The sequence below is a fragment of the Cryptomeria japonica genome, chromosome 9, assembly GCF_030272615.1.
Source record: "Cryptomeria japonica chromosome 9, Sugi_1.0, whole genome shotgun sequence".
NCBI classification, from domain to species: Eukaryota; Viridiplantae; Streptophyta; class Pinopsida; order Cupressales; family Cupressaceae; genus Cryptomeria; species Cryptomeria japonica.
In genome coordinates, this window is record NC_081413.1 from 83,996,114 (window position 1) to 84,068,202 (window position 72,089).

The window sequence follows — 72,089 nt, forward strand, 5'->3', positions numbered from 1 at the left end:
ATGAGAATGATGTGTTAAGAACTAAGTTGGTGTAATCATAGAACAATGAGAAAGAGTTGGAAAGAATGGTGATAGTCCTAAGAAGTGATTTGGATGTTGTAAATGAATACAAAAAAGAGTTTAGGGTTAGTTCTGCAAGGCTTCATGAATTATTAAAAGATCAAAGAGACATTGGAGACAATAGAGGTCTTGGATTTGAGCATGGAGAAAGCTCAAGTACTACAAATTAGCGGAATCTACCAGAAAACTAAAATTTGAAATCACCAGTAAGGTAACCCAATGCACACAAATTTAATGTTAGATGGTTTTTTTTTTTAAAGTTTGGTCATAGAGAAAGTCAATGGAGGAATAGAGTAAATCAGAATAATAATGCAGTTCTCGGTTAGTGTACAAATTGTAAGAAGTATGGTCATAGGACAAAAGATTGTAGAATGAATGTGAGATGTCATGCATGTTGAAAGTTTGGACATATGGCTAATCAATGTAGGTCAAATAATGGTCAAGGATTCAACAAGGAAATTCAAAAGAACAATGTTACTTGCTATGCGTGCAAAAAAATAAGACACATTGCAAAATATTGCAGAAGTAGGAATACACTAGAAGGGAATGACACATCTAATAAGAAAGGAAAGAAAAAGGTTGATTAAATCTAGAAAGCTCATGCTTCACAGTGGGTTAGAAAATCTAATGATCAACCGACAGAGGCAAATTCATCAGTTACTCAACCGGTAAAGAAGAATGTTCCTGCACCAAAAGGAAACACATCTGGTAACTAAGGCATTAGCCTTAAGGGGAGGCAAATGAATGACAAAATTATGCATCACCATTGGTAGAGGTCTGAAAGCTTGTTTCAAATCTTGGTGAAGTCAGTTTGAAGGATAACTGGTGTTGAGATAATGGATTTTGAATCTAGTATGATATGCCGACATGCATTAATGTCAATAAGGAATTAGGGTTTTACATGATAAAAAGGATAAGTTGCTTCATTTGTGATCACACAGCACTCAGAGTGAAGCAAAATGAGTTTAAGGCAATCAAGGCGATTAAGAGCATTTTTCCAATGATTTCCAATATTTTCTGAGAGGATTTTCAAAGTTTTTCACCAGCTTAGATTGAGAGGTATTTTCTTTGTTTTTCACGCTACTTTTTTGAATCATGATGGCTTCTAGATCTGCTCTCACTCTGGCAGATGTGGCTACCCTTATTGTGCTGGAAATTAAGGATCATCCATGTTCAAAATTTAATCAATTTCCTCAAATTGCAAAGGTTGATGACTCAATCGGTGCATTTTCTAGGGTTCCTAATGGATTTCTTTATGTAGAAGATGTGAGAGAATATATTCATTGTACTCTGGAGGATCTGGGATCATCAGAGATTAAATCAATGTACTTGTCCACTTTGTTTAACAAGGATGGATTGATCAAATCAAAATTTCAAATTTTGAAGGATCAGGGTTTCACCAATATTTTGGAGATGCCCAAGTTTGAGGATGAGATGATTTAGTACGTATTGAGCCGAGTCCATGGTGAGTTCATATGGATTGACCAACCCTACAAAATCACCAAGGAGGCGATTTGTGCTATCACCGATTTACCTTAAGTCAAACATGAACTAGGCAAGAGGAAGATTCCTAACAATCAAGTGAACAAGATAATTGGTGCCACCTTTGACAACCGATTGATGTGGATTAGCACCATCAGGGATACAGATGTTCAATTTGCAAGCATGGTGGTTAGATACAAGGTAACCCAATTCAACCGGTTGAAATTTGTTTCTAGTTCCTATATCTACTGTACACACAGGACGGTAAAAGAAAATGTGAAATATGATCTATGTCAGTAGATGTGCGATGAATTGATTTCAAATTTGGGAAAGATTTAAGGGAAAATTGAAAGGTACATTCTGGTATGGGAATCTCATTATCTATTTAATGCTTTTCTTTTTGAATGAGATATCAGGATCTGGTAAGAGGCAATGGGCCTTTGATATACCAGTAGGAAAATAGATTAAGGATGTCTTGAGGAATTTGGGATAGGACAAAGACTCCATTATGTGGGGTTATTTCAAATCATTTCAGAAAGAAATGAAGAAGAGGGAAAGGATACCTAAGCATATAGTTGACAAATACTCTACCGACATATGCTTCATGGTGAAGAAGGATGAAACTTTAATGGAGGCAGTGCAACCTCAAACTATCTAGGTTAGTGAAATGGGATATGAGGTTGATGCATAGATCTTGAAAATCTATGCCAATATGCTTATAGATACCCTGGTTCATGAGAAGGAGAAAATTTTTGGTACTACAAAGTAGAAGGAATGTGAAGTGAAAATAGGTTTCAGTAAGAAGAAAAGGGAAAGACAAATAAAGAAGGTTGGATAGGCTGTCTAGAAGATGTCTTCTGAGATCAAACAAATCATTGGTTTGGTAGAGACATCTACTCGAACAACTATAAAAGCTTCTTCAGAAGCAAGAACCGGAAAGGGTATATCAAAGAGGAAGAAACTAGAGACCTTATTGCTCCTATTGAATCTGGTTTTGAGACTAAGGAAGAAACCCCGAAGATTCCTAATATCTACATGAAGATTTTAGAGGAAGAAGCCTAGGGAAGGGAAGCTGTAGAAAACCAAAGTGAATCCTCCAAAAACATAGAAGAAAATTTTGAAGGAGAGGAAGCCTACTGAGAAAAGAAAATCAGCCAAGGATCTGCTCCCACCCCCGGTAAGGAGAAGAAGTCAGACCTAGATTAAACTCTTGAATCGAGTAACAGTGTTAACGTTATTGGCCCTCTTTGTGTTGCTGAGCTAATTGATCAAATAAAAAAGGATGGTATTTTGAGTAACATACAACATTATTATGGTGATACGAATGATAATAAGAAAAAGGAGATAGAAGAATCAGTTTTGTTGTACTTAGATATAGATAAGAAATCTTTACTTGAGATTGAGAAGCAAATATCGATAGATCTATAGATCAAGTTAGATTCTAGGAGATTATCTATGTTTGAGGGAGACAAACATATAAAGGTTCAAGAATTACTAATTGTTTGTGGTGCTATAAGTGATGAAGAGATGCGATAGTGTCTAGATTTTTCTATCAAAATAATTTTCCATAGTAAACACTGACATTTAAGTCTTATGGTGGGCAGAGTAAATGAGATTGTCAAGGAAATTCATGAGGCTTGGGTTAAGTTATTTGTTGATAAGCCAAGTTTCTTTACATCACCAGATATACCACCTAAGTTTGACATTCTGGACATCCCAATTGATGCTAAGGGTAAAGGTATACTAGGTGGAGATCCATCAATTTTGGAACATAAACTAACTTAGGATATTCCTCTAGTAGTAACAAATGTACAAGATGTAGAGATCAACATACCAGTAGAAGATAATCCTCCTCTAGTAATTGATATTGATACAATTGAAATTCATGAGGTAGAGGCTGTAGAAATAACTGCACCAAGTGGTGAAGCCACCGGTGCTGAGGAGAAGATAAAGGATGCAGTTGAATAGAAGGTAGAGGAGAAAGGTCAAGATGAATAGACTGAAGTTAGGGTATCAAAACCTTCACCAGTTGTTGGTCCCTCATTGTTTATACTTGTCTCATCTAGTCAAGAAGATTTTGGTCATTTTGGGAATAAGAACATTGAGCAACTGAGAAGTTTTGAATTGATGTTTGTTGCAACCTAGAAATTGAGGATGAAATGATCAAAGGATAAACATCTTATTGAGGAGGCTATTCCAATTTTGTAGCACCTTGCATCAGAATGCAAGATAGATTAGGTTGCTAGTCCATTCGGTAAGTTGAAAGGCTTGACTGAGCACATTGCAAAAGAGTATAAAACTCTTCAACAAGTGTCAAACCGACAATTGGTGGAAAGGTATACTACAACTAGAAAGATCACTTGTGATAATATGATCACATCTGAAAAAGATAAGCTGATAGAAGAGATGACACATATTGATAAATCTCTTCATCAATATAGTCGCATATACTGGTCTTGCACTAACACAACAAAACTAACAACTGACCTAGATAATAAAGTTAAGGCAGATAACAATAAGTTGGAATAACTTGTAGTCACTTTTGATGGTACTGAATCATTGAACAATTTTGTTGATGGTCAAATTTTGCTTTTAAAGTCTAAAATTTCAGCCTTGCAGAAGGAAAAGGACAAATTAATCGAGCAGGCCAGAGAATTGAGAGGTTTGGTAAGTCCCCAGCTTAATACTTTGTTACTCCATAAGCAGGAATGTATGGACCAAATGAATATGCCCACATCGGCAACCCTAATAGAAGAAGAACTGCATTCTTACACCTTGGATGAGTTTGTATCAATTTTGGGAACTCTAAAATCCGACTAGGATACTTATTTGGCATTTTTGGAGGGTTCTTATCTAGATATTTTCAAGTACATTTAGATCCAGTATTCACAATTTTTCTTTGTATAGAATTTCATTTCTTATTTTTTTGCCCTAGTCTTTGGCATTGTTGTCAAAGGGGGAGAGGTGGATGCAAAAAATGTCAAGGGACATAAGAAGTAATGTATAGCTCAAGGGGAGAAGTGTTCTGAGATCAGTTTTTGGATAGGAACCGGTACAACACTTCAATGATCCATTTCTCACATGAGTGTTGCCATCAATGCCAAAGGGGGAGATTGTTGGAAATTGACACTCATCTAAGTTATAAGTGTTTTCATTACTGGCAACACACTTCATGGGAGATCTGACAATCAAGGTAACTAACATTCACTTCACCAGCATTCAAGGAACCAATAGACATGTAACTGACAAACTTGGAACCATTACTCTAAGACCGACATAGGAGATTGATTTTGTTTGGGCCAACATGTGTCTTATTTTTTGTAATATGGTTGTAAGCCGACAAAAGGCAAAATTGGAACCAGTACTCTAAGGTCGATATTTGAAAGGATATTACATATAACGGGGGTCTGCACATGCAGGAAGGCACATTTCCAAGAGCATACTGGTCATCACTAAAGAGTCTCACTGACTACAAGCTTCTGGTGAATTAAAACAATAAAATTGAACTCAAAAATGCATCTGCTATGCCAAATAGAGTTCTGGTTCTAGCTCCACTCTGTATCGGTTGATAAACCCTTAACACTACTACCGGTATCTCTTCTCCTCCAAAATGATTTCCAAGCTATCTACAGATCATTGCATGATATAACACATGTATACAAATCATCTACATATATATACTTCACATTATACAACTCTATTATATTATCCTATGTCGCATCCTATGTCATATCATTATCACACTTCAAAATGACCTAGCAGATTGACCTATATACACATTACAAATAATATGCCTTATGTCATCTTACAATGCATTATAAAAGATATTCAATGTCGACCTTGACAATACTTACAAAATGATTTACTAAATAAATCTCCCTTGATGTCGGCTTCCTTCAAGTACTTATGCCACTATCGATGTAGCCTTGAATTCTCCAAAGCTAGTGTCTACTAGTATGTGCCTCCTAATGTCGATATATGACTTCCATCTAATCTTCTTGCCATCAGTGACAACAAAATAAATCTGGTGAGTGTCAATTGCCAACACTTTCAACCATCTTTCTCAATATTTTATTATAACACCGATAGGCCTTACTTTTAGTAGAATAACCAAGAAAGATTCCTTCATCACATCTGGCATCAAAATTTCCAAGATCTTCATCTTTTTTGATATAGCATTTTGATGCAGGAGCATCCCTAGTTCACAAAAATATTGCATCAATGAAAAACATTTTCCTTTTTGTTTTGTTTTGTTTTTTGGAGTTTCAGTTTTCCTTTCTGTATGTCCCGGTTTTGGCTCACCGGATCCTATGGAGTTGGATTATACTTGAAGACTTGATCATCTTTCTTTCTTTAAGACTGCATCGCATTTGGATCACTTTCCACTAAGATATCACTACCAGTTTCCATGATAGTTTCTTGTTACTGGTTGTTCCTTTTTTACTAGTTGCCTGAGACCTATTTTGGTGATCTACTAGAACCCATTCCAAAGCTTGCAGAGCCCTGGGCATTGATTTTGATGTTCCTTGGTGTGTGGGCAACCTTCTACATTTCATCCTTTGGTTTTTCTAGAGGAATCTCTTGGCCGAGGTTAACCTTGTTATTTTTCATGTTAGGTCTTGTTCTTCAAGTTTTGATCCCTTTTGAGCCAACTGGATCCTTTGGATTGATATATATATTTGTAATTATGCTTTAGAATGTAATCAATCAGAGAATTAGATAGATATACTATTCTTAGAAGATAGATATTTCGATTCAAGGTCCTGGTTGTGACCTATTCTACTAGGCCCGAGTACTGGTATGTTGTAACCTGGTTGTTACCAGTTGGATGTAATCAAATTTCATCCAATAAAACTATCTGTTCTGCATTACCTCCATCATGTCTTTGTGTTTCTATTGTGTTTACTCTTGCTAACTGGTACATATTGATCTATTTGAGGTCCCTCCTCACTGGTGACTTCTTCAAGTGGTATCAAAGCGAAGTTTCATTCCAAAGGTTGCGTATCCTGAATTTTGTTGTAGGGTGGTGGATTGTGGATCTGAGCTACAATTGTGGAGGAGTTGTGTGAATCAATGGAGTGAAGAGGAACTAGGAATTGTGGAGCATGTGGGAATGAAGAACCTGTTCTGATGGAGACGTTGCAAGGAATAGCAGATGGGTTAGAAGTCGTGGAGACAACCCAGAGAAGAGGCTAACATATTGAAGATGTAAGTGAAGATGAAAGAGAAGAATCCTCGGCATAACAAGTAAACATATCAGTGGTTGATCTAGATGAAGAAAGGTTTTTAAGGGTTTTGAGTAGGGCGAACACTAAACCTCATTTTACCCCACTAGAATATGATGGGAAGTTAGATTCAGATGAAATGATGGATTGGATCTTGGAGATGGAGAAGTATTTCAATTTTGAAAACACTACAGAAGAGAGGAAGGTGAAATATGTTTGTACCTAGTTGAAAGTCCATGCATCTCTTTGGTGGGAGAATTTGCAAGTTGGTAGACAAAGAAGAGGTAAAGAAAAGATCAAAACATGGGATCAGACAATTGATAAATTGAAATCAAAGTTTGTGCTGGCAAATTATCAAATGGATTTGTTCTGAAAGTTGAAAAATCTGAGACATAAGGAATCTAGTGTGAAGGAGTACACCAAAGCATTTTATAAGTTGAACATCAAATCCAGACATGTTGATGATGAAGTTGAAAAAATTGCAAGATGTTTGAATGGATTTTGGATGTCTATACAAGATTAACTCAGTATGATCAAATTGGAGAGTGTTGAAGAGGCTTACCAGTATGCCCTAAAGGCTGAAAGGAAATTGAACAAAAGACATGAGTAGAGACTAAGAGGTAGAGGTGGAAGGTTTACTAGAGGAAAATTTCAAGGAGGAAGAGGATATACCAGAGGAAGAGGAACCAATACATATCAGAACAAGGACAAGGAAGTGAGAAAAGAAGGTAATTCATACTGGAAGGATGATAGAAATTTCTATCGAAGGAGAGAACCAGATGGTTACCGGAATGAGAACTTTGGAAGACATGACAAGAGGGCATTTAGAGAAACTTTCTTTAAGTGTGGAGGAGAAGGACACTGTGCATTTGACTATAAGAAGACAGAGGCTACCAAAAAAGAAGCAGTGGTGGAAGAAAATCCCATTGGATCAGACAATAAACCAGAAGATGGAGAATTGTTGATGATGAGGAGAGATTTGTGTCATATCAAAGGAGATGAAGAGCCCTTGCAGAGGAAGAATCTATTCAAGACCAGATGTAAGGTATTCATTAAGTGTTGTAAAGTTGTTATTAACAGTGGTAGTTCAGATAATCTTGTTTCAGAAGAGATGGTGAATAAGTTGAAATTGGAGAGATTGAAACACCCTAAGCCTTATCAGATAGCATGGATTCAGGATGATCATAAGTTGTTCGTAAGTGAACAATGTTTGGTGAAATTAAAAATTGGGAATTATCATGATGAAGTTTTGTGTGATATTATTCCTATGGATATATATCATCTTTTGTTGGGTAGACCTTGGTAGTTTGGTAGACAGACAATACATAATGGGAGGAAGAATACATACACTATTGTGGCCAATGGAATGAAACAAACCTTGTTACCTTTGGAGGAACCTTTGAATAATGAAGTCTATATAAATGCCATAATCCATTTAGTAGATGGAAGGAAATTCATGGATGGACTGAGACATGAGAATGTGTGTTTTTTGTTAATTCCTAAGAAAACTGAGAGACTGGAACTGAAAGGAGAGCACCCAAAATAGATAAGAGATTTGCTAACATAATATGAGAAAATCATTTTAGATAATGTACCTGATGGATTGCCACCTATAAGAAGTATTAGTCATTGCATAGACTTGGTTCCTGGAGCTAGTTTGCCTAACAAAGCTACACACCGGTTGACACTAACAAAGAATGAAAAACTGAATAGACAAGTGTAGGAGATGTTGAAGAAAGGTTTGATTAGGGAGAGTTTGAGCCCTTGTGTAGTACCAACATTATTATCACATAATAAGAATGGAGAGTGGATAATGTGTACTGATTCAAGAGCAATAAACAAGATCATAGTAAAATACTAGTTTCCTTTGCCTAGGATGGATGACATAATGGACTATTTGAGTAGAGAAAAATACTTTACAAAGATAGATTTGAAGAGTGGATATCATTAGATTAGGATAAAAGAAGGTGATGAGTGGAAGACAATATTTAAGACCCAAAGATTTCAAAAGCAGAAGATTTTGTAGATCACATGGCAGCATTGCATATTCAAATTAAACAACTTTTGGAAGACATTAACAAAAAATATAAGGAGAAGGTAGATGAGAAGAGGATACATACGGAGTTTGAAGGTAGCGATGAAGTGATGGTATATCTGAGAAAAGAGAGATTCCCAGTTGGAACTTATTATAAGTTGTAGATGAAGAAGTTTGGACCCCATAAGATTTTGAGGAAGTTCAGTTCTGGAAATGCATATGAAGTGGAGCTATTAGATAGTCTAAGTATTTCACCTATATTCAACATTGCAGATCTTCATGAGTACCATGAAGCAAAATTTAGTGAGGATAGTGTTGCAGACTTGGAGGAACAATTTCCCTAGAAGGAACCAGTTTAGGTTGAAGAGATTTTAGATAGTAGGATTGGGCATAGTACCCAGAACAATCAGTATAAGGAATATCTTGTGAAGTAGAAGGGAAGAGTAGTTGAAGATTCATCTTGGATTTCTTAGGTAGAGGTAGATCGACTTGGTTTCCCTCTGACCCAAAAAAAGTGAGAGGCTCACTTTTCATTAACCTCAGATGTTTGATGTAGGAGCATCCTCGGTTCACAAAAATCTTGCATCAACCAAAAACATTTTCCTTTTTGTTTTGTTTTTTGTTTGCAATTTCAAATTTCCTTTCTATGTGTTCTGGTTTTGGCTCACCAAATCTTTGGGAGTTGGATTATACTTGAAGAATTGATAATATTTCTATCTCTTAGATCGCATCACATTTGGATCACTTTCCAGCAAGATATTGCTATCGGTTTCCATGACAATTTCTTGTTACCGGGTGTTCCTTTGTTACCGGTTGTTCCTTTGTTACGGGTTTCTTGAGACCTCTTTTGGTGATCTACTAGAACCTATTATGAAGCTTGTAGAGCTATGGGCATTTATTTTATGTTCCTTGGCATGTGACCGACCTTCTGCATTTCATCCTATGGATTTTCTGGAGGAATCTCTTGGCGGAGGCCAACCTTGTTATTTTTTATGTTAGGTCTTGTTCTTCAGGTTTTGATCCCTTTTGGGTTGACTAGATCCTTTGGATAGATATATATTTGTAATTATGCTTTAGGATGTAATCAATCAGAGAATCAGATAGCTAGACTATGCTTAAAAGATAAATCTTTCGATTCAAGGTCTCGGTTGTGACCTATTCTACCAGTCTTGAGTGTCGATATGTTGTAACCCAGTTGTTACCGGTTTGATGTAATCAAATTTCATGCAATTAAATTATATGTTTTGCATTGCTTCCATCATGTCTTTATTTTTTCATTGTGTTTACTCTTGTTGGCCATACAGATTGATCTCTTTGAGGTCCCTCCTCACCAGTGACTGCATCACATTTACTACCAAATTTTTTAAAATATCTAATAGTAGGATCATGACCAAACCATCACTCATAAGGAGTCTTACCAGTATCACCTTTGACATTCACTCAATTAAGAGTGTGTACATTAGTACTCACAGATTCTCTCCAAAATATATGTGGAACATTTACTTCAATCATCATGGTTCTAGTAGCTTCTTGAACTATTATATTCTTCCTCTCCACAACACCATTCTACTGTAGTGTCATAGGAGCATATAACTATCTCTTAGAACTCCATGGTCTTCATGGTTGCATTAAACTCACTGAAAGTGAATTCTCCACCTCTATTAGATCTCAGACACTTTAGCTTCATTCTAGTCTCATTTTCAACTCTAGCTTTAAAAATCTTGAGCTTCTCCAATGCTTAAGACTTATCCCTTAAGAAGCCAACCCACATCATTCTTGAGTAATCATGAATCAACAAAATGAAATACCTATCACCCTACAAGATTCTCACTCTAGAAGGACCAAACAGATCAATATGCACGAGATCTAACAATCCATTAGAATTGTACTATTTTTTCTTATAAGTAACTCTTGTCTACTTCCCTAATTGGCATTCCTTACATACTGTATTAGAGGGATTTATTAACTTTGGTAGATCTCTTACTACCTGAGTAGAGCTTATCTTAACCATGCAGTCAAATTTTACATGACACATCCTTTAATGCCATTACCAACTTTCATCAGTTTGAGCAATCAAACAAATTTTACCACCAACATTCAAGTGAAAGATACTACCTTTAGTCTTTGTACCTGATGGAATCTCAGTTCCAAAGCTATTCAAAATCTGGCATTTGTCATTATTGAATTGCAAGTTATATCCCTTATCAACCATCTAACCAATAGTCAAAAGATTATGCTTTAAACCTTCGACATACAACACATCAGCAATATTATGCTTACCATCAAGAGAAATAGAAACTCTACCATGGATTACACAAGCTTTGTTATCTCCAAATCTTACTATACCACCATCATACCTTTCCAAGTTCACAAATTTAGTCTTATCACTTGTCATATGATTAGAGAAACCACTAACAATTACCCATTCATCTTTCTCCTCAACTTTAGAAGCTAAAGCTTTCTCTTCATTAGTGAAACTTGTAGAATCTATAGTTATACAGGGTCATATTCCTTGATAGAAATGAACACAAATTCATCTCTTGAATTACCCTTATCTGACTCATCATCTGTCACACCTTCATCAGCAACATAATAACACTTCTTCTGATATTTAGGCTTATATGGCTTAAATGTCTTCTTAGGATTTATATCTCTTTCTGGAAATCTTGATGCGAAATTCCCTATCTTATTACATGAAAAATATTTAAGAGTAACTTTTGTTCATACTTACCAACATCTTTAGGCAATCTCCTAGCAATAAGTGCTTCAAGATCCTCAAGCTCTCTTTCTTCATCTTCGATATCTTTCATCTCTTTCTTATATCTAGATACTCCTGTAGAAATTTCTCTCAAATCATCTCTTCTTCCCGAAAACAATAGCTTTGAATACAAATTCATTCTTAGAAAGAGGGTCTCCAAACTCACTCATCTCAAAAGAAACAAGTTTACTGACCAACATATATTTTGCCACATTTGTCATATTCTGGATCTCATCAATAGCAACAAATTTATGTTTGTAAGTAGGAGGCAAGGATCTCAACACTTTAGCAACAATCTTAGACTCTTCAAGGATTCCACTAGAAAATTTGATTCTGCACACAAGCTCATTCACTTTCTACACAAAAGAAGTAATATTCTCATGTTCACCCATCTTCAGGTTCTCATACTTTCTTTTCAAGTTGTGCAACTTAGCAACTTTCACATGACTGTCACCTTCACGCAAGGTCTCCAACTTTACCTAAATCTCATGAGCAGTTTCAAGATCCATCACATTACTCATTTCAAAATCTGACAAGGCACTCAACAATGTTTCTTTGGCTCTAATATTGAATTTTGTTTCCTTAATCTCATCCGAAGTAGAAGGACCATTCTGAGGGACATTATAGACAATCTTAGTGACCTTCCAATACTCTTCTCCAATGCATCTCAAATGAACTTGCATATGGTTGTCCCAGAGAGCATAGTTCATTCCATTAAATCTCGGATGTCCTCAAGTGGTCAAGCATCTTCTGGAGGATCTATCTCTAATACCAATTGTTGGAAACAATGCAACCAACTAGGGAGGGGGGTGAATTAGTTTGCACCAAAACTTTAGCAACTTAAACCACAAAACATATCTCATGATTAACAATTAAAGCATGAAATAAAACACATAACACAAGGAATTTTGACGTACAAATCCCGATTAAGGGAAAAACCATGTTGGGAACCTACCCACAATGAGATAATACCCTATTAGGAGTAAATGTGAATATTACAATGGGAATGCGCGTGCATTCTAGCACACTACCTAGAGCTCACTACTCAAGATAAGAAACCCAAAAAGGCTACAACCTTTAGGGAAGGCTCGCTACCTTACATGAAGTCTCACTAACTTACAAAAACATTCGAGTTACAATCCAGATTACATGAACTATGAATATAACATCTGCATATGCTTGAGTACACTTCCGGTTAAGCACACAGTCTGGTCTAGAACACTCCTCTTCTCCACACTTCTGAAAGATCAAATAAGTTGTCAACACATCCAACTTGATCATTCACTCGCATATACAGTACATACACTCGCAGACATATATCTTACAAGATTATTGCATATATTTATACAAACCCTTCAACCTATATTTCAAGGTCAACTAAACCCTCAATAACAATTATTAAATAATATCCTCACATGCCACAACAATACACGCAAACCAAAATAATATTGGCTAAGACATAGTCTGTACCCAAACCAATACCGCAAATACACAACACCTCTAACAATTACGCCTCAATCATCAGCAACACGCTACAACCACCAAGAATATCGCATAACACAAAAAACATCATCGGACAAGGAAAATATTTAATAACACACATAATAATCAATGTAGACCACCAATACACATAGAAAAAAATAAAAATACATTCACAAGCAACATGAATTGCATCACAACAACTACAACTACTCGCATCATCAGAATCATCATCACTTCTTTACCAAAGCTCAAAAACATCAACATAACTGATTGTCAACCTCAAAGATTCATTTGTGGATATCCAAATCACGAACCAAGCTAACTAATGACACACATCAACATCCATAACACATTCCATACATCTACAACTAAAGATATAGCAATCCTAGAGCAATACAATGCACAAACTAGAATACCAAATAACATGAACAACTACATAACATCCTCAATACTAGATCTCATAACTCGATCAAATCATCATGCAAACCTCTGCAAATGGGAGTGAACCATCTACAAACAACATACCAGAAACCCTTTAAACCGCATCAACTCATCTGCAATACACAGGCTCAACCAACTCATCCAATCAAACTATAACACTGGAATACATAGAAAACTTTCCAACAATCTCCTCATCAACAACCTCCATATATGTCACATATGTTGATGACATAATATCATCCAATATCCAACACAACTTTCCATCTTTTGCAATGACCTCTCAAATTTGTAACAATTTTTTTAAAGGTGAAGAATTTCTCAAAAGGATTTGTTTTTTGAAACTACACATAGTAGAAGTATATTTATAAATAAGTCCTCCCATCTTGCACCAAATTTCTACAACTTCTAACAATTAGAAACATATAGATAAATCCAAATTTATGAGGTTGTGACATTTTAATAGATTGAAGGATATTATAATACTTAATATCAAAACCTCTCAACCTAAAAAGAAAAAAAAAACTTGGATTAAAAAAAGATAAAATATCATTGACTTTTTCTCATCTTCTAGACATTACAATTTCAAATCTAAAAGATAGTATTCCTTCCCAATATCACATTTTTTATGCATAAGTCTTTTGTGAAATTTTATTCTTCCTACCAAACTTCAAATGAAGTTCTTATATTAGGTATTTCATTATTTTTCTATAAATTAATATATAATTCTTTTACTTAAGAAATTATATTTTCATGAAACTTTCATAAACAAAAGAACCTAACAAAAATATACGAATTGTAAATATATAAAGAATCCTAGTATAAAGTTATAAATCTAGAAAATCAATAAAAACTATATTATAGCATTATGATGGATTTTAAGATTTTCTATAAATAACATTTGAACCTCATGTCCTATTCTATATTGCTATAAAATTTGAAGAACAAAGCGTTGTGAGATTGTACACTTTTACTTTACTACTAAATATAGTATTTGAAACCTTCTTAATGTAAAGTACTTAATATTTGTGTAATTGTGACAAAATAGTGAATGATAGATCAAGAAGGAAACCACCCTTTCCCTCAGAGAGAGATGAGAGTTTTGCTATTGATTACCATTCAAGCACTTTTCATGATGTTACATTAAGAAGAGGAGAGGATAATTCACTTGATTCAATCTCTCCACACGAAGATGGTAGATTGAATTCTGAATGAAATGGGAATGATAAGTTGATCCCCTCTTCCTTGTTTCAAATGAAAAGGAAATTCATTGAATTATGTAGTGAAAAAGTGACAAAGAACTGATTATAACTTGAGATCAGATTATGGGATGAAGATGTGCACCTGGATCTGGCAGTAATATGTTGAGACGAAGTCGCCCTGTGAATTTGAGGAAAAGTTGCCCAGATTGTGGCGGGAATGCACACAGTCCTCCAAAAAATCCATGAAACAAAAAGGGGTTTTCCACCTCTACAAATGAAGCCTGAATCCAAAAGTACAGTTGCGCACCTACAACCTACACATAGAAAAGAGTGGAAAATGGGCTGGGATTGGGGGTTTACCTTTAGGTCAAACCCCAGTTTTGGAATTGACCAAGTAAAAAAAGAAAGTACTTGCAAGTAGATGTAAATGAAAGACTTAATTGTAAATCACCTCAAGAGAGGTCATGATAGCAATGTTGATAGAAGTGCTTATGTGGAATTGTATGTTGGAATCAATCTCCTTTTCAATGGTTGAATCCTTGACTTGAATGCAACACCTAGCCTTGAAGGGAGACTTGAGAATACTCAATGATGGAAAAGAATGCTTGAATGCTTGATTGCTTATGCAACTTGAATCTATCCAACTTTGACTTCTCCAACTTATCAAACTTATGCAAATGAGAGGAGGAGTGTCCCTTAAATACATGATAGTGGATTTGATTTTCATCACGAGCCAACATCAAGGAGTTTCTCTCTCGATTCACAACCAACAATGTAACCCTAGGAAGGGTCCTTCTCCAAAATAGGACATGGAAAGGGGTTCCATGCCTCTATCCTGGGAGCATAGTTGTGCCATGCCCCTATCCTACCCCTTTCTCTAGAGCAAAGTGTGAATAGGGTGATGTAGAGGCCAAGGAAGAATTTGTTTATGCAAACTGAGGAATTTCTGGTCTCGATCAGGCTAGAGGATTCAAAATCACATGCACAAGGACCCTAATGTAATAGAAAAGTGCTAGGGTCACAATTTTATGACACTACATTTAGCCCCCACTTTAGCGAGAGTATAAGCCTATGCCAATACTGCTGGTAAATTTCAAGGAAATAGGATTGAAAGACTTTTACCATGTCAAGGAGACAAGATACGCCAAGCCCCAAGTGGACTTAGGATCTTACGAATTCAATTGACAAAGTAAAAGGGAAGATCAAGAAGGGGAGAACCATGACTACAAGTAGAAAAGTTCCCTTCACTATGAGCCATGAAAATACAAAATATTACAAAGAAAAACAAAGTTCACTAAGTAATTCTAAGTATCACAAGAGGGAAAGTATGAGCGAAGTGTATGCCCCCACATTAAAGAGATTGCACGCGCCTTATCGGGAGCGATTTCTTTAAGGTAGCATACACCCAAGAGAGAGAAAGAGGGAGCACTTTATCTCAAGAATTTATCCCATGATCAAGGAATAGACCCAAGGATAATGACACAAAACATGAGGTAGTGTCACTTTTCTCGAGGTCAGTATGTTGTATGATAACTCATGTATATCATGTATGTATATGTATATAATAATCATCATTCCCCAAAGAAGGACACTACATTGGAAGAAAGGGAAGAGAGGATGTCTTTTGAGTCAACATAAAAGAGACCAAGAAAAGGTATCAATGCTTTACATCATCCCCAAGTAGACATTAAGGGAAAAATAGAAGAACAGGGATACACATAGAAGAATGGTCACAAAAGAGAAAGAAAAGAGAGACAGAAAGATCTGCAGTTGTTGCACTATGGAGTCAAGCCATTCATCAAAAATATCAGCTATCATACGGCTTCTTTGAACCTGATCCAATAGCTTCTAGTTTACTGGTGATTTAGGATCAAAAGACAATGACATATGCAATAGAGGCTGAGGACTCGGGTGATGCATGGCATTGATATATTCTACCATTTGTGTAACAACCTATTTCAATTCCCGCTTGTTCGTCTCATCTTTCCAGGTTTTGGATATCATTCTTTTGGTGAAGGATTCCAAATTTTTGGCATCCACAGCTCTTGAAGCAACTCCTCATTCAATTTTCTCAACAAAAAAATCTTTTTCAGTGGCATTTTTTGGGTCTTTATCTAAGATAGGCTTTGCCACTTCTGCTACCCAGTGCCCTGTGTCATCATCAACCTCCATCATAGCCTCTATTTTAACCTTTTTGGGTTTGAATAATTTTCTAACACACTTACTAATCATATCTTCCATGGGAATGGTAATAGGAACCACATTGCGTTTCTTACCAATAGAAGCTCCAAGCCATCAAGAAACATTGGAAGTTTCTTTGGGCAGAGGTGTCTGATAATCAGGTAGATCAACAACAGTCATGGTGCTCATTGGATTTGGATTTTCTTCAGATTATTTCTCTGTATCTACATCCTACACTGAAGGATTATTTGACACTTGCTCATCCATGGCCACTTGGGTTTCCTCACTTGAATCTAAGTCCACAACAATCTGGTCTGCTGCTGGTTCCCTGTTTCTCTTTCTGCTCCTAGAACGAGTGACTCGAACTACTGAGGAACTCAATGGGTATTTCTTTGACCTCTTGGTTTGAACTTTTCCAACTTTCGGCCTTGTGGCACCTGTAATATCAACAATTACATTAGAGGAGGAAGTGGTAATTTGTGTTGCAGTATGAATTGGACCAACTGTTATCTCTTTAGGAGTAATGATTGGCTCTTTTCTAAATTTGCGGTCCCTTAACCACTTCTTTGTTCTCCTTATAAAATTGAAGGACTTGGCATGGATACTTTATTCTTCTCTCCCGTCCCAATAAATTTCAGGGATGGGTTTCCCTTGAACCCTTACATTGAATTCAAGATCTAACACATCTTCCCCCTCTTCTTCTTGTATTCCTCCCACATTTATTGATAATCTCATTGTAACAATCTGCTGCAAAGTGAACCTTGACCACAATCTCCTTCTAACTTCAAATTCATCGCAACAATTTTCCCAATAATCTTCTAATTGGGGTTCATGAAAGAAATTGGCATCAACATTTAAATGTTCCACATAATAGCCTTTACTATCAAACTTATGTCAGGGAATGTAGTGTTGTAAATTATGTTTCTTGAACTCTAATTCTAGGTTCAAAGCATCAAAAACAGATTTGCAACTATAATATCCAAGTTCAATTGGAAAGGCAACTCCAAATTTACTTTTCACCCCTAACTTTTTATCAATGTGGGCAAGTTGTCTACAAAATTCAATAAGAAAATAGCTATCAAGGGCATTCCTAGGCAATTTGAATGGTTCACCTTCAAATCCCCCTACTCTAATGTAGGTAAATCTGGGAAATTGGATAAAATAGCTTCCATATATACTGACCAACTCCATGGCTTCAGATGACATTCTTTTATTTGTGTCTCCCTACAGTTCAAAGACAAGTCTTCCTACGAAAACATCATTCCATCTTGTAACAATTTCAGCATATCTCTGTTGTTGCAGGTGTGGATAATAATCGTAAACCTTCATGCCATCCACCCAAGGCTCATGATGTAACCCTTGCCACTCTCTGGTACAAGCCAGTATATAAAATAAATATGAGGACATGTAAAACCCGGACATTCCAACAAAATTACTCAAACCCTCATGAAGCCTTTCAGCAATAACCTATGCCCAGTCAAGATATTTTCACCAGCCAACAATACCTAAATGTAAAAATACATCCAATCCTCCCAGTAGAAAGCATGTGAATTACCTTTGAGTCTGTTTAACAAAATCACAATATCCCACACCTCCGTTATGAAATGCTCTCTTGTAAGAGGTTTGGGTAACTGGGAACCCCCTTTTTGAACTATTAGGAGCCAATTCCTAGCAATGACACTCTTATAAGTGCTTTTCTTCTTAGAGAATAATGCGTATGAAGTACCAATGGATGAATCTTCATACGACTCCTTATGAGGAATTCCAATTGCAGCCATCATTGTTTCCCTGTTGATTTCTACTAACAATCCACCTGTTACCGACATCATACATGTTCATACATGCTATCACCAATTATGGGCAAGGGGCGACAGTTGGGAATGCAACAACTTCAATCAAGACACTTTTAACAATTCTTTCCATCATTGAGTTAGCCTCAGGGTTTCTAGCTGCTTCCAAAAAATTTCCTAAGTCAGCTTGGGCTAAAGAAGTGTCACCTAGTTCTAGAAGTGTACTGACTAAGCATGATGTGCAACCAAGCTTTGGTAGACTTGGCCTCATGATGGCCGCTTTTGCATTCATCAAACAATTTATAGAAAAGGACAAAATTCTATTTCAAAACAAAGAATTTGACTATACTGACTTTCTAAGCTAGTAACACGACAAAGAAGAAATCATCAAACTCACTTGTTGCCACCTTCAAATCTATGTAACACTCGGAAGTATGGAGCTAAAATTACCTTCGGCGCCCTTCGCTTCTCCAACAATAACAACTACTAATTTCACAATTTGAGAACTTACATATCAAGAGGCAGAAAAACTAAATAATACCTACGCATGTCTCATAACAATTCATTCAATCGTGTGAGATAACCCATGATTTGACGGGATTTTGACAACTTTCTTTATTAGATATCAACTCCACACAAACGGCTTGATTTTTCATGATTTCTTTCCATAATTAGAATTTTAAAACATGATATGCTCAAAATATTCCTTTTGTCATACCACCTTTGCTTTAGTAATGTCTTCGGAGCCAACTTGAAATGAAGTTTTGAACCATGAACCATTTAACAAGAAGTTCAATGGTTCAAGTTCAACATGAGAGAACAAAAGGACTTCCACCTTGCGGCTCAACACAACTAAACTGGGAATGAGCAAAGACTTTTGACAAACATAAAGGAGGACCTTGAACTTCATTGGGACAGAAAAAGTGAATCGTAAAGAAAAAGGTACACAACCAAGGACGAATCAAGCCAAATGGGGGAGGCAACATTAATGACACATTATTTTTCTGAAGACAAAGACTTTAACTATTGACAAAATAATAGGGTAACATCAGCTTTGACTGGGGATCGAGACTGAAAAGAACTAGGAATGGAACCTAGAATCTCTGGTTTCACATGCAAGCAGAGAGGGACAAAGGTCAGACCACAACAAACCACACAACAAGAAAACCAAACAACACAGCAAAAACCTATGTACAAAGAAGGAGGAGACCTGCTTATAATTGATACAACTTTAAATCCTACCCATTGTAGGACAAGGGTAATGAAACTCCATTAGGGTATTCAAGCTTAAATGAGATAGGGCCTAATACCTGTTTGATCATGAATGGTCCTTTCCACAAAGAATCAAATTTCCCATGAGCTCATTTTGGTTCCCTGCGTTTGTCCCAGAGCAGGACTTGATCTCCAGCATAAATTGTCATGGTCTAGCTCTACGATCAAAAAATTTCTTTACCGTGGCCTGATGTGCAATGATGTGATCCATCAAATCTTGCCTCTCTTCTTCAATTTTTGAAAGGTACATAATTCTCTTTTCTAGATAACTTTGGAAGAATTCATCTTCTATCACTTTCTGCAACCTAGCAGCTGATAACTCTAGGAGGCTGCAACTGAGACACTGCAAACTAGAGGTCCTGAGTCTACAACCTGTGAAATTTGACTGCAAAATGGAGGGACTAGGGCACCACGCCCCTATCTTGGGTAGGACCAGGAAGCCATGCCCCTGTCCTTGATTGATTTCTGCAGTTCTGAGGCTTCTGAGTGGTGTTGATGCCTTTTCCAGATCTGAAACTGCCTCTACTGCCTGTTTCTGCACCTGCAACTGAAAAGGGAAGGTTTGGGTGGCTATATGGGATTTTGCCTTAGTCAAACCCCTGTGTTGGTGATTTCCACCTCCACAAATAGCCGATAATGTAATGAAAATGTGTGTGCTAGAACCTTGTGTGTATGCAAGATCCTAAATGATAAGAAACTAGAGCTACCCTACATATGAGAGTAAACCCTAAATGTAAATGTGAATGTAAATGACAATGATTCAAACCAAATATGCTAAATGATCTAAAGAATGAATGTAAATATGCAAATGGATATAAAGAATCTCATACAAAGACATGAAAATAACATGAAATCATACCAATCCCCCAGGGAGAGATATTGCCACTAGATCTCCTATTACTCTTCAATGTCTTCAAGGCTCCTAATTGATGATGAATGCCTGATGAAATGTTGTTGAATGTTGTTGAGTGTTGTTGAAGACTCCACATGGGCTTCTCTTTCACTACATAGAAGGCTCCTTATGCTCCAAAAACCTGCTCTTAGATTCTTAAGAAGACCCCCTTCAAATGAAGAAAGAAAGCTCTAATGTATGAAATCCTAGATCTTAATTTTGACTTAATACCATCTTTAGGCCGACCTAGGAATTGAATTTATCACCAATATTTTGGGGTTAAGCATTATAATATCATAGAATTGTGGTCCCGAAATTTTGGGAAAAAAGTCGAGGACCATGTGCATTTCCGCCATGGTCCGACCAACTTTTCACCAAATTTTCAGGGCCGTTAGATATGATGATATTAGAGAGAATCCCCAAGTTACAGCTAATTTCGAGGTGTTTTGATATGCGAAATTGGGCCTTAAAGGCCAAAATAGGACATAATTAGGGTTTATGATTAAATGATTTATTGGAGGAATACCATAAAAAAGGGGCACACTTAGGGTAAAGGGCCCAATTTTATGATGTATGAAGTGATGAAATATGACTTTAGATTTAATTAAATTAATTAATTAAATGCTTAAAGGGAAATTAGAAATTCAAGATGCAAGACACAGTAAGGCGGGTGCTACCCTAAGTGTGAAATTGTACCACCCTAGTAAGGGCGTACAATTTACGAGACTGCAACTCCCAATAGGTATCCCGATTTTCACTCATGCATTACGTCTTCTAGTATGTAATCCTAGGATTTCTAGTTCGTTGCCCTAGGCCCCTGGTTCTAGTTCAGTTTGTTTTGGGTTCTGGTTCTTGTTTAGTTCACCTTTGGGTTCAGCCAGGGTTCGTACCTAGGCAAGTTGGTTTGTCCAAGGTGAACCCGAGTCAAACCCAAGGCAAACTTGGACACTTGGGTGCCCAAATTTACATTTTTTTTAGCAAGATTTTATAAAATTTATAGAACTGAGTCCAGACTTGCAAATTTGTGTGATTGCTTTGCAACTTATCATGCAGGTTTTAAAATTATTAAGAACTACAACATACAATTGATATATTTATTCAAATTTTTTTTATGTCTGAAGAAAGATAAAATAGAGCAACAAACAATTGAGTTTTGACATCTTACTTGTTAACCTTATACAATGTACTAGACCAATGCTCAATCACAACAACAAAATACCCATGCATTAGCTCATTTTGATTTACAATCCCTGGCTAGTTGTAATAAACCAATTAACTTAACCCCAAATTTGAACAATCTTTTTTTTGTTCTATTATTATTATTTTATTGTGTTTGATTAAATCACATACTCAAGTACATATATCTAAACAAGATAGGAATCCATCCAACCAGGATGGGCATCTAACCATACGGGTTAAGCATCTATCCATACGGGACTAGGCATCTAACCATATGAGACAAGAGGTATCATCTATGGAGTAGGCATCTATTCATAAGAATAGGAAATGCTCTGGCTAGAGACTTTAGACTCATCGAGACCACCTGGGTCCCGAGTCACTCTCTAAAGACTGCACTCCGCTACTAGGAGTGCATCGAGGTCGTTGTCCTTAGGAGTATAAAAATAATTACATAAACAAGCTTGAGTTCCGCCTTGGAATTTGGCCTAAAGCCTCGGGAAGTCAAGAGAATCCATACATGATTCCTTCTAAGTATGCATTGAATTAATCTTATCTTCTAATTAGCATCATTTTAACCCTTTGATTGGGGGGCTTAAGGAACTTCGAAAACCTTGATCAACTCACCCTTAACCAAATCCTAATCCCCATCCCCGAATGCCTAAGTACAAGGGACAAATTCATCCCTAGACTGCCTACATACCCATTTCGACACGGGATCAAGGCACAAAGTATGTAGTTATGGTTTCTAACTATGGTTTAATGTAAATTGTTTGGTGGGTACACAACACTTTCTAGGGTCAATGTCTTAAACAGTTTCTCTGCGGTTGCTACCCACGATGGTAGATATATAGCAAAAAGGCTCAAGGTGGCCTTCTGCTCGTGGCCTAAAATAACTAAGTACTATTTCCTATTAAATACGTCACCCTTAATCTGTTATCATATGCTGAAATCATCAAGATTAAGTAAATTTCTAAGATCATCACACACATCCAAACCCTAATGGGGTCTTCTAAATTTTAACTGATCAGATGTAAGTTCATTTTAAAATTAATCTTTTTAGATTATCGATCCAAGAGGGATTACCCACCCCTTGGATTTTAACTTCCAAATGACCCTTATTTCTCCCCGAGGGTTTATAGGGACGATACCACATACGTCGTTGTTGCATATTTATTAGGCGTTAAGTGCAGGAGTTCAACATGACGACATTACCTATAAGCATGACCCAGAGACACCATAGATACCGAATGCTGCTAGGTTTTTGGTTTCAACTCTTGTTTAGTTGTCTATCTAAAAATTTAACTATGAATTCATGAAATCATAAATAAACATTACACTAACACAACTATGAAAAGAAACTATTGCATGCAATGAATTACTGCTTGAAATTAAAAACTAATATATAAGTATTACATGCTAAGCAAATCAACGACTTTGGAAATAGCATTTTCTTGAAAGAAAACTATGATAATAATTAAAATTCTTAAACTTGAACTAAACACATGAAAGTACTAATCGCTTGAAAACTATGATACTTATAGGAGATAGCTTATGAAAATGACCATTACACTTTAAGTATGAATCCTAATACTTGAAAGGTATTAAATTGTTTGAAAGAAAATTAAATGACTAAATAGCAAGACTTTGGAAGAGAATTTAACATTTACTTGTTATAGGGAAAGACAATATAATAATAAGCTTGAGAATAACCACATTATTGGTAAACCAACTAATTCTTCCATTTGAAGTAACATAAATTTTATCTTTAATTATTTTCTACAAAGGTTAACCTTACTTAAATATGAATCCTAAATTGCTTGAAAGGAAATTAAATTATCAAATAAGAATACTATGGAAATGAATTTAATACTTACTAGCTTGAAGGGAAAAACTATTCAACAATAAGCTTCAAATTACCACATTACTCTTATTTACTAATTGTCCAAAAAGAGATTAGAAAGGAGTCTAACTCTTGCTAGTTAATCAAAGTATTTAATACCAAGTCTCTTAATAAACAATTCTAATCAATCTACTTCTATTTTTTTTTTAACTAATGCCAAATCATTTGCAAAATTATAAAGTGATAACTAACTACTCCTTCCACTTGAGATAATGTTAACTTCACCCTTGGATATTTTCTACAAATAATAGCTTTATCAATTTCAAATACTTAGAAGAGAGCTAATGTTTGCTCCTAAAATTGTTGTTTAATTTTCTAAATGATCATGGAATATGTTTCATGAAACTCATTTGCTTGATTAAGATAGAATCTAGAGCAATGAATACTAGGGCATCCCTGGCACTCTTTACCGGATACCAATTAACCCCTAGATATATAGATATATAGATATTAGGAAAGGTGGTGTCCTCCTCTTTGGGGCTATGACTGAAGACTGCTATCAAACTACATTGGATTCTTTATTTATCACGTATGTAGACTCAACTCACTCGAGGGTCCCCCTACCTATATAACTGGTTTGAGTGGAGACTCGAGCTATACTCTCCCACCCCCCCCCCCCTGAAAAGATTCATTAGATGAGTATTTAATTTTGAGTTTGGTCAGAAAGTCAAGTTTAACATTCTTGTGTAAAAAGGTCATTGTTTTTTTGTTTCCTTTCCATTTACTAAAACTATTTTGGTTTTCATGGATTGGAATTATTTGGTGAATAAAAAATACTTTTTTTTCCCATTTTCCCTCTCAATAGTTTTCAAATATTTGGTTTTCAAAATAATTTTTCTTAGCATCCTAATTAATACTAATGTTCTTGCAAAATAGATTAAACCATACAATTTATTACTCTACAACATAAATGTAACTACGCCTTTACTAGTCTTATATGTCTTTGATTATTCTCAGGTGCCTTGCATACTCTATATCTTGAAATGTAACTTTGTGAAAATATATTCAACTTCTTGAATTGAGGAAATTCTTAACTAATATTGATTCATATTTCTTGGAATACACAAAAGATATATGTGAATCTAAACACAATATACTTGAGAGGTCAATTATTTTAACCTTTAATACTTGCACTAATTTGAAGTATACAATAAGCTATTTTGATGTCTAATAAATAAGGAACTTAAATGTTTGAAATGTAATGAATGTTTTGAAGGGAATCTATTTACTACTGAAATTTATTTGAGATTATCTAGTGATACTTGATGATAAAGAACTAATACTTGGATTAATTTCATTTATTTCAACTTGTGCAAAAATTTTCCAAGGTGCCTCGCGGATGCAATATACTTTCTCATTCCTTTGTTCTCTTAAATCAAACTAATTTATTTTATTATCTATTATATCTATGTCCTAAGAAGAATTAATTCAAGGTAATAGATTTCTTAATGTTTAATTTTCCATCTCAATTTCATATATGTTAATTGTCCACTAGCCTCTTGCAAATTTATCCATTTACAACCCCAAGAGGCTCTTTACCATCATTAAAGAGAAAATATCACTTTAGAAAAAGGTATTTGCTAAAGGAAAAGTCCAAATTTGCAACTTAATTAAACCCCAATGAGAAGACCTTTAACATGAGTTAGATTCAATATTAAAATAAACAAATTTACTATTCACTAAGAATAAATTCCCTTTCATTAAATTTAGTAACCTTAAAAAAAAAAAATTAATAATGTAATTAATTCTATCAATATAGTAAATTTAATTATCAAATGTACAAATTAATTTTAATGATACAAATAGATTTAATTACTTTGACAACTTAAAATATAAATTTATTCAACTATTTGCATAGCCTAAATATTAATTATAAACTATATTTTAAATAAAACAATTTATAACTAATAACTCCAAAATATAAGTAGATTATTATTATTTTTAATATAATAAATTTTTATTTTTTTTTGTTTAACTACTAAAATAAATTTTATTTAATTTAATTAACCCAAAATCTAGTAACAAAATAAATTATATTTAAAGAAAGAACTTTATGTATATTAAAGAGGGAAGGGTCCCGCGGGCCCCACACCCTGCGGGTCCCTAGACACTCCTCTCCTATGTTTCCTCTGCACCAACACACCACGTGCCCTCCTTGATAAGGGGCTTAATTTAATTTAGAGAATAATCAAAGCTATAGGTGGCAGCTTTAACAGCCAACCCCCGCCCTTGAAATTAATGCATGTACCGCCAACTAGAGATTTAAATCGAACCGCCTAAAATTTTAAATTTGAATTTGAAATTTAACATATTAATTTATATTAATATTATTATTTTAAAATGAATTTATTTAAAATAATTTTTGATCATTAAGAAAAACAATATAAATTTAATTTAATCTTAAATAAACAACTTAATTTAATAAACAAGAGTATAATTCTAATTTTTATTATTGTTATTATTTTATTTATTTTTAATTAACTTATTAATACTATTTTTATTTGTTTATTTATATAGACATATATATTTTTTATTTTTTGTTTCCCTTACTCTGATTTTTATTTATGTTGGCAATAATATTTTGTGCATATTATTTTATTCTACTATATGAAGAAGGAATTAGTTTAATCAAGGAGAAGGGTTTTCAAAATAAAGAACTTAAATTTGTATACATTCTACAAAGGAAAACCACTAACTTATTAAACCAAAACGAAAGTAAAACATACCATTTATTTCATAGATGCACATATATTTATTTTATCAAAAATATGAAACAAGGAGACATGCATGCATAACTCCTCTATCAAAATCTGAAACAAGGAAAGGATACATGCATATGTATTTCCTCTATTAAAATCTGAAAACTTTTTTATTTAATCAAAATATTTCTCTTTTCCCGTTTTGAAAGAAAAAATAAAGGTACAAGTATTTTTGAAAGATTAGAAGAGAGAGGAAATGATGAATGAAAACCTTGCAATTGATTCAACTCTCGTTTCTAGCCAACCTTCTTCATTCCTCTTCTGTAACCTGGTAAAAGAAACCTTCTCCCAAATCTCCAAAATCCTATCTCATGCAAAATTTCTACAAAACTTATCCTATGACTAACATGAATTGAAAAAAAATTAAAAAATTCAAGAATTCAAGACTACTTTTCAAAAACAATGAACTCCCCTTTTTTTTGAAAATCTTGTATTCAATATATAAAAAATGAGAGCTATTTCCCACTACAAAATAATTAAATGATTCACATATTCTTTTTTCCATGCAAAAGTGGGGGTTACATGCATATTAAATTTTGAATTTGAGATTCTCTTCTAGAACCTTCTCATTTCCTCCTACAACATGTGCTTGAAAAAATAAGTAATTTTCTAAATTAATTTCATGCAAAATGATTGTTGTCATAGTGGGGGGATTACACTTGACCATGCATTCGAAATTTGAATTTGAGATTCTTTCCCAAAAAAATATTTTCATGCAAGACATTACAACTTGTCATTAGTGGTGGTTATATTTGACCATGCATTTTGAATTCGAAATTCGCTTCTAGAATTTTCTTATTTCTCCTACACCATGTGTTCAATTAATACATTGAATAAAAGTAATTTCCAAATGAATTTATGTATTCTTGAATGTGTCACTCTTATTTAATTCTTTTTATTTTAAAAATTTCAACCATACTATTTCACTAATAAAAATAATACTAATAAAACAATAATAATGCCGTCCTTATTTCACTTATCATTTGTATCTAACATTAATAATAATTATAATAATAATAATAATATCAAGTTTTTATAAGGTCCAAAGTGAGGGTTATGACACTTAAGAAAAGCAACAAAAAAATATTCAGTTTACTGAGCTCACTTTCTTGACTATTCATTCTTTTTCTTCTTCTTATTGCTATTCTTAACTACTTTTGCATTTAGTTCTTGACTCTTATTATAAGAAGAAGAAGAATCCATTAGATGTATAAAATTCCAATTGTTGCAAGTTGAATTTTGTACTTGAATTTGATATTATCATTTTAATATTTTGATGTTGAACTTGATGCTATGATGGTATATGAACCATGATCATGATGCTATAATTAAAAATTTATGATGTTTTTTTTGTTTATATGATATTTTTGTTATTTATATGATATTATGTTGAATAATAATCTTAATTCATGCTTATAGACTGCACATATATATATATATATCCAAATCCTTTCAAAATTTTGTCATACCGAAGAACCAGTTCTTCGAACACGAACACGAGCGATGTAATCAATTCATTTGTCTCGCATCGGCACAGCCGTCCATTTATAAAATGAAACATTGAGCTCATCTATTTTTCTTAGGTCTTGAACAAAGAAATCGAATATGCATTAAATGAAGGTGGTAGGATAAATTCTCGATTTCAATGAAGAAATTGGCAGAGGGCTCCATTGTCTAAGTGTGTACAAAGTAGAGAATATATCTCATAGAGAACAAAGGGAAAAAAATCCAATCACGAATAAAACATGAGTCTTGAGGATCCCTCCTGTATAAGTCCTATCACAAAAGCAACACTCGCAATACTAGATATTCGCCATCTCCTCTCATCTAGGTATTTGTTGAAACAGGATTCTATCTTTTCCACCTCGGCTTCTCCCCACTCCACCATGTTTACAGATTTGATGGCTTGTTCTAAGCATCTGCTAAGATGGACAGCGTCCTCTAGAGCCATACAGGTGCCTTGACCAAGATCAGGCGACACTGGGTGCAATGCATCTCCAACAATGGTTACGCTTCCCTTTCCCTTTTCCATCCCTCTTCCCCACTCCCATGGCCACACCCACCTCACCTTCAGTTCTGCCATATTAATGGTCTCCGCTGGGCTCGACTTTATTAGTTCTGCAATGGGCTCAGGGAAATCTCTAACCATCTCCAGAGCTGCATGCCTAACCTTCTCAGCATCCCCACAGATCTCTGCATCTAAAAAATCGAATTGGAGGTTAGATTGCAAACCAGTCATGATAAATAGCAACAAAGCATGAAACAATTGGAATATGGCATGAAATAATTTTTTGAATGAGGATTCTTAACATGTTGGGTACATAGAAAATTAATCTTCTTGAATTTAATAGCTCACTTTGTAGAGTTGTTCTAATAAAATTCAAACCCTAACAAAAACCCCCAGTACCTTGTGGATGGGATCTCCTACTCACAAACCAGTAAATTTTTTTGTCAGTGCAAGTGAGAAACCCTGCCCTTACTCCTTTACCCCAAAGTTGTACCATGAGCTTCTCGAAATGGTGGCCTTCTGTATATGTGACCATGCCTCTAATGGCAATGCGTCGGGATGATTTGGCTGGTGGGAGGCCCATATATCTTGCAACCGTTGAGTACACTCCATCACATCCTATCACAATCTACAACCAGTACTCAAGAATAAGGAAGCTATTTGAAGAAAGAGAGTGTGTAGGGGAAAAAGCGAGACTAGGTTAACATGCCCTAATCCTACCTTTTGACACACATTACGGAATACGAAATAGCCTAGAGGTATCACACAATTGGCTACTTCTTTTTGCGAAAGAGAGAGTCACGAGCTACCTATTAGGATTTCTATTCCTTTGTTGCAATTGAAAGATAAAATGATACAAGTTCAAGTCCTAATCCCAAAATGCATGTACAAACTAATAACAAGATTGCAAAATTGAGATTAAACAATGAACAGCTGTAAACACAAGGATAAAACAAGAATGCAGATGCATACCCAGAGTCAAAATCAGAGTGAAAATGTTCGGGACGGGGGTCCGGGCGCCACTGTCCTGATACTATGCTGGAAACTGCACCTGAAACTGCTGTCTTGTACTCTGGAAAACTGTCGGAAGTGTTGTCTGTCAGGAGGACCAAGGCGCCCAGCGCCTCTGTCCCAGGGACCAGGGCGCCCAGCGCCCCTATCCTGGTAGGACCAGGGTGCCCCACGCCCCTGTCCAAGTCTTTTGCTCTGCAATTTGGTGTGGAGTGCTGTCTCGACCTGCTTTTCCCAGATCTGTAACCTACGACGTCATCTGAGTCCTGAAACCTGCACTTATATCTGAAAAGGGTGTGGGCGGCTATATAGGGTTTTGCCTTAGTCAAACTCTCGCTTCGGTGATTTCCACCTCCACGAATAGCCAAGTTGTATTGTAAAATGTATTGTGTGTGCAGACCTTGTGTGTGTGCAAGATCCTAAAATGCGAGTAAGCAAACTAGAGCAACCTAGAAAGTAAACCCTAATTGCTTGTAAATGATGATGTAAATGCTCTAAATCGAGATGCAAAGTGATCTAAAGCATGAATAAGTGATGTATTGAAGCTTATGCAAAGACATGAAAACAACATGAAATCATACCCAACCCCAAGGGAGGGGTACAAGCCAATCTTCAGTTAGTAATCTCCTATTGTTCTTCAATGTCTTCCAAGCCCTAAACGGATGAATGAAATTGATAAATGTTTGATAGAGGGATGTTGAATGTTGTTGAAGTCTTCAAAGATCTGCTCTTTCGTTGCATATGAGGTTCCTGAAAACAAAAATCGGATCCTTTCAAATGAAGAAAGAGAGCTCTTATGTATGAGACCCTAGGTCGTAATTTCATCTTTTGGCCGACCTAGAGATTGAATTTCCCGCCAATTTCTTGGAGTTAAGCTTTATTTTATGATTGGATTGTGCTCCTAAAATTTCGGGAAAAATGTTCGGGACCGTGTGCACTCCGGCCGCCACGATCCTGACAACTTTTCACCAAATTTTCAGGGCCGTCGGATATGATGATTTTAGAGAGAATCCCGAAGTTACAGGTGACTTCGAGATGTTTTGACCCCCGAAATCAAGCCCCCAAGTTCAAAATAGGACTTAATTAGGGTTTTTGATTGAATGATGTATTGGAGGAATAAAATGAAGAGGGCACACTTTAAGGAAAGGGCCCAACTTTATGATGTAGAGGACGATGAAATAGGACCTTAGACCTAATTAATTTGATTAATTAAGTGCTAAAGGAGAAATGCAATGCAAAATGTAGAATGCACCAAGGCGGGTGCTAAACTAGGTGTGAAATTGTACCACCCTAGCAAGTGCGTACAATTTACGACGCTACATTTAGCCCCCACTTTAGCAGTCATATGAGTACTACATGCATATGCAAGCTAAAGTACAGAAAAGTAAACATCATTTGAAAAAAGATATATCCATAAATTATCGGATGAAGCCCCCAGCGGCATCTGCACTACACAGTTAGGAACCGCACTCTACAAAACACACGTTAGATCACAAAATCACCTAATGTTTACTAAGGAAAGTGATGAAATTTGTGAGTAGCTATATGCCCCCCCCTGTTTCGACTTGCTTATTAGGGAGGTGAAACAGGGTAGCATGTTTACTTACGACAAATTGTGTAAGAGAGTATTGATGAGGGATGTTTACTGAAAAGGGTTCATCATAGCACTTTTTGGAACATCCCGACAGTAGGGGAATGAAAATACGATTCCTACGCAACAAACGGCTCGAAAATCGCATCTCCCAGACTCAAGTTATGATGAAATGAATGATAGAGGAAAATTAGGGTTTCGAAAGTAAAGGTAAAGGAATGAAAGTATATACTTTGAAAGTGACATTTGCATTTGTCACTTTGTTGATTTTGGAATACTGTTCATTGCAGCGGAGCCCACATAGCCATCATCATGCCTTCACGATGATTGGAGCGTCCCACGAGGATTGAGATCTTGTGCCAAGCCGTGATCGACGACGAGCCACTGGACCAGGTGAGTTGACTGAACGTTGACTTTTGATTTTCTGCATTTGACTTTCTATGATCGTTTGCGGGCCCTGAAATCTGACCATGGGTCCCACCCAGGGCGCCATGGTCCCTGACAGAGCGCCATGGTCCCTTCAGGGCGCCATGGTCCCTGACAGGGCGCCATGGTCCCAATCAGGACGCCATGGTCCCTGACAGGGCGCCATGGTCCCAATTAGGACTTGGTGAGAGATATCAGGGTTAGCATACGATGTTCGACAGTTTGCGTGAATGATTTTGATGATTGAGTATTGATTATAGTTATGTTTTTGTGTTGCAGGGTCTCCCATACATGAGAGAGCATACGGCGGGACAGATTCTTCGCAGTTTGCGAGATCAGATTCCGCGGCTGACTCAGACAGAGAGAGACACATTGTCGATCGTGGGTTTATGGTATGCGATCCTCATGCCAGCCATTCGGTTCCATCCTGCGATGCTGATGGCACTGATGGAGCGATGGGATCCTGACACATGCACATTCCATATTCTAGTAGGAGAGCTGACGGTTACACTTGAGGATGTGTACCGCATACTTCGTCTTCCTATCAGAGGAGCTATTGTGACATACGCGACCGATCGGTCTGCGGAGGACCATCAGAGGGAGCAGATATATTGCATAGGGAGAGTCATGCCGAGCGAGACGAGAGGTCCCATCATGGTCAGCTGGCTCTTACATCCTACAGGCGAGGTGCCCCTTATGAGACGTCTTATGATCGCCATCATAGCACTAGCCGTCTGCCCTAATGGGCGAGGTATCATAGCACTAGCCGTCTGCCCTAATGGGCGAGGTACGCACATGCATGGGGGTCTCACATGGTGCATCAGAGCTATGGAGAGACACAGGAGAGTATATGCTTGGGGTCGAAGTATGCTTGCACATCTCTATCATGACCTTGAGGAGTATGTGTTTGGACAGGGTTGCAGCTTGATGACATGCACACTTCTGCAGGTGTGGATATTTGAGCACTTCACATGCATCAGGCCTGTCAGCTTTCCGATGAGTACGGCTAGCGAGCGACCTAGGGTGTTTTCTTATCCACTTACCAACGAGTGGAGATTTGGAGATCTGTTATATTGGAGAGTGATTTTTGATAGATTGACAGCCGAGGTGACCATATGGAGACCCTATCTGCGGATGCACAGATGGGATGGGATGGAGAGACAGTTAGCATGCCTACAGAGGAACTGCCTACTGTGGGGACGATATTCACATATCATAGTCCCATTCTACTTCGACCGAGTACAGAGGCAGTTTGGGCTAGAGCAGTGCGTTCCAGGCGATGTACCCATCTACACTCGACACTCACGAGTCCTTCCCAGACCTAGAGCAGTAGCGAGACCGACGATAGATGACATCGAGACTACAGATATAGAGGGATCTGATCAGGATGTGGTTACCTATTACTCTGCAGAGCCTGGAGCACAGCGCAGGTATGTCTCATGGTTTATGAGATCATATCCAGGGCCTATCTTTCCACCAGATCACCTGACAGGCCATCCAGGCCCATGGAGGCATGGAGACCGAGATGAGGAGCAGGGATCCAGGTCGGAGGAGCCAGAGGATGGAGAGGGTCATGAGGAGGCAGGAGATCCTGATCCACCCACAGGAGATTAGCCCGGTGCCGAGGAGGAGGAGGAGATAGAGAAGGATGATACAGATAAGGATGAGGAGAACGAGGATGTAGGTGAGGATGCGGACGAGGATGAGGATGAGGACGACGAGGAGGAGGAGGATAGAGATGATGAGGAGGGGTCAGATGCAGCTCCCCACCATTCAGGAGATGATACCATAGCTCTGGATCCTCCTCTTATTCCCCAAAAGGGGGAACACGAGGCGATACGGAGACCTGTTTCTAGTACCGTCCAGCCTACACCCATCGTGCACAGATTATTCGAGCGTGGGGAGCCTAGTAGTTCTCAGTCATAGATGCTACCATATCATGATCCCTACTGGCGTGAGGGAGATCCAGGTATAGTAGGTTTATATTGATTGATTAATGTTTTGATGATATAGAATGGTACTAATACAAAAAAAATATGTTCTACTGCTACAGCTAATGTGCAGGAGTGGCGTTCCCTGATTCAGCAAGCAGTGATAGACATTTCCACGATGGCACAGATCCCTAGTTCCTCCCAGATTGCTTATAGGCCTCAGGGGAACGCGAGTCGGCATGAGGACTTGTTTTCCCCATTCCGAGTATAGGTAGACATATGGAGGGAGAGAGAGAGAGTTCTATCAGAGAACCTTCAGTGGGCACAGCGAGATCTAGCAGCAGCTCAGGCCGAGGCTACCTCCTATCACGCAATCCTTATGGATAGGGATCGTAGGAGTTCCTCTCGGAGTCACTCGCGGTCTATATCGCGCTACACACCCATGGGTCCACCTACACGGCCAGATCAAGAGGGAGCATCTAGTCGTCACTCTCCAGCCACCAGCCCTAGGGATAGAAGATAATTTTATGATGTAGGATGGGTCATATTTTGGATGTATAATGACCTATATTTATATACGATCCACATCTATATATATATATATATATACATGCTTCTCTTTTGTCTCAAATGTGTTATCTTTAATACTTAAAACAATGTATATTTTGCTTTGATTAAATCTAATACATTTGGTAGATATACATGTATGTTCAGGATTTAATTTCCATGTGATTGATTTCTCAATGCTCCATGATTAAATTGATACATGTGTGACTTAATTAAAATATTTAATCAAGTACTAAATTGATGATAGGGAAGAAATATGCATTAAGTCTAAGAATCATATAACTAATGTGATTTAATTTTGAACTTAAACACAACATGATACGATTCTACTTAACACATAAAGACATTGTATAATATGCTAGCATAATGGAAATGTAGATCTTTTACAATTTACATAAATGAATTCAAGACAAACTATAAAGTAAAGAAACACGCTTGTCAAGAACGAAGCAATATAGATTAAACACCATAACATTTAATTCTATTTTGCTCTAATTAGGAGATACTAACATATTACCCAATGTTGAAGAACTGAAAAGAAGATAGATGAAACGAAGGATAAGGAATGAAGAATTAAGCATAATATCTACGCAAGTGCATAGCATTTATAGGTTCTTTAAGAGGCGTACCGTCTACATCCGCTATTTTGTAAGCACCTGATCCATAATCTTCAATAACGATATATGGTCCAAGCCAATTAGGACTAAATTTTCCCTTTTCTGCAGGTAAGGCATTCACATTGCGTTGATTCTCATAGAGGACTAAGTCACCTACTGAGAAGGAACGTTGAATAACCTTATCATTATAGCTTCGTTGTAGAGTTTTGTGATACGCTTGAATATGCTCAAGAGCGTTTATACGCTGTTCATCAAGCATCTCAAGCTGTTGAAGTCGTTGTTCTCTATAAGAGTCATCATCTACTATACCTTTGAGAGAAACCCTAAGTGATGGAATCTCTAACTCTAAAGGCATAATAACGTCAGCACCATAAACAAGATTATAAGGGGTAGTTCCTGTAGCAATTCGTACACTCGTTCGGTAGGCCCAAAGAGCATAGATTAGCTGATTACTCCAATCCTTACCATGCTTATTCACGGTTTTGCGAAGAATTTGTTCAATTATCTTATTGGATGATTTGGCTTGACCATTTGATTGAGGATAGTATGGTGTAGAAAATCGATGTTTGATATGATACTTCTCGAGGAATTTCTTCACGTCCTTGTTCTTAAATGATGTCCCATTATCTGAGATTATAGTGGAAGGTATCCTGAATCGAGAAATGATGTTGTCTAGAAGAAATTGACAAATCACTTCAGCAGTAGTAGAGCGAAGGAGAATAGCTTCTACCCACTTCGTAAAGTAATCTGTTGCAGTTATAATGAAGGTGTGTCCTTGAGATGAAGGAGGAGAGATTTTACCAATGAGATCCAAACCCCATGCGGAGAAAGGCCAAGAAGCTACTTGAGAACGAAGTTCTTGGGCAGGAGCATGAATCAGATTATTGTGTTGTTGACATTGATGACATTTCTTAACAAATGAAAAAGAATCCTTCTGCATAGTTTGCCAATAGTATCCCATACGAAGCAATCTTTGAACCAAGGATTTGCCTCCAAAATGCCCCCCACAGGCACCTGAATGTGCCTCTTCAAGAGCAACGGGGATTTCCGATTTATTAAGACAGCGAAGGAGAAGACCGTCATAACCCCTTCGGTAAAGGACATTAGAAAGAATGATATATCTAGCAGACAGCTTGCAGATTCTAGCCCTAGTGTTCCTATTGGCAGAATCAGGAAAGGTACCATCGGTCAAATATCTTACGATATGCGAATACCACTCATCTGAGTCTACAAAGTCACAACATGTTACCAAGCTAGAATCATCTACAATAGCTAGAGAAATAAGGTTGTGAATAACAAATTTAAAATCAACCACAGGGTCCTCTAAAGATACAAGAGAAGCCACACATGCCATTGCGTCCGCATGTCGATTATCTTTTTGAGGAACAGGTTCCATGGTATAAGAATCAAATTTTTGTAATAAAGAGATAGCAAGGTCTTTATATTGTGATAATTTGTCTTGTTTTGCTTAATATAGTCCTATTACTTGTCTTATAATCAATTGAGAATCTCCATAAATATGTATGTGCTTTATATTCAGAGCTAAGGCTGCTTTTATTCCCGCTATAAGAGCCTCATACTCAGCAATGTTATTGGTACACAGGAAATTTAGATGATAGGATAAGGGAATAGATTTCCTTGTAGGAGAAATCAGAACAACACCTGCCCCCGATCCCGTACGACACTTAGAACCATCAAAGTATAATTCCCAAGTTTCATCTTTTTCTATAGAAAAAATGAAGTCATCGGGGAAAGACTCAGAATTAGGGAAGGAGAAAGGTGAAGGGGCCTCAACTAAGTGGTCGGTCAATGCTTGCCCTTTAATTGCTTTTTGTGAAACAAATTTAAGGTCAAATTCAGTTAACATCATAACCCACTTAGCTAGGCGTCCTGATAAATCAGTTTTAGAGAAAAGATGCTTCAAAGGATCAAACTTTACCATGACGAGGACTTCTGAATTTAAAAGATAATGTCTCAATTTCTGAGTCGCAAACACCAAGGCCAAGCATTGTCTTTCTATCGCAGAATATTGGGTCTCATAATCGAGTAAGGTACGACTTATGTAATAAACTGGACACTCCTTACCATCTTTATCATGTTGTGCCAACAATGCTGCGAGAGCATGAGAGGAAGCAGCTGTATACAGAAGGAAGGGTTTAGAAGGTTCGGCAGGTTGAAGAATAGGAGGACTAGCCAAATACACTTTTAAATCTTCAAATGCTTGCTAACAATCTTCGTTCCATTGAAAAGTGATATTCTTTTTGAGAAGTTGAGTAAAAGGAAAGGTACGATCCGCAAGTTGAGATACGAACCTACGAATAGCTTGAATCTTTCCTTGTAAGCTTTTAAGTTGAGACACATTTCTAGGAGGTGGCATGTTGACAATAGCATCTATTTTCTTAGTGTCCACCTCAATCCCATGATGCGAAACTATGAATCCTAATAGTTTTCCACTATTCACACCAAAAACACATTTTCGGGGATTCAAGCGCATGTGATATTTACAAACTCTTTCAAAGATTTGACGAAGGATTTTAATATGATCTATGCGAAGAATGGATTTAGCTAAAATATTATCAACATAATCCTCTAAAATCTTATGCATGTAATCATGAAAGATAAGGGTCATCACTCGTTGATAAGTTGCACCGGCATTTTTAAGTCCAAAAGGCATCATTATCCAACAAAACATACCCCAAGGAGTGGTGAAAGTGGTTTTGAATTGATCTTGAGGGTTAATGAAAATTTGATTGTATCCTGAAAAACCATCCATGAAGGATAACAAGGCATGTCCTGCCGTAGAATCAACTATCATGTCAATGTTTGGAAGAGGGCAATCATCTTTTAAAGAAGCCCTATTTAAATCTCAAAAATCGGTACACATTCTTATTTTATTATCTGGTTTAGCCACAGCGACAATATTTGAAATCCATGGGGAATAGTCAATAGGGCGGATAAATCCAGCGTCCAATAACTTTTCAATCTCAGCCTTAACAAGCAGAGCCACCTTAGGATTCATTTTTTGAATCTTTTGTTTCACGGGCTTAGCATCGGGAACTAAGACAATATTATGAGTGACAATCTTAGGATCTATACCAGGCATGTCAGAGTATGTCCAAGCAAAGATCTCAGGGAATTCGTGCAATAAATCTTCATATTGTTTTTGTTCCTCTTCATCCAAACATTTTCCAATTTTAATAACTTTTTCTTTATTGCAAGGATCCATCTTAACATCAGTGATGTCACTTATAAGAAGATTACTTTGTTGAGGAGTATCCTTTAACTGAGGGAATTCTTTCACAATCTCATCATTATCGATCTCTTTTCCAAAATAGGCTTCAGTGTTCAAACAATAAGGGAGTCCCCTATTGTGATGATAACGAGGAAGAGTGTCATATGCTCCCAAGAATTCAGCTAAAGCATCATCGGTAGGGAAGACATCCAAAGCATAGGCACACGAAGGATCCCCATCAATATACTCAAGGTGTTGCATTGATAGAGATGTAGAAATAGCATTAACACTAATACATGGTCTCTTAGAAGCTTTAGTGCGTTTGTAGGGATTATAGCCAAGTCCAAAGGCATAATTGTGAAAATTATTCTCTAGAGGAACCTTTACCCCTTGTTCGTGAGTGCCACAACCATTTCCATGATACCCATGCTTAGCAAAAATGCGAAAACCACGACCATAACGATCAGCCATTTCAGAAAGAGAGGGTGGTTTTTCATAAGACAAAGAATCAAACTCTTCAGAATTAGAGGTGTGAGGAGAAGAAGTTTGAGAAGCGGCCACAAAATTATTACTCATAGGTTCAGGTAAGATTGACTGATTTTTAGCTTCTTCCTTCTTTTCAACTTTAAGCTCTCTAGAAGGAACCTTATATTCACCTACAAAGGTGGGATTGAAATCAAGAGATCCCCAAACGTCTTCTGCGAGAACCTTCTCAGGATCAAAATCCTTCTTATGTGCAGATTCAAGTCGAGAAGAATCTTCTTTAGGAGCTCTAGACTCATCCAAAGAATTTTGATCATCAGAGAGCGAGGATTCATCGATAGGTATCTTGTTTAAAGAGTCATCACTAGACGAGGATGGCTTAGAAGAACCCCCTTTGGAAGTAGATGTTTGTAGACAAGCTTGGAAATTAGTATCACCTATCAAGGTATATGTCTTATTGTTATAAATAAATTTAACTTGTCTATGCAATGTAGAGGGGACAGCTTGCATATTGTGAATCCAAGGTCTCCCTAATAACAAGTTGTATGTTAAATTTCCTGACATAACATGGATAGGAGTAGGCAAAGTAACAGGTCCCACTATGAGAGGTAAGGTGATAATACCTAATGAAGTCTTAGCCACATTGTCAAAGCCTCGAATGGGACGAGAGTCAGGCTCAATGAGAGATGTATCCACATTCATTGTATGCAATAGATTAATGCTACACACATTAAGGCCAGAGCCATTATCTACTAGTGTTCGTCTTATAGCAGTGTCTTTCATGATAACCACAATCATCAAGGGATCATATTGATGTTGAATTTCACTAGTAGGCAACTCATATTGGGTAAACACAATTTGAGCCTTAGGATTCATCACAGAGTTAACCAAAGATGCTATATTACTAGATGTATTCGGTGGAGGAACATTCAAATCTTTCAAGGCATCTTGTAACATTCCATGATGAGCGGAAGAAGTTTGAATCAAATCCCAGAGGGATATCTTAGCAGGGGTAGCTTTAAGTTGTTCTATGAGATCATATTCCTTACCCATAACTTGCGAAATACGGGGAGCTTGTGGAAGAATTGGTTGAGGATTAGGAAGAGAAACTGGAATAACAGGAGGAGGATTAGGCTGCCTACTATTTCTGGTGTGATAAGTATGGGCAACCGCATGATAACTCTCTCTAGTTATTTGCTTCGCATAACTATAAGGACTTATAGGTTTTCTTCCTTGCACGGTGATGATTGGTTTATTCGGAGTACGAAAGGAATTATGATCATACCCTCCTTGGACAGTAAGGAGAGGTGATTTAGGAACTTGAAAGGTGGGAGAAGGATAAGCACCTTGGACTTCAAAGAGAGGCTTATTATGCTCATTCAAGTTTATCATGTTAACCAATTTAGAAGTCTTGTTCTTGTTTAAAGATTTCGATAAAGCCACAAAGTCATCAAGAGCATCATCCAACAAAGCATGATCATATCGATTAAAAGGTTTATCTTTTGATTCAAAAGGAGACATCTCCTCATAGAGGGGATTATTGAAAGCAACCATGTTACTAGATTTAGTGGAAGAGTTGATAGGAATGTACCCTTGAGAGGAACTATTCGACTTATCTTTCTCATCAAACCTAAATGGCATAGTAACAAGGTTTATGAGTTTTTGGTAAAATGAAGGTTTGGCATCTTTAGGGTTCAAAAACTCATCTAAAGCTTCATCTAATTCATCTTGGCTATACTCATAATAATCATCATAAGCATGAACATTTTGCAAATAAATCTGACATTTTGAAATAAAGGTTGCATAAAATTTAAACACACAATGCAAAGAAACACACTCCTTTTTTTTTTTTTCTTTTTTTAATGAAAATGAAATGAAAACACACTAAATCTAGATCTAGATCTAACAAATGCAATGCAGGAGGAAGCAATGATAGATTTACGTCGGGTTCACCAAAATGTGTAGGGGAAAAAGCGAGACCAGGTTAACATGCCCTAATCCTACCTTTTGACACACATTACGGAATACGAAAGAGCCTAGAGGTATCACACAATTGGCTACTTCTTTTTGCGAAAGAGAGAGCCACGGGCTACCTATTAGGATTTATATTCCTTTGTTGCAATTGAAAGATAAAATGATACAAGTTCAAGTCCTAATCCCAAAATGCATGTACAAACTAATAACAAGATTGCAAAATTGAGATTAAATAATGAACAGCTGTAAACACAAGGATAAAACAAGAATGCAGATGTGTACCCCAGAGTCAAAATCTAAGTGAAAATGTTCGGGACGGGGGCGCGGGCGCCACTGTCCTGATATTGTGCCGGAAACTGCACCTGAAACTGCTGTCTTGCACTCTGGAAAACTGTCGGAAGTGTTGTCTGTCAGGAGGACCAGGGCGCCCAGCGCCTCTGTCCCAGGGACCAGGGTGCCCAACGCCCCTGTCCTGGCAGGACCAGGGCGCCCCACGCCCCTGTCCAGGTCTTTTGCTCTGCAATTTGGTGTGGAGTGCTGTCTCGACCTGCTTTTCCCGGATCTGTAACCTGCGGCGTCGTCCGAGTCCCGAAACCTGCACTTATATCTGAAAAAGGTGTGGGTGGCTATATAGGGTTTTGCCTTAGTCAAACCCCCACTTCGGTGATTTCCACCTCCACGAATAGTCAAGTTGTATTGTAAAATGTATTGTGTGTGCAGACCTTGTGTGTGTGCAAGATCCTAAAATGCGAGTAAACAAACTAGAGCAACCTAGAAAGTAAACCCTAATTGCTTGTAAATGATGATGTAAATGCTCTAAATCGAGATGCAAAGTGATCTAAAGCATGAATAAGTGATGTATTGAAGCTTATGCAAAGACATGAAAACAACATGAAATCATACCCAACCCCAAGGGAGGGGTACAAGCCAATCTTCAGTCGGTAATCTCCTATTGTTCTTCAATGTCTTCCAAGCCCTAAACGGATGAATGAAATTGATAAATGCTTGATAGAGGGATGTTGAATGTTGTTGAAGTCTTCAAAGATTTGCTCTTTCGCTGCATATGAGGTTCCTGAAAACAAAAATCGGATCCTTTCAAATGAAGAAAGAGAGCTCTTATGTATGAGACCCTAGGTCGTAATTTCGTCTTTTGGCCGACCTAGAGATTGAATTTCCCGCCAATTTCTTGGGATTAAGCTTTATTTTATGATTGGATTGTGCTCCTAAAATTTCGGGAAAAATGTCCGGGACCGTGTGCACTCCGGGTGCCACGGTCCCGACAACTTTTCACCAAATTTTCAGGGCCATCGGATATGATGATTTTAGAGAGAATCCCGAAGTTACAGGTGACTTCAAGATGTTTTGACCCCCGAAATCAAGCCCCCAAGTTCAAAATAGGACTTAATTAGGGTTTTTGATTGAATGATGTATTGGAGGAATAAAATGAAGAGGGCACACTTTAACGAAAGGGCCCAACTTTATGATGTAGAGGACGATGAAATAGGAACTTAGACCTAATTAATTTGATTAATTAAGTGCTAAAGGAGAAACGCAATGCAAAATGTAGAATGCACCAAGGCGGGTGCTAAACTAGGTGTGAAATTGTACCACCCTAGCAAGTGCGTACAATTTACGACGATACAAAGAGCTTCTAGAAAATTTGACTGAAAAGCTTAATTTTCTTATTATGGAGAAATAGGTCAAGGCCAGAAAGATCTACCTTTGCTGTGAGGGATGTTCCGTCTGCAAGCTCTAGTGTGGTGAAAGGACAGAGCGTGTCTCTGTGTAGGGAAACGATTTTGGAGTTGAATCTGATGCTCCCCTCAGGCAATTCCTTGGCTAGTGCTTCCAAAAGTGCCATTCAAAACCAGCTACTGGTTCTTTATTAGGGAGGTTGTTTTTGTTCATTTTCAAACTGTAGACTATAGTCCTATGGAGGCATTCAACTAATTTTTTTAGTGGGTGCTATTGAGAAAATTTAAGAACATTTTTCCGGATCTGCCAGTCTATTAAAGAGTCGCAGAATGATTATAGATAACTGGGTAATTAAGGATTCCACTCCATTGAGACCATTGCATCCTATTTATCCTCTATGAGAGGCTCCATAAAATACCTGGAAATGTGAAACAGGATTAAACTAAATCTTCCGTTTCAATTACAGAGCATCAATGTTACTAGTTCTTTTGAGAGGAAAACCTATGGTGGGTGCTCAAGAGAAGGGCTGAAAATCTAAAGCACAAGCAGATAGTTCTTAAGTAGCTTAGTTGTCTGATGACACTGAAATAGATTTTAAATAAAAACTTAAAAAATTGGATACAAGGAGGCAGAAACTTATTTTTTATTGGACTCTAGCTGTAAAAAGCTCCATAGCACCACTGGTCAAGAAATTCTAGGTGTGGAACTCAATAAGATCAGTCTCTCAACAAAATCTGTCGAACTCTATCAAGAATTCAATGGAATCCTTAAACAGGTAGAAGAAACTTTCAGCCCCAACTCCCAAGCAACCCTAAATCCTGCTATCAAAACATTGGGAGACTCCAATTTTACATGGAAAACTTTGTTTTGTTCTTGCCAAAATATTTTCCTAGATCAGTCCATGAATAAAATATAAGGGCATGACTCTTCATGGAGTGGCAACCTTAAGGTGAAAGTAAACAGTCCAAAGTTTACCTGGGATCTTCCCTATTTAAATAATACACATATTGAGCACTGTTTAAGCTCTCTGGCATCCTTAAAATACCCTATAAATATTTCTTCCATACTAAGTCAATCATATGATTTGCATAATCAATTAAAAATCTGTCAATTAACAATTGGATTAAAAAAATTGGGAGTTTTGGGTTTCTTCAAAAAAAACCTGTTTGTTTCTTAATAAAAACAATTAGATAAAAAAATAGAAGAATGATCAGATTCGCTTGATTATCCTTACCCTTTGCCTACACTTTTCAGGGGGACATTCTTGGAGACACCAATGCAATTTGAAGAGCCCCGAATCCTGCACACCAACATTTTGGCAGTGAATTTCTATATTACTCCTCGGGTGAAAGAGAAGATACAGTCAGTTCGGATGATTCAGTTCAGGTAAATCACCCGTCAAGTTGAGAGTAAAATGGGCGAAAAGGAATCTGATACGCTGAGAGCATCAAGTGCTTTCCAGGCATTAGGCCACATCATGAAGGCAGCGCCAGCAGTTCGAAGGCAATCAGCACGCTCAAGTACCAGGCTCCTCAACCCCACCCTACAATGGTGCTGTGAGATTAGAGATTTGAAAAATTGAACAATTGAATCGTTTAATTAAATGGAGAATTTGAAAAATTGTTACACTATTAGTACTTACCTATGGAGAGCAAGTGCAGTGGCTAGCCCTGCAACTCCCCCTCCTACAACCACAATATCTTCGCATTTCTCCATTGATGGTATTAATGGAAGATTCCTTTCAGAGATGCAACTGATATTCATTACAGGGTTCAGAAATCTCTTTCCACTGAATGGATTAATAAAGTAAAATAAATATACAGCACAAAACAAAAAAACTACTTACCCACTCTGCCGACTTACGAGAGCATTTTCAGAATTGTGAAATGTGTAGTTTATATTCATTAAATAATCAAAATAGATTAGACATTTTACATTGCTAATATCATTACCATAATTTAATTATTTGTTTGTTTTGGATATTAATTAATTAATTTTTTCTATAATGTCTAATTTGTACGTTAGTACCTTGCAAAAACTAGTTCATTTTTGACATTTAATCAATATCCAATTAATTGATCTTTTTATATATTCATTAAATAATCAAACCATCCTTCAACCAATTGAGTGACAACTAGCATCAACACCTATTTCCATTCATAAGGATAGATTAGACATTTACATTGTTACTATCATTACCATAATTTAAAACTAGTTCATTTTTTTACATTTAATCATATCCAATTAATTGATTTTTTATATACTCATTAAATAATCAAAGCATCCTTCAACCAATTGAGTGACAACTAGCTTAAACATTTATTTCCATTCATAAAGATAGATTAAACATTTTACATTGTTACTATCATTACCATAATTTATTTGTTGGTTTGTTTTGGATTTATATTAATTAATTTATTTTTTCTATAATGTTTAATTTGTACATTAGTACATTGCAAAAACTAGTTCATTCTTTACATTTAATCATATCCAATCAATTAAACAAAGCATCCTTCAACCAACTGAGTGACAACTAGCATCAACATCTACTTCCATTGATAAAGGTAGATTAGACATTTTACATTGTTTTGATTAAAAAGAAAGCAATGTTAAAGAGGGCGCTGACCCTTTACAAAGCCAAAGGCTATCAATATTAAAAAGACCAACCAAGGGAGCAAATCCTAAAAAGCAAAGTCGGACAGGCCAAACTAACCTATCAAACCATCAACAACCCAACCCAAATCAAGAGGGGGGAGAAAAACCCAGAACTTGACCAGGGGGGCTTGGGAAAGGGGGTTAGATTTTCCTTTCCTCCTACGACAAACAACCGTCCAAGCAACACTATCATTAGGAACTTTCAAAGAAGAGTCAAGCGAGGAAGACCCTGCAGGGTCACTGCCAAACTGCCAATGTAGAGCAGCAACAGGCTGTTGCAGCGGAGCAGCAACAAGAGAACAAGCATCAGGAGTAGAGTGAAGGTGAGGAGCAGGAGCAACAGGTGCAAGAACCAAGGGGGAAGGATCCGCCACTACAGTAATATCAACCAGGCCTTCATCAACAGTTAGGGGCACCTCATCGTGAGATGAATCAACCAAAACATAATCTGAAGCGTTAATCGTCAAGTGGTCTTCCATAGCATCTTTCCACCAAGTAGCAGCACCTTTGCGATGGGAGAGAGAACAGTCAAAAGCCAGGTGACCCGTTGAGAAGCACCTTTGACAGCAAAAAGGGAGACATTTTACATGGTTACTATCATTACCATAATTTGTTTGTTTGTTTGTTTGTTTTGGATTTATATTAATTTATTTATTTTTCTATAATGTTTAATTTGTACGTTAGTGTATTGCAAAAACTAGTTCATTTTTTACATTTAATCATATCCAATCAATTGATCTTTTTACATATTCATTAAATAATCAAAGCATCCGTCAACCAATTGAGTGACAACTAGCATCAACACCTATTTCCATTCATAAGGATAGATTAGACATTTTACATTGTTACTTGACTTGTTTTTAAACTTGTTCAAATCATTAAATCAATTTTAATGTTTGATTAACTTAAAAATTTAACACAAAAAGCTCTAACAATATCTTTAGGTACAATGAGGCCCACATATTAGAGGCAAACATTTTTTTTAAAGATTATGAGCGCACAAGTTGAAGTTGCACAATAGAAAGTCAAATTTTAAATTTGGTCTATTGAAGTTGCATGTGTGAGGATCAATTTTGCGATTATGAAATTGAACCAAAGAAGAGTGTGTATCATCTTGTTGATAAATATTTACCATCGCAAGAAGAAAGTAAGGGCACTTTCATTTAAAAAAGGACGAATTGATAAGGCTCAACTCCTTCATAGCCTCTTTATTAGACTTAATATTTGATTAGCTAGTATATTAGAATATGATATTCTTAATAGTTAGAATATTTAATTATTTGATTATTTTTATATTTTATATTCAAATTTCTACAAGCTTCTTTCGTCTAGACTAATCTTTGTATTCCTTTAGAAGGCTTATTGAATATGTTAAGGGATTGCCCTTGTTGAATCAAAATCTCTAGTTATTTATTTTGTTTTTGTGTGTTCATATTGTTATGTAATGTACTCATTAGTGTCTATTTTTAAACCATATCCTAGAATTTATCTATCATATTTCTTGAATCTATTTTCTTCACTAATTTCCAAATTCTACCTCATATTCCTAATCAACTTCCCATACTTTTATAGTCTTATCTTTACTAAGACACCCCACAATGGTAGTAATGTCCTCATATTTTAAATAGTGCACATCACCAAATCTCAAAGCTTATCCCATCCAATGGAGATGAAATAAGAGTTGATATAAATTAGAAATAAGTCACTAATCATACATGAAAATAAGCCTTAAAGAGGCTAACAATGAATATAACTATCTCAAAATTTGAATTTGCACATTAAATGAGAAAGTTAAGTTTTGAATTTGAGATTTATTCTCTTATATCATGGGATTGATCTCAAACAATGTAAACATGAATTTAGACAAGAAAATGACAATCTTGAGGCAAGGAATGAATATATTGACATGAGTATGAATGAGATGTAATAAATGAAGGTTAACTCATGAAATATGTGGAAATGAATATAAGTAGTAGTAAATGGCGATAGATAGGGATTGTCATGTGTCAAACCTAACACAATAACATACCACTTGTTAATATACACTTATTAAAGATATTCTACCTAATTAAACATAAAATTGAATAAAAAATTACATAAATATACTAGTTTCACCATTACATTTATTTAACTTCGGAAAGGAAATAAATTTCCTTCAACAACCTTAACTTCTAATTTTAAAAGTAAATATTAAGATTTTCTTTCTCTAGCTCATCTTGATGATAAATTATAGAGAGATTCGAATTGATGAGAAAAAAAATAAGAAACTCAAATCACATATTATAGAATACTAATGTGAAAGAAAATATAGGATATACCATTTCCTTCCAACAGCTAAGACATTCACATTTACATCTAAGAACAAGAACATCATTCGTCTTTGAAACTTGAAAATGCTAAATCATAACAAACCATGCAAACAACTGCTTATAAAACTTCCACTCATGGATCACGTCTTCTAATTTGTAGTAGATTCTTCTGGACCATGGAGCTCGACTTTTTTCAGGTAAGAGTTGGGCAGAGGGCTCCAATGTCAAGAGTGTACAAAGTAGAGTAGATATCGCATAGAGAATAAAGGGAAGAAAATCCAATCACGAACAAAACGCTCAAGTCTTGAGGATCCCTCCTGTACAAATCCCATCACAAATGCAACACTTACAATACCAGATACTCGCCATCTCCTCTCTTGTAGGTATTTGTTGAAACAGGTTTCTATCTTTTCCGCCTGGGCTTTTCCCCAATCCGCCATGTTTACAGATTTGATGACTTGTTCTAAGCATCTGCTCAGATGGACAGCATCCTCTAGAGCCATACAGGCGCCCTGAGCGAGATCAGGCATCATTGGGTGCAATGCATCTCCAACAATGGTTACGCTTCCCTTTCCCTTTTCCACCCCTCTTCCCCACTCCCATGGCCAAACCCACCTCACCTTCAGATCTGCCATATTAATGGTCTCCACTGGGCTCGACTTTATTAGTTCTGCAATGGGCTCAGGGAAATCTCTAACCATCTCCAGAGCTGCATGCATAACCCTCTCAGCATCCCCACAGATCTCTGCATCTAAAAAATCGAAGTGGAGGTTAGATTGCAAGTTGATCTTGATAAATAGCAGAGAATGAAATAAGTTTCTGACTGAAGATTTTTAACTTGTCATTGGTACCTTACTACTACCTAGTGTATAGATAATCGATCTTATTCCATTTAATATAATGGTCAATTCAAGATAAGATCCGAGCTACTTAGAATAAAATAGAAAATGAGAATGAAATAATTGTCCAATTGAAAATTTTTGCTCTCAGTAGGTCAGGTTCTAGCTAACTATGAAACAATTGGAATAGGGCATGCAATAGTATTTTTAGTGAGGATTATTAACATGTTGGGTATATAGAAAATTAATCTTCATGAATTTAATTGATCATTAGCAGAGTTGTTCTAATAAAATTCAAACCATAACAAAACCCCCTAGTACCTTGTGGATGGGATCTCCTAGTTACAAACCAGTAGACTTTTTTGTCGGTGCAAGTGATAAACCCTGCCTTCACTCCTTTACCCCAAACTTGTAACATGAGCTTCTCGAAATGATGGTCTTCTGTATATGTGACCATGCCCCTAATGGCAATGCGTCCGGTTGTTTTGGGCGGTGGGAGGCCCATCCATCTCGCAATCACTGAGTATACTCCATCGCATCCTATCACAATCTGCAACCCATATTTTAGAATAAGGAAGCTATAGTTTAAGTAAGAGAGCTTCTGGAAAATCTGAGTGAAAAGCTTTATTTCCTTATTATAAAGATAATAGTTCCTACCTTTGCTGTGAGGGATCTTCCATCTGCAAGCTCTAGTGTGGTGAATGGAGAGATTGTGTCTCTGTGTAGGGAAACGATTTTGGAGTTGAATCTGATGCTCCCCACAGGCAATTCCTTGGCTAGCGCTTCCAAAAGTGCCATTCTCTCTATGCACCGAGATTCCAGTTTCATGCTTGAATCCCTGAATACATAAGAGCAGTTTGAATTTTTGACAAAAAATCTCATTTTCAAAACGAACATCTGGTTCTTTATAAAGGAGGTTGTTTTTGTTCGTTTTCAAACTGTAGTCCTATGGAGGCATTCAACTAATTTTTTTAGTGGGAAAATTTAAGAAAATTTCTCTGCATTCACCAGTCTATTAGAGAGCTGCAGAGCAATCATAGATAATTGGGCAAATAAGGATTCCATTCCAAGGAGATCATTACATCCTATTTATTCTCTATGAGTGGCTCCATAAACTGTTTGGAAATGTGAAACAGGATTAAACAGAATCTTCTCTATCAATTACAAAGCATCCATGTTATTAGCTCTTTGAGAGAGAAACCTATAGTAAGTGCTCAAGAGAAGGGCTGAAAAACAACATAGAAACACTGGCTAACAAATTCTGGGTGTGAAACTCAATAAGATCAGTCTCTCAACAAAGTTTGTCAAACTCTTTCAGGAATTCAATGGAATCCTTAAACAGGTAGAAAAACTTTCAGCCCTACCTCCCAAGCAGCGCCTAAATACTGCTATCAAAACATTGGGAGACTCCATTTTACATGAAAATATTTTATTTTTTTTGCCAAAATATTTTCCTAGATCAGTCCATGAATAATTATAAGGGCATGGTTCTTCATGGGTTTGCAACCTTAAGCTGAAAGTAAACAGTCCAATGTTTACCTGGGATCTTCCCTATTTAAATAATAAACATTGAGCACAATTTGCTGGCTGTTTAAGCTCTTTGGCATCCTTAAAATGCCCTATAAAGATTTCTTCCATACTAAAGTCAATCATATGAATTTTCCCAGATCTACTCTGAGCATAATCAATTACAAATCTTTCAATTAACAGCTGGATAAAAAAATAAAAGAATAATCAGATTTACTTGTTTCAAGTAAACATCCTTTTCTTTACCCTTTGCCTCCACTTTTGAGGGGGACATTCTTGCAGACACCGGTGCAAATTGAAGAGCCCCGAATCCTGCACACCCACATTTTGGGAATGAATTTCTATATCACTCCTAGGGTGAATGAGAAGAAATAGTCAGTTCAGATAAATCACCCGTCAAGTTGAGAGTAAAATGGGCGAAGGGAATCTGATACGCCGAGAGCATCAAGTGCTTTCCAGGCATTAGGCCACATCATGAAGGCAGCGCCAGCAGTTCGAAGGCAATCAGCACGCTCAAGTACCAGGCTCCTCAACCCCACCCTACAATGGTGCTGTGAGATTAGAGATTTGAAAAATTGAACAATTGAATCGTTTAATTAAATGGAGAATTTGAAAAATTGTTCCACTACTTTAGTATTTACCTATGGAGAGCAAGTGCAGTGGCTAGCCCTGCAACGCCCCCTCCTACAACCACAATATCTTCGCATTTCTCCATGGAAGATTCTTTTAAGAGATGCAATTGACATGCATTACAGGGTTCAACCATTATCAGAAATCTCTTTCCATTAAGCTACCACAGAATGCAAATAAAATGTAAAATAAATATACACCACAAAACAAAAATCTACTTACCCACTCTGCAGACTTACGAGAGCATTTTCAGAATTGTGAAATGTGTAGTTTATATTCTTCGAATCGAATCAATACTCCTTCCACTACAGATCACAAGTTCTAAAAGAATTTGAATGTGAATATGACGTAGTTGGATATTTGCGGATGATGAAGAAAAGAGCTTTTTAAACATTTTTTCACCGAATTTGTCGATAAGATTTACGGGGTTAAATCATTACCATAATTTATTTCTCTGTTCGTTCATATTAATTATTAATTTATTATATGTATAATGTCAGAAATTGATTCACTGTATCTCTGTTTTGTAATAAATATATGCATCTTTGTCATAACTACAAAGGATTGTTTTGTAATATATAGGGTATCTGTAGTGGATATAATTCCAATAGTTATTTTAATGTCTCATGTATGAATTCCTGGCATAATGATAAATGCTATGTGATAAAATTGGAAAACCCCATCCTCAAATAAACTTACTGATCAGAAAACGCTGCATTCTTATCTACCTGCGAACCATTTGACAAACTATCCAGTGGGAAGACATAAATTTTGGTAAAAAATTTTCAGTGAAGGATTTTACAGAATATCTATATGCCTCTCTTAACTATGCTCCAATCCAGATGCTCAACTTTGTGTCCCAAACAAATCAATTAATCACTTATGAATCACTAATCTCTCCTTCATTCAACACTTAGAACAAACTCCACAACTAGACAAAAGCAACAATCTTGAGGAAAGAGTTTAAACTTTAATTTGGTTGACATTAATCAGATAACGGAAAATCCATTCCAAGATTTGAATTCTTTAATTTGGTTGACATTAATCGGATATACGGAAAATCCATTCCTAGATTTGTTCAATTCAAGCAAAATCCATTCCATTGTTTCAACTTTAATTTGGTTGGCATTAATGGTATTTCTATTATCTACCAGATATAAGGAAAATCAATTTTATTGATTCAATAATTTTAGATTTAAAATCTAGATTCTGATTTATAAATGTTATTATGTTGCTATGATGAATGTATATATAGTCATCTCCTGTCATTCTTTACTTCGGAAAAAAAAAATGTCTTCCGGTTCCGTCTCGGAAATTCGGGGTAACATAGATTAGAATTCTATTCTTGTTTCTCTTGTTCTACTTTGTTATTTCTGATGATGGATCATGGAGTTTGATCCAAAACATTGGGCAAAAGAATTTACACACTTAATCCCTGAAGCTATGAATTTTAACATTGACTAAATTTCATTTCACATCTCTTATGGATATCATTCTAATCTACTAATTTTACATTTTTCAATCTAGACTGAATTTTCAATGGAATTTTGAACTTCTTTTAGAATTGTAGATGTAGTTTTGACCCTAAACTTTCAAAACTCAAATTTTATTATGGACCTAAGCTAAACCCTTTTAACTAGGCATTACTTGCAAAATTGAGAACAAAACGTTTAATTTGTAGGCTAGGACATTACATAAAAGTTCAAACCCTAATTCATAGGACATTGCATAAAAGTTCAAACCCTAATTCATTTTACACATTTAATCATATACAAGATTGATCCCTCTATACATTCATCACATATTCAAAACATCCTTCAAGCAGTGAATTGTCAGCTAGCACCAACATCTATTTCTATTGATAAGGATAGATTAGACATTTTGCATGATTATTTGACTTGTCTTCAAACTTTCTCAATTTATTAAATCAATTCTACTATTTGACTAAGTTAAAATTCTAACACAAAAAACTCTTAACAATATCTTTAAATGCAACCAACCCCATATATGAGAGGCAAAAACTTTTTTTTTAGAAGATCACAAGCACACAAATTGAAGTTACACAATAGAAGGTCAAATTTTTAAATTTGGTCCATGAAGTTGCATATGTGGAGATCAATTCTACAATTATAAAACTAAACCGAAAAAGAGTGGGTATCATCTTGTTGAGAAATATTTCCCCATCATAAGGAGAAAATAGTGACTCATTCCTTCAAGGCTTAACTCCTTTGTAGCCTCTTTATTAGACTTAATACTTGATTAGCTAGTATATTAGAATTAATATTCTTAATAATTAGAATATTTGGTTAGTTGAATATTATTGTATTTTATATTCAAATTACTAGAAGCTTCTTTCTTCTAGAGTCATCTTTGTATTCTTTTAGAAGACTTATTGAGTACGTTAAGGGTTGTTGAGAAAAAATATCTCTTGTTATTTTTTCTTCTTGTGTGATCATATTGTCTATGTAATGTACTCATTAGTGTCTATTCTTAAACCATATCCTGGAATTTATATATACTATTTCTTGGGTCTATTTTCTTCACCATATACGAGATTCCACCTCATATACCTGATCAACTTTCCATACTTTTATAGTCTTATCTTTACTAAAACACCCCATAATGGTAGTGATGTCTTGTATATTATAGTAGTGTCCTCATATTTTATATAATGCTAATCACCAAATCTCAATGCTTATCACATCTAATGAAAATGTAATAAGAGTTGATATAAATTAGAAATAAGTCACTAATCATACATGAAACTAAACCTTAAACAAGCTAACAATGAATGGTATGATGGGTAAAAGCAATGTCACTTAATGGAGCTCAATCCCGATGATAAGAATACAACTATGAAGAATAAAAGTGAAAAGAAAAGTGAACCCTAATCAAATATGAAAATGAGGTAAATATTAGTCTAAATTTATAGATATTAATTAAGTAATAAGGGGAATCCTTAAGTCATGTAAGCAAAGTTAGGTTCATAAACAATGTAAAGAATCAAATAAATCTAAATAATTAAGCATGAGTAATCTAGATTAATTTTTAAAGGGGTAAATGAAGTAATAAATGTAAAAATTAAATGAGAGGAATTAGGTTCTTATTTATACTAACATTGTAGTGGGATTATTCACTAAGATGGTGAAATTTATTTCTCTTAGTTTACTAACTATCTCAAAATTTGAACATGCACATTAAACTTTAAGGGTGAATCTTGAGCATTCTAGATTTGTTCTTGATTATTGTAGATTCAATATTTGATGTGTAGATTTTAATTGAGAAAATATAAACTTTTGAAACTTATTCACCTTGACCTCTAATGTCTTATGAGCTAGTAAGGACTATAGTAATTATAAATACCCTAAAGAAATTTGATGGATAGCTAGGTTCTCCTAAGTTTGATCCATAGATCAATTTGCCAAGGATGACTTTGAGCAAATATATGTAGACATTATGCACAAGTGTAAAGGTGACCTACATGTAGATGATGTATATTTTGATTCTTTGTCCCACATAAAATTAAAATGTGCTCTAGATTATTTTTTTAATTTAAAAAAAATTAAATGTGAATTTATGCCACATTAAATGTCTTTAAATACCAAGACATAACAATGTCTCATACAAATGTATAGCAAGTTGGCTCATAATGACTAGTCAAGAAGGTTGACAAAGTTAAATTTTGAATTTGAGATTCATTCCCATGTGTCATGAGATTGATCTTGAACAATACAAACATAAATCTGGGCAATAAAATGGCAATCTTGAGGCAAGGAATGAATGTATTGACATGATTATGAATGAGATGTAATAATGAGGGTTAACTTGTTAAATGTGTGGAAATGAATATAAGAGGTAGTAAATAGAGATAGATAGGGATTGTTGTGTATGTTAAACCTATCACAATAACATACCACTTGTCAATATATATTTATTAAAGATATTTCACCCAAATAAACATAAAACTAAATAAGCTTTTCTCATGTGGAAGGGACTTGTTGGATGGGGACTTCTACAATTCTTCTTCTTATGGTTATGGGAGCCATGTTAAAACGCTTAAGATGGTTGTGGGTACCAGTCAAAACCCTTTAGTGCAACTCTTCTTCTTGGTCCTCAATGCTTGGGAGGAGAAGATGCTGATATTTTTCCGACTGTTGTGGAAGCCTTTCAAAAATCGATTTTCCCAGATGCTCTATGTGTGTAAGGTTTTGTTTTTTTGGGTCTTAAGGTTATGGGAGCCTTGCAAAAACCCATGTTTCAGGTTGCGGGATCCTTGCAAAACCCCTTGTCTATGTTTTTCTAAGTTTTCCTGCTTGTTGGCTTTGGTCTTTTATGTGGATCAGCTTGTGCTTTGATGCTTAGTTTCTTGTGACTAGCTAACGATTGGTTGTGGAATGGTTGTTGTTTGTCTTTGATGTATCTATGTGCAATATTCTATTTCTGGGTTTTGAATCCCATAAAATCCACTTTAATGGGCTTCGGGTCCCCTCAAAATCTGTTTGATTCTTAATCAGGAACATAAAACTAAATAAAAAATTACATAAATATACTAGTTTTGCCATCACACTTCAAAATAAATTTCCTTCAACCAACCTTAACTTTTAATTTCAAAGAAAATATTAAGATTTTCTTTCCTAGCTTATCATCTTGATAATGAATCATAAAGTATGATTTGAAACGTTGATAAAAAAGAACACACAATCAAAACCAAAAGCTCAAATCACATACATGAACTTTGGAACCTAATGCCTATTATAAAATACATAATCAAATAGAAGATATTGTAAGATACAACAGCTAAGACATTCATATTTACATCTACGAATAAGAACATCAGTCGTCTTTGAAACTTCAAAATGATAAATCATAACAAACTATGCAAGCAACTGCTTATAATCAAGCCTCCACTCATGGATCATGTCTTCTAGTTTGCAAGAGATTCTCTTGGCCCATTTCATAAGATGGAGCATGGAGCTCGTCTTTTTCCAGGTCTTGAGCAAAGAAACCAAACGTGGATTAGGTAAAAGGTGGTAGGACAAATTCTTCATTTTAATGAAGAGATGGTCAGAGGGCTTCAATATCAAGAGTGTACAAAGAACAAAAGATATCTCATAGAGAACAAAGGGAAGAAAATCCAATCACGAAGAAAACGTGCAAGTCTTGAGGATCCCTCCTGTACAAATCCTATCACAAATGCAACACTTTCAATACCAGATACTCGCCATCTCCTCTCTTGTAGGTATTTGTTGAAACAGGATTCTATAATTTTCTCCTGGGCTTCTCCCCATTCCGCCATGTTTATAGACTTGATGGCTTGTTCTAAGCATCTGCTCAGATGGACAGCGTCCTCTAGAGCCATACAGGCGCCCTGACCGAGATCAGGCACCATTGGGTGTAATGCGTCTCCAATAATAGTTACGCTTCCCTTTCCCTTTTCCATCCCTCTTCCCCACTCCCATGGCCACACCCATCTCACCTTCAGATCTGCCATGTTAATGGTCTCTGCTGGGCTCAACTTTACTAGTTCTGCAATGGGCTTGGGGAAATCTCGAACCATCTCCAGAGTTGCATGTCGAACCCTCTCAGCATCCCCACAGATCTCTTCATCTAAAAAATTGAATTGAAGGTCATATTGTAAGCTGTTCTTGAATAGCAACAAAGAATGAAATAAATTTCTAACTGAAGAGTTTTAACTTGTCATTGGTACCTTGTGGATGCGATCTCCTAGTTACAAACCAGTAAACTTTTTTGTCGGTGCAAGTGATAAACCCAGCCTTTACTCCTTTGCCCCAGACTTGTAACATGAGCTTCTCTAAATGATGGTCTTCTGTATATGTGACCATGCCTCTAATGGCAATGCGTCCAGTTGATTTGGGCGGTGGAAGACCCATCCATCTTGCAACCACTGAGTACACTCCATCGCATCCTATCACAATCTGTAATCCATACTTCAGAGTAAGGAAGCCATATTTTAAGAAAGAGCTTCTGGAAAAACTGAGAGAAAATCTTGTTATAAAGAAAATAGGGCAAGGCCAGGAAGTTCTACCTTTGCAGTGACGGATGTTCCGTCTGCAAGCTCTAGTGTGGTGAAAGGAGAGAGTGTGTCTCTGTGTAGGGAAACGATTTTGGAGTTGAATCTGATGCTCCGCTCAGGCAATTCCTTGGCTAGCGTTTCCAAAAGTGTCATTCTTTCTATGCACCGAGATTCCAGTTCCATACTTGAATCCCTGAACACACAAGAGCAGTTTGAATTTTTTCACCTTATCTCATTTCAAAGCCAACTTTTTGTTCGTCCTCAGGCTGTAGTCTGATGGAGGGGTCTAACTAAATTTTTTAGTGGGTGCTATTGAGAAAATTTAAGATTATTATTCTGGATGCTCTTCTTTATCCTCTATGATAGTTTTCATAAAATGTTTAGATATGTGAGACAGGATTAACCAAAATCTTGCTTATTAGTTACAGAGCATCCATGTTACTAGCTCTTTCGAAAAGGAAGCCTCTTGTGGGTGCTCAAGCAAAGGGCTGGAAATCTAAAGCACAAGCTGAGGTTACTTAAGTAGTTCAGTTGCCAGATGACAAAGAAATACATAAAGTAAAATTAAAAAATTAGAGATAAAAGGGGTAGAAACTTGTTTTTCATTGGACACTGTAGCTGTAGAAGGCTCCATGGCAACACTGCCCGAGAAATTATAGTTGTGCCACTCATCACTGTCTCCACAAAGCTTTTCTTACATATTTTTATAAAAAAATCCAATGAAATCCTTAAACTTATGGAGTAAACTTTCAGCCCCACCTCCCAAGTAGGGCCAAAGCTTGCTAGCAAAACATTGGGAGAATCTGATTTTACAGGAAAAGATTCATTTTGTTCTTGCCAAAATGTTTTCTTAGATCAGTCCACAAGTAAATATACGAGCAGGAGCTCTTCTTTGGGATGGCGATTTTAAGCTGGAAGTAAACATTTCAACGCTTACCTGAGGTCTTCCCTATATAAATAATAGGTATATTGAGCACAACTTGCTGGCTAGTCAAGCTCTTGGCATCCTCAAAACACCCTATAGATATTTTTGGCCTAAGTAAGTTAAATCAAATGAAATTTCCATGTTATACAATGGCATGATCAATTACAACTCTTTCAATTAACAGTGGGAGAAAAAATCGAAGCATGATCATATTTGCCTGTTCAAATAAAGATCCCTTTCCTTACCCTTTGCCTCCACTATCCAGACGGACATTCTTGCAGACTCCAGTGCAAATCGTAAAGCCCCGAACGCTGCATACCCACATCATGGAAATGAATTTCTGCATTACTCCTCAGATGAAAGAGAAGATACAGTCAGTCAAGCTAATTTACCCATCAAGTTGAGAGTAAAATGGGCGAAGGGCATCTGATACACCCAGGGCATCAAGTGCTTTCCAGCCATTAGGCCAGATGAGGAAGGCAGCGCCAGCAGTTCGAAGGCAATCAGCGCGCTCAAGTACCAGGCTCTTCAATCCTACCCTACACAGGCACTGCAAATCTAGGAGCAATTGAATCGTTTGATTAAATGAAGAATATGAAAAATTGGAGCAGTACTTACTTATGCAGAGCAAGTGCAGTGGCTAACCCTGCAACGCCTCCTCCTACAATCACAATATCTTGTTCTTCGCCCATCCTAGGTCTTCGTGTACGCTCTTTTACTAATAATTGCAACTGGATTTCACAGATATGTTAAGGGTTCAATTAACAGACTATAAAATCTTGGTGAATATTTAAATTTTTTAAAAGTTAATAATAATTTTTATTGTCGAATCTTTTCTATTTTTAATAAAAAATATAATTTAATTAACATTTTTTTAAGTAGAAAATATTGGCAAATATTTTTAAAAATAATAAGAGTGGATTAATTACTATTTCAAATTTTTTTATTAAAAAAAAATTAGTTTTTAATAGAAAAGTAGAGGCTTGAAGGTGGAAAGTTTAAGGGGTAGACTCTACTTTATTTAGTTTATATCATTAATTTAAAACAATCTAATACCCCTCTTTGTATTTTGTGAGATAAAATGTACCAACAATTTGTAACACTCATGGGGTCAAAAATTGCTTTTAGACCATTGATTTTCAACAATTCAAAAGACATTTGAACTCCCACAAGCATTACAACTTGTCAGTACAATTTACCTCATAGAATACAATGAAGGTTACTAGATTATATTTTAAATCAATGGTGACGACTAAATATTGTTGATACAACCCTTTTAGATTTCTACAATAAATTATAAAATGTTGGCATCAAATATTGTGACAAATCTTTGAGTTAAAAAAATTAATAAAATAAATTCTCTGGCGATTTAAATAAAAATAAAATAAGAATTTCTAAAAATGTGGCAATTTGAGTCACCTTAAAGGTTGAACTTATTAGCCAATTTTTTATTCTTAAATTTCAAAAAATAGCTAATTGACAAATATTAGCCACTAAAAATTTCACTAACGACAATCCTTACAGAATTGTGGATTCTGGAATGTATGGAATTTGTTTGAATTTTTTAAACAAATTAATTATTCTCATATTTACTTGTTGCAGCCACGACAATGTAAGAGTCAACACTAGACATTTTCTTTAGTAAATTATAGTAATCTACCCAACGACATTTGAAAAAATTATTAGTTTTCTTGTCCAAATGGACTACTATGGTAATGATTTGACTTTAACACAGTGGATAGCACAAGATAGCGCACATGACAGGAGATCTTGAAGTTGCTTCAGCTTGGAGATGGATGGTTGTTGCAAAAATATGTGTAGATGTTAACACTTTTGGGTCAGATCTATTTAAACATTGCTCATCTTCACCATTATTATCATGATAGGTCCTTTCTATTTGCTCTCTGTTTATATTGGCTCTTTCATTTCCTTCTTTCTGTCCTATATTAGGGCTTTTCTGTGCTAAAATTGCATCTTCCTTTACTGTATTAAGGTTGATTAACTCACCAATTTGATCTATTATGCCTCCAAAAATTATAAAGAAATTTATAATTTCATTAATTTCCAAAAAAATATGTACAAAAGCTACAATAAAAATCACTGAAGAGTTTAAAAATTTCATGGTATTGGTTCTAGATGTGTATTTGATTGCATTTATTAATTAATTAAAATATAATATGATTTTCAAAATATTGATAGACATATTTTTGGAAATCAATTGTTGAAATAAAATGCAGAAAACTCTATGATGTATTTGTCCTTGACAACATTATTATGACTAAAATTATTTAATTAGTTATTATTACTACATCAGATAAATATTCCTTTTGAAGTCAATTAGAGATACTGAGAAATATATAGAGAAAAAACTTTGAAAACTTGTGTGTGTGCGCTATAGTTTTTGTTACTCAAAGTATATATATATATATATATATATATATATATATATATATATATATATATATATATATATATATATATATATATATATATATATATATTAGGAGAATACCTACCAAGAGGGTAGTTTTCTATATATTAAATCAAAAGCATAAAAAAATTACATGTGTTTCATTGCATTGCTTCCTTCAAGCACCTCAATGATGAAGAGGGAAGTGAGAACTCAAAACCATTTCTTGTAGGTGCTCAGTCAGAGCGGGGGTTAAAGTAAACCCCTCAAAAACCATGTAAAAACCATAAATCTCCAAGTTGTTCCTCTATATACTGTCCTTATATAGTTGTATTATCTATGTGAGCATTATTGTTCCAATGCAGGTTGTAGCATCCACAAGGCTAGCTTCGTGGATCCACTTCAACTCCAAAATGGCATTAGGGGCTTACCATGGTAGTTGTGGAACCACACCACTCATGTTGACTAGTTTATCCCAGTGCACGAACTCCATGGACTTGACCATATTATAGATTAATTTATCCACCAATGTAGTGTTGAGGAAGTAAGTCTTCTACAATGTTTTCTCCCCAATGGTCTCATGTATGGTGGGATCTTCCAATTACAATGAGAAGACAATACCTGTTGTAGCTACTAATCCACACCCCTAATGTTGTAGTCACATCATCAATAGGGGAAGGTTGGCTTCATTGCCATTGCATGAGTTAGCTCCACTTGACTAGCATTGTATATGCTAGAGAATCATGCATAATACCTAAATGTTAAATCAATTCCCCACTTAACCCTAGGAGAGAAAAGCATATCACCCAAGCTTACAAAATAACCATAATGCATAGGTCAAATAAAAAAGCCATGAGATATATTTTGGGAAAACCCTTAAGACAAAAAAAACCCAACCTTCGAAAGTATCCATACTCCATCTACTATTCAACAATAAATAAATAAATGCACTTACAATGTTACAATGAATACTTTTGAAACATCAAGCCTCTCTAATGCATCCTCCATGTGTCCAAGGATGAATCTACACATCCAATGTCATGCTTCACATATGTGCTCCTCATAAAGACTCAATAATACAATATTTCACTCACCCAACTAACCTTAACTACTAAACATGGGATTTCTTAAATAGACTCGATCTTACACAAATATCTTGCCTATCAACGAAAATAGGGGGTTTTTTAATTTGGGCTATGAAAAAATGCAATATCTGGTGAAAATAGGAGGGCTTTTAATTCAACCCGTGTATTGGGAGGGGGTGACAAAAAAAGAGTTTAGGGAAATAATTTTTTTGAAAATAAGGGGATTCTTTAGTATGCCATGAATGCACATGCTATAACCCAAGTTCACTAAGTGAAGCCCACGTGAGGCACCAACACACTTGAGACACTAATCCCCACAACTAAGTGCCAACTCAACAAGAAACACCAATCTCTTTAAAAACAAGGCACCAATCTCCAAAAGAATAAAGTGAAAAGTGCTTGATCTTCTTCTTGAATCAAATGGTATCCCCCACAAATTTGGTCAAAAATTGCTTGTTTGAATTTTCTTATGATCTTTAAAATTCTCCACTCATAGGTCTACAACAATTTGCCCTTGAAATATGCAATAATTTACCTTCAAAGTCTTCTCTTAGGTTTGCAATAATTCAACTTCAAAGTCTACTCTTAGGAGTGCAATAATTGCCTTCAGTTATACTTTTATATTCACCTTAGATCTACTTCTAAGGTTTTCTCCAGATCAGTTATGAATGGGAAAATATTCATTGAATTAATTGACCAAATAACCCTTAAAGTTCTTCTATATATACTATTCAATATGCTCTCCTTAAAGGATATAACCCTCTAAACTAGATTGGCCAAGCAAGGATGTATATATTTTTTATTGATTTTATTTATTTGCCCGAGGTAGGTGCTAGCTTCAAGGAGGTCAATCAATATTAAATTAAATAAATTTATATAAGTTTTACCACACAATGTAAGGTCGGACCACACAAAGGATAGATTTTTGACTTGAAAGAGAATAATATTTTTATTTATATTTAATGTTGATGTGCATAATATTGGCAAATTGGAGGAATTGATTATGTGTTGCATTGATGTTTTGTCATTGATCGCAACACCGAATATTTTGGTTGTTTATCGGTTTCCGGTAGGTTCTGGTAGAGCAGTTGGATTATGATATTGATCCGGTATGCTTTGGTTTGTGGAATTGGTTTCGATATGTCATTCATGCTATTCAGAAGCGTATCACGATCAGTTGGTTCAGGATTTGATGACTCGGGGGTTATCATTTGTTCTAGTAAGCCTTTTGGTCATCGATAAGGGTTTTACCGACAGATCTTTGTTGAAGATCTTTTGATACACTTGATAAGTGGTGTTGGTGTGGCTTCTAGATGGCTTTCAGGATGTTGTTGGTTATCTTGTTCATATTCTTGTTGATCGGTGGTGTTGCATTTAGGACCGGACCTAATGCACAATCTTATTCTGCTAGGTTATGGATCGGTTTATGTAATGTGTTGGTGGATGATCCCAATGCATTGTCGGTTGGATTTATTGATTGGATTATGTTATTTTGGTCTTAGGCTGACTTGGTTGATCATTGGATTGCAGGTTTATGTTATGAATTTATTATATTATCTTTTAGGAGGTCGACCTAATTGTTTAGGTCCTCAGTTGGTATAAATGTGATGTAAGATCTCTTTGTAGATATAGGGTTTATGGGTTATGCAATTATCTGTGTGCAAATAAGGTTGTAATCATATGTAGAGGTTTTGGTCGATCATAGGTGATCGAATTGGGTTGGTGAAAGAGGTTTAAGACCCTCGGTACTGAGCTTAACCGAAACTGTACTGAGGCATAGGAGATGTTATTCTTGCAGTTCACTCTTCTTTCCAGATTGTAGTCTGGCTTTATTTTGTAGTCAGTGAGGCTCCTTTTGTGATGAGCAGTGTGCTCTAGGTTGTTGGCCTTCCTGCATGTGCAGGCCCTTCTTTTTGTAATCACATACTTACTGCAGAAGTATTATCTAACTGTGGGTAGGCTTCCCACCGTGGTTTTTCCCTTTACTAGGTTTTCCACGTACAAATCTTGGTGTTATCTTTTGTGGATGGTTGGTAAATGTTTTGTGGCTTATATTTGTGCTTAATTGTTATATCTGCTATTCTGGTATTTGGTTTATGTATTTCGATAATAAGGTTTTAATGCTTAAAGTTCTATAATCTGTCGACAACTGATTCACACCCCCCCCTCAATTGTCCATCAGTTATCTGAGTTGTCTAACAATTGGTATAAGATGAAGGCTACTACAGTTAATGAGTTGAGAACAATGGCAAACACCTCTTTTAATAGGGATACCTTGGTTGGGAAGTTATCTTCTTTTGAGCTTGAGGAATTTGGTCCTTCTAGAGTTCCAAAATCTGAACATGATTTTCATGCATCTACATCATCTACTGACAAGAGTGATTGGAAAGCCTTCTATGCTAAGGATCTAGAGGAAATGAAGAAATAAGATGAAGAGTTTGAGAAACTTGAAGCCCTATTTGCTAGAAGAGTACCTAAAAGTCTGGTAGGAAGTAAGTATGAAGGAAAATCAACTTTTAAATGTTTTGCATGCAATAAGATAGGTCATTTTGCATCTAGATGTCCTAAAGGGAATTCAAGATTTGAGGAAAGAGATATAAGATCTTTTAGGCCTAACCATGATTATCAGAACAAGCATAAATACAGGAGGAACCAAGACAAATCATGATACTATGTTGATGAGGAAGGTGTGACTGATTCTGATGATGAATCGACACAAGATTCAGCTAGTGGATCCGTCAATGAAAAGGAATGGGTATTCTTGGCTATCAAGGAAGATGATTCAGTACCTGAAGAAAAGGCCCTTGCTACTAAAGTTGAAGACAAGGATGAATGGGTGATAGACAATGGATGTTCACATCATATGAATAGAGATAAAAGGAAGTTTCTATCTTTGCAAGAATTTGATGGTGGTCTGGTTAGATTTGGAGATGACAAAGCATGCATGCTCAAGGGAAGAGGAACTATATCATTGGATGGTAAGCATGATACTGATAATGTTTATTATGTTGAAGGTTTAAGAAATAATCTTTTGAGTGTAGGACAATTGGTGGATAAGGGATTTCAGTTACAGTTCAAGGATGGAAAATGCAAGATTATCAACAGATCAAGATTGGAGATTACAACTGGTACTTAGACAAAAGGTAACATCTTTCATTTGAACTCTAGTGAGAAGACATTTTTTATTGCAGAAATTGATGAGAGTTGGCTATGGCATAAGAGGTTGTGTCATGTGAATTTTGATTGCATTGTAAAGATCAGTTCTACTAAGGCAGTTAGAGATATACCTAAGATTGTGAAGCCCTATAATCCGGTATGTAAGGAATGTCAAATGGAAAAGCAAGTCAGGACTTCTTTTAAGAGTATACAAGACAAATCTAATGATGTTCTTGATCTTAATCATACTGATTTGTGTGGTCCTACTAGAATCAAAAGCTTTTCAGGGTGATAGATATTTTATGCTAATCATCAAGATTACTATTCTAAAATGATGTGGGTTACTTTTCTGAGGGAGAAATCTAAAGCATTTGAAAAGATTAAAATCTTTAAAGCTAAAGTTGAGACAGAGACAGGATTCAAGATTAAATGCTTAGGGTCAGATCCGGGTGGAGAATTCACATCTGGTGAATTTAACAGTTATTGTGAAAATAATAGGATAAGAAGACAATTATTTGCACCCCGGACACCTTAGCAGAATGGTATTGTGGAAAGGAAGAACAAAACTATCTTGGATGTAGCTAGAACTATGATAATGGAAGCTAATCTGCCTCATATCTACTGGAGAGAAGTTGTGAGCATGGCGGTATACACATTCAACAGAGTTCATATCAAAGGAGACATCGGTAAGACACCTTATAAGTCATGGTTTGGTCATACACCTACAGTTAAGTATTTTAGAATCTTTGGTAGCAAATGCTATATCAAAAGAGATGATTGCATTAGAATGTTTGATCCTAGATGTGATGAAGGGATATTTCTTGGTTATTTTAATGAAAGCAAAGCATATAAATGTTATAACAAAATATTGCAGAGAATTGTGGAGAGCATTAATGTTAAGGTGGATGAGTAGAACATAAGTCAAATCAGAACTTATGAGAGAGAACTGGTAGTGGAAATGATCATAACTGAACCAGTAGCACCTACACCGGAATAGAATGTTGAACCAATTACTCCGACAGTATCAAAAAATTCAATAGTAACTGAAGATCAGAGAAAAGGAACATAAAATCAGAAGACTCCTAAGTATGTTAGGCTAAATCATTCAAAAGATCAAATCATTGGAGACAAGAATAAAGGACTGATGACAAGAAGAAGGTTGGTAGTTAATGAGGTATGTTTAATTTCTCAAGTTGAACCGACATCAGTAATTGAAGCATGTAAAGATGAATGTTGGATGAAAGCTATGGAAGAGGAATTAGATCAGATAGAAAAGAATAATACATGGACTTTAGTTCCCCGACCTAAAAATAAGAATGTTATTAGGACTAAATGGGTTTTTAGGAATAAATTGATTGAAGATGGACAAGTTGTGAGGAATAAGGCTAGATTGGTTTGTAAAGGATATTCTCAGAAGGAAGGAATTGATTATGATGAGACTTTTGCTCCGGTAGCTAGGATTGAAGCTATGAGATTATTTCTTGCTTGCGTTGCCCATAAGAACTATAAGGTTTATTAGATTAAGTGTGCATTTCTGAATGGAGATCTTGAAGAGGATTTTTACATTGAGCAGCCTGATGGATTTTCACTTTCAGATGATAAAAACATGGTTTGCGGGTTAAGGAAAACTTTATATGGATTGAAACAAGTTCCTAGAGCTTGGTATGCAAGATTGGATAAATATCTTTTGAAGCTTGGATTTACTAAAGGTAATGCTGACAGTAATTTATATTATAAGATCACTGATGATGACATATTGATTGTTGAAGTCTTTGTTGATGATATCATTTTTGGAGGTGAGGATAAGTTATGTATGAAATTCTCTGATAATATGAAGAATGAATTTGAGATGTCTATGACTGGGGAGATGAAATTTTTCTTAGGTTTGCAGATTATTTAGACTGATAAAGGTATTTTCATCTGTCAAACTAAGTATGCTAGGGAGTTGTTGAAGAAATTTGGTATGAAAAATTCTGAACCTATTGGTACTCCTATGGTTACAAGTGAGAAATTGACAAAGAAAGATGCATCAGCACTGATAAATCCTACAAGGTACAAGTCTATGATTGGAGGTTTGTTATATCTGTAGCGTCCTAAAATTGTGACACTTGCAATTTCGACTGCATTTCGGTCTTCACGATGGCGATGCAACACGCAACCTGAATGGAGACCCCGAAACTTGTTTTTGACACTGAAAACTGCATTTTTCAAGCACCCTGGCCTGAACCTCCTTGTACCCTGCTGTCCCGGGAGGTGGGACCAGAGCGCCCAGCGCCCTGGTCCCTGGGTCCTATTTTGGGCCCGGTCTCCTATGGGGTCTTGGGTCTTTTTGTTTGCAATTTGGAAATTAACTTTCCTGGTCGGCCTAAGGTCGGGAAAATCAGTCTATCAGCCCTAATTGACAAGTATATAAACTACATTTTCCTCTCTCATTTGGGGGGATGGAAGGTAGATGGAAAAAAAGGCAATTCAAGATTCAAACATTCAAGCATTCAAGCATTCAAGCATTCAAGCATTCAAGCATTCCTTCTAAGTCTCCATTCAAGGCTAAGTGTTGCATTCAAGACAAGGATTCAACCATTGAAGAGGAGATCACTTACTACATGCTACATACAACATACAACAATACAACAAACAACAACATCTATACCTTCGCACATAAGGATACAAACATCCTTACAACAAGGTATTAGTACTTGTTTTACATTACAGACATTTACATTTACAGCACTTGCTCATTTCTTGGTTAATTCCAAAACCGGGGTTTGACCTAAAGGCAAACCCCTAATCCCTAACCCCCCAATTGTCTTCGCTTTTCTGTGTGTAGGTTGCAGGTACGCGGCTGAAATTGAAGATTTGGAATCCTTGTGCAGAGACGAACAGATCCCCCTTCGTTTCACGGATTTTTCGGAGGACCGTGGCGCCGGGCGCCATCGTCTCGACAACTTTTGCTCAAATTTGTAGGACAGCATCGTATCAACATTTTACTGCTAATTCCAAGTCCGCAGCTTCATCCTATATCCCTATCTCAGTTTATAAGCGAATCTTTGTCACTTTCTATGCATTCCTAGCTTAATTCTTCTATCAACATTCTTTACAAAAGAGGGTAGCCTTGCTTTCTTAACCCTTGAAACTCATTTAGCATCCATCTTGCCTTGTGTGGGATTGGATCTCATGGGTTTCAACCCCTCTTTTGAATGTAAAGTTTCTCCCCTAAGTGAAAACCATCAACCCTAGCGACCTCCCTTCTCTCTCCTCGGAGTTGGAAGAGGGGAGAGCAACTAGGGTTCAATCGTGATTTTCCGCTTTACATTTTGGTGAACCCGACGTGAACATCCTTTCTGATTATTCATGATTAGATCTGAAATTTGATTCTTTGATTACATTTCCATGTTTGATCTTTTGCAAAATTTTAGAGGTGATTGCATAAAAACCCTAAAATTTCTTTTTGAAAATTAAGCTTGCGAAATGTTTAATTATTAATGCTTGTTTCAGATCTGCCCTTCTATTACAAATCATCAATTCATATTTGTGCTTTAATTTTGAAAATTAAGTGGTTAAGTGTCCAAACCCTAATTTTTGAAACCCTCTTGATTCAACCTTTGTCTGACAATTTCACTGATCAAAACATCTCCAAATCAGCTGTAACTTTGGATTCCGGCATAAAATCACAATATCTTTCATCCCTGAAAATTTGGAAAAAAGTTGCGAGGACCGTGTGCACTCCGAGCGCCATCATCCCCGACATTTTTTTTGAAATTTCGGGAGCAAGATCTTACTGTATTTTCCTGCTAAAATCCAGAATTTTGGCTGATTTTATCAATTATAACACTTTCAAAATTACAGTCAAAGTTGGTCTTGTGATTGCTTGGTTTAAGGCTCCTAATCATTCAAAAATCATCGAAATTGAAATTTTGTGTCAAAATTGTGTTCTTACTGTCCTAAATCTGAAAAGTGTGTTTGCATTCATTCAAAATTTCAGTGCTTTATTCAGATTCTTGCAATTTGTAACTTTTGAAATTAAGTGCTTAATTACAACAACTTTAATTTCCGCTTTCAAAATTGAATTTTGCGTGAAATTGAGTCAATTTTTAAATTTCAAAATTTGCATTGCTTTTGACATTCCCTCTAAAATCATAAAATTCAAAATTCCAGTTTCCCTCTCTTTTTCAAAAATTCAAATTTTGCATTTTTCGACAATCTGGGTAGGGTTCAATTTTGAGATTGCAACTTTAATTTGGCCTATCTACAGATCGTAAAATCACTCAATTTTTTCAGATTAGCTTTAAAATCATCATACCTTTCATCCCTGCAAATTTCGAAAAAAGTTGCAAGGACCGTGTGCACTCCGAGCGCCACGGTCCCGGACATTTTTTCTGAAATTTCGGGAGACTGTCGTGATTGCATTTAACAGCTTAAATCTAGAAGATTGGCTGATTTTACTGAAAATTGCTACCTCTAAATTCAAAATCTTTTCTCCCTTTCTAGTGCATGAGTTTTACAACAATAAGCCCTACTTCCACTATTCCCGTTAGACGAAGCCTTAGAATTAAGTCTTTCTGAGGTTTAACCACCGAGGAGATGGAACCTAATTTGAATAGCCTTTTTAACGAGGACATGGGAAATTCCTCTAATCCTCCTAATGATGAAGAAGCTCTCCATGAGGTTTCTGTTGAACAACTTTTGAAATTGGATAATCAATTTGATGATTTTCACCAATGGATGTCTCATGAGTATCCTGATAGTCAAGCTCTTCCTTTAATTGAGGGTCTAAAACATATGCTTCAAAGTGATAAGAATGGAATTGATATCTTGCGTGGTATTGCACACATTGTGGATTCAAATGTGATGCCTATGAAGAGTTGTGCTGAAACTTTAGGTTATACACAACCTCCTACTCAAGTCAATCATTCTATTCCTTTGACAACTTCTATTGCTAGCATACCTACCTTTACATCAAACATAATGACTACTTCTATACAAGACATTCCTCCTGTGATCACCAGTCATGGGGGCAATCCCCCTTCTTCAATTAATCCTCTTCCTTCATTTAATCCGACTTCTTCATTCATTCCTTCAATGAGTGTCCCTATTACATCTCCACAAATGAACATGACGCAAGGGGGCAATTCATTTAACCATTCCATTCCTCCTTGTAGTGTTCGTCCTGTCCAATCATCTCCTATGACTAATTATCATAGAGTCCCACCACCTTACTCTTTACCTTCTTTCAATAACACAACACCTCCATCTCAATCTAACACATCTAATACAAATTCTTCGACTGAAGCGACCATTAACAATCTTGCACAAACTGTCTCTTCTTTACAGCAACAAATTGCCTCTATGAATCAATCTAAGTTTAGTGTGCCCACATTTGATGTTGCGAGCCCACTTTCTCTTGACATTGTTCGAGCTATTCCTCCTAAACATGTTGAAATCCCCCATTTGGAGCTTTATAATGGTAAAGGTGATCCTCTAACACATGTTAAGACTTTTCAAACAATATGTACCGATTTTGCTTATGACCCAAGGTTGCTTACAAAACTGTTTACTAGAACATTAAGAGACAAAGCCCTACAATGCTATTGCTCGTTGCCTTCTTATTCTATTACTTCTTTCGAGCAACTTGCAAATGCTTTCATTCAACAATTTCAAAACAATATAAGTCCTAAAGTTACTTTGATTGATTTAATGCATTGTAAACAAGGTGTTAAAGAAAAAGTGACTGATTTCATTGGTAGATATAAGCATTTGTATGCTCAAATTTCTTTTCCAGTGCCTGACAATGATATTCAAAGAATCTTTATTTCTAATTTACAAAAAGACATTCGAGACAAACTTCTGTTTTCTGAGTTTACTTCTTTCCAACAGTTGTGTGCAACTCTTCACAATTATCAACTGACTGTGAGTCAAATGGAACAATCACATCCTATGGCTCCGAGTGATAAGGGTGATAGCAGTCAACAACTATTTGGGAAGTTTAAACCGAACAGAGATTCCATCAAATTCAATGAAAACATCATCAACAACAATGTGAATGTAGCATCAGGTGTGCCTCCTATTTCTAAATTTTTCAAGAAAGAAAGAAAGTATACTCCTTTGAATGAATCATTGCATAGTATTATAAATAGGTTATTGGAACAAAATGTGCTTACTCTTCCTTCTGTATGACAAATTGACCCTGCAAAGATTACTTCACCTTATTTTGATAACAAAGCTTTTTGTCAATTTCATCGTCAGCCTGGGCATGATACTGAAAAATGTTTTTCTTTAAAGGGTAAAATTCAAGATTTGATTGATAATAATACTATCTCTGTTTCCGGAGTGAATGATAAAGGCAACACATATGTAGCTCCTCCTAACCAAAATCTTCAGATTTTTACTGATCCATTACCTTCTCATACCTCTAATGCGATTGAGGCTAATGATTCCTCTCTCTCATCTGATGGTCTTGTGTCTATGACTCCGAATGTGATTAACTTTGTAGAGCAGCAAGAAAATCCTAAAGAACCTTCCATCACATTTGATTCTAGTGAAACTATCAGGGCACCTGATGGTCCTTTATACATAGTTGCAAAAGTTAAGAATACACCTTGCCGTGGAGTGCTTATTGATCCTTCGTGCATGGTTAATGTTATTACTGAAGAATTTCATTTTACTTTGCAATTGAATCAAGTGATCTATGACAAAACAGATGTGATTGTGAAATTATTTGATGCATTTTCTTCTCCTACAATTGGTTCTATTACATTGCCTATTGAGGTCCATAACAAATCCCTTGATGTGAACTTTGCTATTATTCCATCTTCCGAACAATTTCGTGTGAAGCTTGGCTATCCTTGGCTATCTTCCATGAAAGCTATTGCTTCTCCTATTCATAAGTGTTTGAAATTTCCCCATAATGGTGAAGTTGTTACTGTCAATCATAGTCTCTTTAAACCAGCTGAAAGAACCTCTAGTGTTCCTATAGATTATTTTTGGCCTAAACAATTCCAATCTCTTCCTCCGCGAAGTGATCATCTTTTCAAATCTTATCAAAAGTGGAAAACAGATATGATCCTATCTTTAAGCGAACCTAGAACACCTAAACTTGATATTCCTATCGTTCTTGAGAAGGAAGTTCTTCCTTTGAAAGATAAAACTAATGTCTTTCCTCAAGAAGATTCTCAACCCATCCCTATGGATGTGACTATGTCTATGCCTAATAAACCTTCTAAAAGTAGACCTATACCTCCTTGTCATGATGGACTTGGTCTTCTTCCTAAACCAAATATTCCTCCTTTATATGGAGCAGTTCCTCCTCCTTCCTTCTATAGAGAGAAGAGACCTTCCTCTTCTCCTATTATCCAGCCTAAGAGACCACAACCTAAACACCCAAGTGATAAGGATGAGAACATTCCTCCTCCTCAATCTTCTCCACTTCCTACTAAGACTAGACGTAATCGTTCTGCACGTGAACGCCGACGAAAGCGTCGTTTTAGGGCTCAAGCAGCCGCTTCTCAAACTTTGCAATCTCCAAAAACACCTTCAACAAGCATTATTCCATTTTCTCCTAAATCTCCTAAACATAAGATGCATGATGGTTTTGATCCTGTACGAGTTAAAGATCCTATTTTTATAAATCTTGATGATGATATAGATGAAAATGTTATTGCTACTCCTCTTGCTTCTGATAGTGAATATGAACTTGTTGATATTGATAACCATTTATCTAAGGAATTTTCTAAAGCACTTATCCTAGCTCCTAGACAAGAACAACGTGGCTTGGAACATGAACATAGCCCTTGTTTGGATCTTGTGATAGCTCCATCTGCTGTGTTGGATGTTCCTCCTCTAGCGTGTTCCCTGCCTTCCCGAAACATTGATCAGCAAGATCGGGGGGTAGATGACGTGCTAGACTAGTTACATTAGCATAGCAGATTCTCTCCTCCTCTCTTTTGTTACTTCTTCTATGTGTTATTCTCATTCTTCTATTTGTTGTCCTTAGTGTTGTCTACTTGAGGACGATGCAAAGCATTGAGATCTCTTTGGTCTCTCTCATGTTGACTCAAAAGACACATGTGTTCCCTTCTTCTAGGTGACCTTCCTTGATTGGGGAATGAAGAACAATTATGCATACATACATATGATATATATACATGAATTATCATACAGCATACTGACCCCGAGGAAAGCGAAGTCACCTCGTGCTTTGTGTTTTGTCTATTATCCTTGGGTTTATCTCACACTTGGGGGCTAAATCTTTGTGATAACGTGCTCCTTTCCTTATGTGTATCACTACGTTAAAACAATCACCCCCGTTGAGGCGTGTGCGATCGCTTTAACG

General features: G+C 36.2%; 2 protein-coding genes and 1 long non-coding RNA gene across 6 annotated transcripts; all 3 read right to left on the reverse strand.

The window, feature by feature from the left end:
* Positions 1-28,322: 28,322 nt before the first annotated feature.
* Positions 28,323-42,352, reverse strand: LOC131030196 (monooxygenase 2-like). The gene is made up of 3 exons (XM_057960909.2): positions 42,216-42,352; positions 29,063-29,291; positions 28,323-28,854 (listed from the first exon to the last, which is right to left on the reverse strand). Exons 2-3 carry the CDS (start codon positions 29,244-29,246, stop codon positions 28,388-28,390), a joined length of 651 nt encoding a protein of 216 aa, XP_057816892.2. The 5' UTR covers positions 29,247-29,291; positions 42,216-42,352; the 3' UTR covers positions 28,323-28,387.
* Positions 42,353-43,429: 1,077 nt separating this feature from the next.
* On the reverse strand, positions 43,430-43,923 carry LOC131858070 (uncharacterized). Its single transcript, XR_009358871.1, has 3 exons — positions 43,833-43,923; positions 43,586-43,733; positions 43,430-43,490 (listed from the first exon to the last, which is right to left on the reverse strand). It is a non-coding gene; the product is annotated as an uncharacterized LOC131858070 (long non-coding RNA).
* A 3,138-nt stretch (positions 43,924-47,061) lies between these two features.
* On the reverse strand, positions 47,062-57,883 carry LOC131030215 (monooxygenase 2). Of its 4 annotated transcripts, none has more exons than XM_057960937.2 (9): positions 57,728-57,864; positions 57,502-57,648; positions 57,355-57,420; positions 50,162-50,243; positions 49,914-50,060; positions 49,767-49,832; positions 48,651-48,831; positions 48,315-48,543; positions 47,062-47,905 (listed from the first exon to the last, which is right to left on the reverse strand). In XM_057960937.2, the coding sequence occupies exons 2-9, from the start codon at positions 57,569-57,571 to the stop codon at positions 47,379-47,381; spliced, it is 1,368 nt and encodes a 455-aa protein (XP_057816920.2). In that variant the 5' UTR covers positions 57,572-57,648; positions 57,728-57,864; the 3' UTR covers positions 47,062-47,378. The 4 variants fall into 4 exon arrangements, with proteins under 4 accessions (XP_057816920.2, XP_057816921.2, XP_057816922.2 ...); XM_057960938.2 differs by having other exon boundaries at positions 57,502-57,659; positions 57,728-57,861; XM_057960939.2 differs by lacking the exons at positions 57,355-57,420; positions 57,502-57,648; positions 57,728-57,864 and adding an exon at positions 50,373-51,307.
* Between the last annotated feature and the right edge of the window lie 14,206 nt (positions 57,884-72,089).

What these genes read in the sequence shown, in the direction of transcription:
- LOC131030196 (XM_057960909.2), bottom strand. Translation starts at nt 29,246, where the DNA reads ATGGGCCTCCCACCAGCCAAATCATCCCGACGCATTGCCATTAGAGGC. An exon ending in TAGGAGATCCCATCCACAAG is followed by an intron (nt 28,855 to 29,062) that starts GTACTGGGGGTT and finishes TCGATTTTTTAG; the next exon opens with ATGCAGAGATCTGTGGGGAT.
- LOC131030215 (XM_057960937.2), bottom strand. Translation starts at nt 57,571, where the DNA reads ATGGCTGGAAAGCACTTGATGCCCTGGGTGTATCAGATGCCCTTCGCC. An exon ending in ACTGCACTTGCTCTCCATAG is followed by an intron (nt 50,061 to 50,161) that starts GTAAATACTAAA and finishes GCACCATTGTAG; the next exon opens with GGTGGGGTTGAGGAGCCTGG. An exon ending in CTCAAAAGTGGAGGCAAAGG is followed by an intron (nt 48,832 to 49,766) that starts GTAAAGAAAAGG and finishes TTATGTATTCAG; the next exon opens with GGATTCAAGCATGAAACTGG.